At 37.6% G+C, this 72089-nt stretch overlaps 6 protein-coding genes across 6 annotated transcripts; all 6 read left to right on the forward strand.

Moving 5' to 3' along the window:
* The first annotated feature begins 6991 nt into the window (after positions 1–6991).
* On the forward strand, positions 6992–11350 carry hrh4.f5 (histamine receptor H4 gene f5). Its single transcript, XM_004915653.2, has 4 exons — positions 6992–7232; positions 7434–7600; positions 9462–10030; positions 11326–11350. The coding sequence occupies exons 1-4, from the start codon at positions 6992–6994 to the stop codon at positions 11348–11350; spliced, it is 1002 nt and encodes a 333-aa protein (XP_004915710.2).
* A 3963-nt stretch (positions 11351–15313) lies between these two features.
* On the forward strand, positions 15314–30025 carry hrh4.f6 (histamine receptor H4 gene f6). The gene is made up of 4 exons (XM_018094890.2): positions 15314–15554; positions 15720–15886; positions 19162–19751; positions 29971–30025. Exons 1-4 carry the CDS (start codon positions 15314–15316, stop codon positions 30023–30025), a joined length of 1053 nt encoding a protein of 350 aa, XP_017950379.2.
* Positions 30022–36750, forward strand: hrh4.g1 (histamine receptor H4 gene g1). The gene is made up of 4 exons (XM_031904595.1): positions 30022–30274; positions 33344–33513; positions 34735–34994; positions 36651–36750. The coding sequence occupies exons 1-4, from the start codon at positions 30022–30024 to the stop codon at positions 36748–36750; spliced, it is 783 nt and encodes a 260-aa protein (XP_031760455.1).
* A 2882-nt stretch (positions 36751–39632) lies between these two features.
* hrh4.f7 (histamine receptor H4 gene f7) lies at positions 39633–45581 on the forward strand. The gene is made up of 4 exons (XM_031904596.1): positions 39633–39873; positions 40161–40327; positions 42602–42989; positions 45559–45581. The coding sequence occupies exons 1-4, from the start codon at positions 39633–39635 to the stop codon at positions 45579–45581; spliced, it is 819 nt and encodes a 272-aa protein (XP_031760456.1).
* A 5772-nt stretch (positions 45582–51353) lies between these two features.
* hrh4.g2 (histamine receptor H4 gene g2) lies at positions 51354–58830 on the forward strand. Its single transcript, XM_031904597.1, has 4 exons — positions 51354–51606; positions 52222–52391; positions 52961–53543; positions 58790–58830. The coding sequence occupies exons 1-4, from the start codon at positions 51354–51356 to the stop codon at positions 58828–58830; spliced, it is 1047 nt and encodes a 348-aa protein (XP_031760457.1).
* Positions 58831–58840: 10 nt separating this feature from the next.
* Positions 58841–63839, forward strand: hrh4.g3 (histamine receptor H4 gene g3). Its single transcript, XM_031904598.1, has 4 exons — positions 58841–59093; positions 59567–59736; positions 62803–63202; positions 63772–63839. The coding sequence occupies exons 1-4, from the start codon at positions 58841–58843 to the stop codon at positions 63837–63839; spliced, it is 891 nt and encodes a 296-aa protein (XP_031760458.1).
* Positions 63840–72089: the final 8250 nt, after the last annotated feature.

Genomic DNA, 72089 nt, shown 5'->3' on the forward strand with positions numbered 1-72089 from the left:
GGTAGGTAGTAGCATCTCATAGAATAGGCAATACTTACAAGGAATAGTCACAATAACCCTTTAGCTGCAGGGCACAATGGGTTAACTCCCAGCTTTCAGGTATATGCTTCCAGTGGAACCTGGGTGATCACTATCTAACCCTAGGTCTGTACACTGTTAACCCTACTCTGGGCAGTATTATACCTGGGATTATAATCCCCCTACAATTCCTGGTTGGAGCCAAAATCCTGCTCACTAAATAGCCCTGCCTGTCTATCACACCTAGGGGCACATTTACTAACCCACGAATCCGAATTGGAAAAATTCCGATTGGAAAACGAACAATTTGCGACTTTTTCGTATTTTTGCGGTTTTTTTCGGCGCCTTTACGACTTTTCGGAAATTGTCGCGACTTTTTCGTTACCAAAACGATTTGCACGAAAAAAAACGCGAGTTTTTCGTAGCGATTATGATGCGCTCGTATCTTGTCGCGACTTTTTCGTATTAAGCGCTCGTAATCGGCGGGCGAAACTTTCAGACTTAGCATGATTTTGGAAGCCTCCCATAGGACTCAATGGCACCCTGCAGCTCCAACGTGGCCCAAGAAAAGTCACCATACTGAAGCTTGAATGAATCTGAATCTTTCGTACTCGGCGCGAAGGCTACGAAAAAGTCGTGATTTTTCGCGCAAGTAGTAACGCTATGAAAAAATCGCCAAATTTTGCGCAACATTCGGAATGGCAACGAAAAAATCGTGTCAATTTTCCGAAAAATCGCCAAATACCGATCATTACGAAAAAAACGCAATCGGACGCATTCGGCCCGTTCGTGAGTAAGTAAATGTGCCCCCTAGTGTGATCTATAACAGGAACTCGCTATTCTTTCTGAAACCTACCTATTCCAAGATTCCACAGTAACTCTCTGCCTGCTTACTCAGCAGAGACTTCACAAAAATGGCTGTCTGGCCTCATGGCCTTTTATACCACAGTGCCACCTTATGGCCAAACTGTGGAAATGCACCAAAAGGTTACATTTAGGACCCTTCATAGCTGTCCAATGAAGGGTCATTTCTGCAAATAAATGATTTAAAGGCATTGCCGACACAACTGGTGTGCTTCTTCCCCTTTGCAAAGATGCACAAATACTAGGAGACCCAGAGTTAGAAAAGGTACAATTTACCAGTTCCCTACACGTGTTAGCAAAATTTAAGTAGATTACATCTGCTGCCATCCCATACCTACCTTCTCATAGAAAGCAATTAAAATCATCCGACAAGGCCTACCTGCCCATTAAACCACAATAGCAAAAAAAACTCAATATTGTGATTTGAAATGCATTACAATATATTATCCCTTATGACCTCTCTAAAAGCTCCACATTAGCAATTTGTCAATCACTTTGCACCATGACAGATGCATCAAACAAACCAGGAAAATTAAAGGTCCTAAACCTCTGATTGCTTTCACATTTACAATCTCTTTGTCCCGAGTCAGCCAGTCACCTCAAAAAGGAATAATGCATGGGATTACATGTTTTTTTTAAAAACACATCAGTTAAAGGAGACATTTTTTTTTTTTTTTTTTCAATTCTTTATTTTCCAATTTTTGTATATGGGAAAGGGTACAGAAGGAAAAGGGGAGGGTATGGGGAGGGGAACAATGTTATTGTACATCTTTTTCGTTTCTAACAATTGAGTTTTTAGCAATAGCATTCAACAAGTCATATCTACGTATTCATTTATACAGTAAGAATTCTATATGCAATTTTCTGTAAAGTCAGGAGCTAATCTGAATGACCGAGATTAACCATTATAAAGAATCTAGATAATTTAACCACGGTGTCCAAATATTCCAGTAGTGTGTACTTTTATTATGTATCATACATGTTATTTCCTCCATTTGTCTAATGTCATTTGTGTTATTTAGCCATTCGGTAAAGGTGGGTGCCTCTGTGGATTTCCACTTTCTTGGGATTAGGGATTTGGCTGATTGCAAAAGGTGAAGGGTAAGTGGATCTGATACTAGAACGTTTTTACCTGGATATATATTCAGTAATATTGGGGCCGGTTCTTCTATGGTAAAGTTAAAATCTGTAACTTTATTTATAGTGTGTAATATGTCTGACCAAAACTGTTGTAGCACCGGACATTTTAACCAGATATGTGTATGCGTGCCAATGTGGCTATTACATCTCCAGCAGGTATCTGAAGTATTAGGGTACATTCTCTTTAATTTTGCTGGTGTGTAATGCCATCTGGTAATTAATTTGTATATGGCTTCATTTGTTCTAGATGCCCTAGAGGATTTATTCATAGTGCTAATAATCTAGACCAAGCTTTATCAGGTAGGTTGATATTGAGTTCTTTTTCCCAAGAGTGACAGAATGGTCTTGGCGGTGGGGATATGGAGTTTAAAAGAAATCTGTATAATTTGGATAGAGGTTTATCCAATATTTTTGGTTCGGCTAGTAATTGTTCCCAAGTAGTTAGAGGTCTATTCCACTGTTTGGATTTATTAATTTGTAGGTAGTGATGGAGTTGATTATAATTCCAATTATCTCTTGGGTGTGGACCCCATCTTTTTTGTATCTCCGCCATCGGCACCATCCTATTCTCTTTGAGGAAATCGCTTATCCTAGTCTGTCTATTATCCCAAACTGCCCATCTATCAAAAGATCCCTTTTCTAGTCCTGGGGTGAAATTTGGGTTCAGTATAAGAGGTTGTAATACAAAAGGGGATTTGGTAAGCATATAAGTATCTTTGTTTCTTTGCCATATTTTTAAAGTGGCTTGTATCAACGGATGTCGTTTTAATTCTCCTATGATGGTCCCATTTTCAGTCCACAGGGTATTTTCTAAGGGAATTGGCGAAAATAATTGTTCTAATATACACCAATCTTTTCTATGTTTTTCAAGGACCCAGTTAAGGATTCGAGTTAGATGTACGGATACATAATAAAGGTATGCGTCAGGTAAGCCTCTGCCTCCTTTTTCTTTTGGTAAAATAAGTTGATTATATTTCAATCTGGGGTTTTTCCCATTCCAGATAAATTAAAGGAGACATTTCATATAAGTTCATATTCAGTTATAATATTCATCCTCCCTCAAAATGTGAAATGATGCAGAAAGAAAGATGTTTTGAAAGCATTTTACCTCCTAAAACTGCCATTATATTAGAGCTGCATACACAAGCTCACTGATCAGAAGTCAGAGCCAAATGAGACATGGGAGTGTCCTTCAATCTCCCACAGGAAGTGGTAACAGCACTGACTGACAGGCTTTACTCAGCAGCAGCAGGGAAAACCCCTCCCTCCTTCTGTGTCTCTCTGCTTGTGCTGCTGCCTGGGGTGGGGGGGGGTAGAGGAGCGAGTAGAGCAGGAATGGACTGTCAGTGAGCTCACTAAGCCACGCCCACTCTATGAATATTCACTTCACTTTAAGTAGGTGAGGGTGTCATAGAAGTCTATGAGGGCTGGCGGCTTTGAGCCGATATACTTAAGAGTCTAAACCGGAAGCTGGCATAAGGTCTGGGTAGAGCACACTTTTCAAGCAGTTATGGACATATTTGAACTCAAAGGTATTAAAATAAAAGCACTTCCTTCTATTTTACAGTTTTTTACATGGTTTAGTGCATTGTAAAAATGTATGCTATATTTATCCCCTTTAATATAACTTTTCCAGCAGAATCTTGCATTGAAATCTGCTTTTTAAAAACAAAAACAGATTTTATTTTTATATTTAATTTTGAAATTTTACATGGGGCTAGCTATATTCTTCATTTCCCAGGGTGCCACAGTCATGTGACCTGTGTTCTGAAAAACATCAGTCACACTTTACTGCTGAGTTGTAGGTTGAAGTGATATCCCTCCCACCCTGTTACCCCCAGCAGCTGATCAGCAGACCAATGGGAAGGGAGCAAGATAACAGCTCCCAGTAGGTATCAGAATAGCACTCAATAGTAAGAAATCCAAGTCTGGCTTGGGACTCCTCCAGTTACATGGAAGTAGGAGAAACAAAAGGTTAACAGCTCTAATGTGTAGCGCTGGCTCCTTCTGAAAGCTCAGACTCAGGCACAATGCACTGAGATGGCGCGTTGGTTCAAGAATAAAATTTTAAATGGTAGAGTGAATTATTTTCTATGCAAACACTGTAATTTAGAAATAAAAAGTGTTCCATAAAAATCATGACAGAATCCCTTCTAGTCAGTCATGATGGGCATGCCAATATGATATTATCGTGAGTAATACAATTTTTTTCGTAAGCATTTTAGGAATATTTGCGATCTTCAGAAATTTTCGTTTCCAATCCGAATTTTTCCCATTCGTGATTCAAATTCGGGGATTAGTAAATCTGCCCCTATGTGTGTTTTTTCATGGCGAAACCTGGAAAAGAATTTCGCTCATCACTATTAGTCAGCCAAACAGTACACACAGCTGCACTGATCAGTGGTGTGTACTGAGACCCACTGAAAATAAATGTGTGTCAGTTGGTTATCATTTTCCTGACTGTGAGGAAAATTTTGAAAAGTTGCTAAATGACAAAATGCTTCTGGATTCCAAAACTGAATCTACGATAGATCATTTTGTATCATTGTCAGTGACAGTTAGCTGATACAGGTATAGGACCCGTTATCCAGAATGCTCGGGACCAAGGGTATTCCGGAAAAGGGTTCTTTCCATAATTTGGATCTCCATACCTTAAGTCTACTAAAGAATCAATAAAACATTAATTAAACCCTATGGGATTGTTTTGCATCCAATAAGGATTATTTATATCTTAGTTGGGATCAATTACAAGGTACTGTTTTATTACTACAAAGAAAAAGGAAATCAGTTTTTTAAATTCTGAATTATTTGATTAAAATGGAGTCTATGGGAGACGGGCATTCCGTAATTCTGAGCTTTGTTTGACTGTCAAAACAAGAGCAACTAAGCCCAACAGGAACACCAAAAGGAATAACCATCCTGAGGCAGAGAGAAGGCGCAATATAGTCATCCCATATGTAGCAGGAGTGTCGGAGAAACTCAGGAGAATTTTCAACAAACACCACATCCCTGTGTTTTTCAAACCTAGCAACACACTGAGACAAAAACTTGTACACCCAAAGGATCCAACACCAAAAGAAAAACAAAGCAATGTTGTATACGCAGTCCAGTGTAGCAAGGAATGCACAGACCTTTACATTGGTGAGACAAAGCAACTGCTCTCCAAGCGAATGGCTCAGCATAGGAGGGCGAACGCTACAGGCCAGGACTCTGCTGTATTTCTACACCTAAAAGACAAGGAACACTCCGTTGAAAATAGCAACGTCCAAATTTTGGACAAAGAAGACCGCTGGTTTGAAAGAGGTGTAAAAGAGGCCATTCATGTCAAAATAGAGAAACCATCCCTTAACAGAGGCGGGGGACTTCGACACCATCTGTCTGCTACATACAATGCTGTTCTAACATCTATACCCCGGCAGTTTCAGAACTCTTCACACATCCATTCATGCAACTCTAACAAGTAACACCTGTTTGAAGAGTTGCATGATACTTGGGTAATCCTTTCAAAGTAACTCCACAGCATTCACACCTCTGTGAGTTTCAGATGTCACCTTTCTGAAGAGTTACATAGTGCCATTGTGATTGGATTAGTGGAAGAGTATATATGCTGAGGACTTCCCATACCAGTCAGTTGAACTGAAGAAGCTGCTCGGATGAGTAGTGAAACGTCTTCAATGATTACCAAACAAGTCCAGTTGCTTTAGATTTATTTATACTAGATATATACACGGAAAGTTTATTTATTTAATGATTTTCATGAGATGAAACTTAAAAAGGAAAATAATAGTTTAGTCACATAGTCGGGACAAAGGCTTCAACTGGGGGAAGGTTTTTCCAGTTTGGGCAGTACAGATGTGGACAGTATCATAATGGCAATATTAGTTAAAGGGGTAGTTCACCTTTAAGTTAACTTTTAATATGTTATGGAATGGCCAATTCTAAGCAACTTTTCAATTAAGTAAATAAGTAGGCTAGAAATGCTGAACATTATATTTGGACTTCTGTACCAGCCCTTGGCAACCACAGCCCTGTAGCAGTAAATATTTATGCCCCCAAAGATGCCTCAGTAGCTCCCCATCTTCTGTTCTGCTAATTCCCTGCACATGCTCTGTGCTGCTGTCACTTACTGAGCTTAGGGACCCACTCACAACATACTGTATAGACAAAATATAACTGTCACAATATGTGGCATATATGTGTGCAATTAGCATCACAATTTAATAATCAGCCCTGTAGCATCAACTTATATTACAGACAAACCTCATTTTCCGCTTGATAATTTGCAATGACCCCTAAGCTTAGCTTCTCAGCAGCTGCTCAGGGCATACTGAGCATGTGTGTGTCGCAGACACTTTCCAAGATGGGGAGCTCCTGTGACAACTGTAAAGACCTGGATCATTGCTCCTATTAGGTCTTTGAACCTTTAGGCTGGTGCAGTAAGTTCTGTATTTAAAATATGGCAATTTTAGCCATATTAATTTTTAGGGTTTAGTTCTCCTTTAAGATCATTTGGAAAACTTTTAAACATATATTTTCCTCTGCAGCTTAATATATTTGAATAAAAATACTATTTCATAATATTGCACTGGAAGCTGTAAAATTATTTTGTGCTGTTTCTGGGGAAATAGAATTAGTGTAAGCCACTCACAGTGGGAAACCCATTGCAGTTAAGTTTTTAATTATTTCCCTGGGGTTTTGTGTGTATTTTTGTACATATTTCTATAAGTGAAAAATGAGTTGTTTTCCTGTGAGACAGAATAGCAAATGAATACGCAAAGCCAGCTCCAGCCTCCTTTACAGGGTTTTAAAGGGGCTGACTATAAATTCAAAAGCCAGTGACAAATATCAGGTTTGCAGTCAGCTTCCTTGACGTTAGTAGGCCTAATCATTTGGCTAAAGGTTTCAGATAAGGCTCAACTATCACCCAGCAAAGTTCTAATTTATCTCATTTACCCGAAATACTGTAAGCATGAAAACTTTCACATTATATGACCAGACAGGAGCTAATGCATCTGCAGCTGATGAATATGCTGTGGTAAAAAGGCAATCAGATGGAATAAGCATCTTGCTAATTATTTTTCTGTCTTTAATGGTGGTGCTTATAGTTATAGGTAACAGTGTTGTTATATTGGCTTTCATTGTGGACAGGAGACTCAGAACTCGCAGTAACTTCTTTCTTTTAAATCTGTCCATGTGTGATTTTTTAGTAGGTAAGTTTCTTTAGTTTTTTTCCTGTTTAAGTTTGTTGTCTGCATTGCTAGTATTTGAGGTTTAACAGTTAGAATAAATAGTACTTGTAGCTAATTACATTTCATGTTTAACAAAAATGCTTGTGCAACACAGCTCTTCCTCATGTTTTTTTTTAATTTGTCCGCTTTCCTAATTTCAATATTTTCAATATGTTTCACTAGGAGCCGTCTCTATTCCCATGTATATACCATATAGGGTCACTGGCAAATGGCTGCTTGGAAAATTTCTCTGCAAACTGTGGATAACCATTGACTTCACAATAACAACTGCTTCTGCCTACAGTGTCGTTCTCATCAGTTATGACAGATTTCTTTCTGTTAACAATGCAGTAAGTATTCTCTTATTTATTATTTACTCAGAAATGAAATCATTGCTGTCTAGATAACAGAAGAAAGGGCATTTGCCAGTAAAATGTTCTCGTCAAAATGTAAAATTATCAGTTATTATACTCTATAATAGCAGAATTTTAGTATTTGTGTCAAATATACAACTTTCTTGCTGTTCTTATACTGCAACATACAAAATCCCTTTGTTTGTCATTTTGATGCTAGGGCACATTTACATTCCTATTCGCTTAAATCAACCTGGCCATAAATCAAAATCTTTGGATCTTCATGTGTTGCAGAATTATAGATCATAAGCCCTAGCTATGTTTATTGGAATGGAGTGTATAAGATTTTCAGCTATTGTATCTCCTTACTTTGGTGTAGAATAGAGTGCATTGTTGATACAATATAAAAACCTACATATTTTGCTTCTGAATGAAAAGTCTGATATACATGTACATACAGTATATGAAATCTATAATAGAAATCTTCTGTTTTAAAACCATATGCATAAACAAACCAGTTTAGGGAATATGGTTTGGACAATCAGATGATAAATACCTGTTATAAAGCTTTACTTTGCCTTATTCTGTATCAATACAATAATGAATTAAATTTTAACTGTTAGTCATTCATATAATTAAAAAACAACCCATAGTAAAAGAATAGTTGCAGGAAATGCTTAAGGTTAACATCTCAAACCAGTTAATTTCCACAATATTAAAGGGAAACTAGAGCCCTCAGTTAACTTGGTTTGTTTGAATTTCTTTTAAGACATAGGCCTGTTGTGCCACAGCCAAAAGTTCTTAGCTACAAATGTGCTGAGGCCTGAAATTTGTGCTTTGCTTCCCTTTCGGTAGACTCCGAATTATATATTTTATAAAAATACTTGAAGCAAAAATACTCTGTATTAATAATATTATGATTAAGGGTCAGAATTAAAAAAGTTTGATCTGGGAATCCTGCAGGATTTTTAGACATTTGAAGTCTTGTGGTATTTGTTAGTAATTGGTTCAACTAACCAACAAATACCCATTAATACCAATATATATAATTGTCAAGATCTTCAAAATTCACTATCCTAGACCGTCCAAAAGAACTGATTTTAATGTTGAATTCCTAAAAGACTGTTGGCAATTATATCTATTTTTAATGTGTTTTTTTCCAGTGGATTTACCATTATCAACAACAATCAAAGCCACTTTTCAGGAAGTGCAAATGTTAAATCCTGGCCATTTCTAAATCCATATCTGCATTAATAAATATCAGTGATCCTTACAGATTGATCAGAATTGATTCTTCTACAATAGTTAATGATATAACAAATTTTTGTTCTTTGTGCAAGTAGTCCTTACTTATAATGTTGAAACAACTCTGTGTACAAGTAGTCCTCTGGCCCATATGTGCCTAAGGTTCAACAATCCCTGACATTAAGGGATATATTTATCAAAATGTGAGTTAAGCGCTTAATGCATAAAAACTCACCCACATTCTATCCATTCCTATGGAATTTTTAGAAGTGTATTTATCAATGGGTAAAAGTTAAAACTCACCATTTGATGAATACGCTTCTAGAAGGAATTAATTGAACATGAGTATGTTTTTATGTATTATGCTCTAAACTCACATTTTGATAAATTTGCCCCAAGCGATTGCCGCTGACTTGGAACATTGCTCATATCTTGTTCTTTTCTGGATGCTTTCTAACTAACTTTTAATTTTTTCTTTTAAAAAGTGATTGTTTTTTTAAACCCCCTGGACAATGTTAAACCCCTTGCTTTTTAGCAGAGCGAGTTATGCATATTGTCCTACATATTTTTGATTATCTAAATTACAATAAGATGGCTTATTTTCCAATTGCAGGTTGTACATCGTTCTCTACAGAATAGACACCGACAGACAGCACTTAATATGATCCTCGTTTGGATACTTTCATTCCTTGTCTATGGACCAGCAGTTCTTCTGTGGGACATCATTACTGGCACCAGTCATCTCCAAGGGGACAGCTGTCATGCTGGGTTTCTTGATATATGGTATTATACTCTTGGTGCATCTACTTTAGATTTCATGTGCCCACTTCTCAGTATTTCATTTTTCAATTTAAGAATCTACCTAGGAATTATAAAACGAAGCTCTAAGAGACAAAATTGTTCCATGTCTAGTTCTTTGCCATTTAGCATATCAAACAATACTGTTCATCCATTACCACAGACAAATGAGAAACGGGAAAATATGTCCATATATCCATTCACGGATGTTAAGATCACTTCATCCACTACCCAGAACTCAGAAAGATGTAACATGCACAATATTAATGATAAACTCTCCCAGGACAAGAAGGCTGCAAAATCTCTTGGAATTTTGGTTTCTGTTTTTTTTCTATGCTGGACTCCTTATTCATTGCTTGCGAGTATCCGTGCTGTCTGCCATGGGTATTGTGCTGATTATTTCTATATAGAAATGACGCTTTGGTTTATATACACTAATTCAGCAATTAACCCTATTCTTTACCCTGTGTGTCACAAAAGTTTTAGAAAAGCTTTCAAATTGCTATTAGAACGGTTTATGAAATTGTTTTTAATCCAACAGTGTTAAAAGGTTTTTGGCCAAGTAATTTCCCACAATGTTTCTCTTCAGCAACAAAGATTTCTGGAAGCATTAATCTTGATTTATAATTTTAATTTGATGATAACCCATAGCATGTATTGAACTACACTGGTATAAATAGGCAACCGTTTACTTGACTTTGTTTATCATGGTTAAACAATTATAATGGTGTACAGCTCTGCTAATATTCGAATAAGGAACCTTCTAATTGATGGCTGCTCTTCCTTAGCTACTGTTGTAGATTGGACACTGTGGCTTGCCCTTAGCTCTCGCTACTTTTGCTTTCTCCTTGCTTTCTACTGCCTCAGTCCTATCTCTATGCCTACTTTACCCCAGTCCCTCCTCAGTCCTGTCTCATCAGCCGCACCATCATGTGCCTATCTGTCCTGTCTTTATACCTTCATCCAGTTCTGTTCCTTATATTCAACCTTGCCCCTTGTATGGTTCCTTTTTGCTTTCTGCCTGAAGTATAGTGATGTGTAAAAATTTGTGAATCACATTGAAATCAATGTGTGTTTTTTGATAGTGACATTTCCCACAACAACTTTTCAGCACAAAATACATTGTCTATGGGTGTTTTTTCCCACAGCGACTTTTTCCGTGTAAAATACATTGGAGTCTATGGGCATTTTTTTGCAGTAACTTTTTTTCATGCAAAATACATTAGATGTTTCGTCTTTCTTCTCTTGTATATTGAACTTTTGGATGGGCATCATAGTTAGGGCCTTTTTCAACATTTGAAGCTTATTTATTTCCTTACACTTCCCTATTGTGCTACCTTGGCCACTGTTTCATACCAGACATCATATGGAGTATGGAACATGGCAAATGTTTGGCCTGCATATATTTTGATGATTATTCATACAATATAGTAAAAAAAGGAATTCTAATCAGTGAAGACAACTGCAACTTCCATGCATTTAATGCAGATTCTGCCATAAAATATTATATTTACTGATATATATAGTGATATGCTCTCTGTAGTTACTTACTGAGATCAGCCACAGCTGTTTTATTTCCACAGCATAACTGTCCTAAATGTTTAGAAGTTAGATCTAAGAATTTAGACGTTAGATGCCTGAAAAATATGCAGATATCAATATTTTTCTGTACTTTACAGATCCATTATCAAGACTGATCCATAATTTGTAATGCAGTTGATTTTTGTATTTATATGTATAGTGTTATTCTTTTGACCCCTGTAAGTTTTATTATTGTAGATTTATTGTACAGCAATGTGTACAATTAGAACTATAAAAATACAAATTTACATGCATATACATACAATGACAATTTCAATTTAATACAACAATTTTTTTTTTTCGTCATACATGGATTTGCAGTGAATTTCTGCATTTCGCCACTGGCGAATTGTTTTGCAAAACTACCACAGCAATTCACCGCAAAAAAATTTGTTGCACAGTAAAAAAGTTGGGGTCGGGTAAAAATGGGCGTGGTATCAGCAAAATAGCTGAGTCAAAAATAGAGGTGTGAAACAAAAAATTTGCTTGGCAAACGCGTTTGGCAGATTTTTCACCGTTTTTCGAATTTTTCGGCAAAGCAAAACGGGACAGATTCGCTCATCACTATTGCTTACCTTTTCTTTAATTATCCAGCTTGACCTGAAGTTACATCATAGTGAAAAGATCTGGTCATCCATTTTTACAACTTTAATTTTATATACAATATAATGGTTCCTGCATACTGACATCTTGCCCCAGATAAGGTTTTAGAGAAGCACTCCAAGGTCAATTAATACTTGCATATTTTTGTGAAGTGAACACAGATTTCTCTGAAATTGAAGAACTCTCTCCCTCACACAATAAGTAAAAGAAGCAAAGCATACGTGCTCCCTTGACATACTCATCTACATGAACAGAGGGAATAATAAAAAGTATACTAAGCTCATGTTGGATAGAGTACTGTACATGCTGAGAAGTACAGAAATTGCCATTATCTGAAAGACCTTCCTTATTAATCCCCACATTCAATACAACGCCTTATGGATGTTTTTACTATTCTGGTTACAATTTCTTTTAATATCGCCAATGTTCCCATTAAACTTTACTTGCATTGAATGTAATAGATTATGCTGTATCATGCCATTTATATTTTTTGATCATGATTAAGTGATTGTTAATAAACGTTCCTGAATTAAAAAATGTATATACAATAAAATGAGAATATTAAATTATATATACTGAATATTAGACCAGTGATCTCCAAGTTTAATGTTTATCATATCCTGCATGTTGAAGGACCAAATAATATTCAGTCTTTGTGGTTTTTAAATTATTTTCATTTTTTGCTCTGTAGCTCTCAGCAAGATATTAAAACTGTATTTCATACTAGGGGGTTAAATACCCTAGCAACCAGTAAGTAGTTTTGAAATTAGAATACAAGATGAATAAGTGAGGGTCTGAAAAAAAGATTTCCAATACATAATATGAATGACAAAAATAGTGAAACCACACGGTGCATAGTTTAAAAAGAAGCCGAATAGTAATGCTAATATACCTGGTTTAAAGTGGCATAACAATAGAGGAAGCAGGTCTGCCTCCTCCATTTTACATATAAATCTCCATCAGAATCAGAATCAGATCTGCACACTGAACTGGTCAGTCCACACCTGAATATAGATACCTGCTTATTTACTGGCAAATACACTGGAACAACATTCATCACTCAAAACATGGAATAAACCTTTATTTCAGAATAAAATATAAATGAATCTCTTACCAAAGGCTCCCAAGAATAAAACAGCACAAGTGCATAGAGTGGGGCAAAGCACTTCAGGTAGCTGGGTAATTATTGCCTTCAGCTGAGCAATGACTGCCATCAGCAAACTTGCACAAGTCGGAAAGTTTTTTTTCCCCCTTTCCATTTTAAATCCTGCTTGGTATATACATACAGTATATACATATATACCTGCAATATGGTACATTTGCAGAGTCCAAAGGATCCATCTCAAAATAAAAAATCTCCAGATCTCTGTTGACTACCACCCTTCATCCAATATTCCCATGTGTCTGGTCCAGCGCCTTTTCATTCTGCCAGTCTGGAGGATATACTGGGGGGGGCCCTTCCAGGGCATACACATACTGTACTGATTTTCCAGAAAGAAAGCACCATTATCTAGTGAAAATAACTTACCTGTAAAGTTAATTGCCCTTTGTCTGGAAAACCTTCAAACCTGACTCCTCTAATGGCCTCCTTCTTGACAAGGCTCAGAGATGGATCCTTAAAAAATGTAAATAAATAAAATAATGTTCCTACTGTCCGATGTCAAAGGCAGAAGACCAAAAAGACACCTGTGTAAGGGAGTCAGAAAATTTTAAAGTTTTTGATACGGGAGGGTCTTCTGTTTGGGATCAAAGGGGAGGAGCTTACTCTTGTATAGATGACATGGAGATGACCAGGGTACAAAGTTATTTTGCCATACATTTCAAACTAACAAACCTAAAGCTTTCATAGAAATAATATATATAGTATTGTATTGATGAAGTAAGCAAATTGTGCAACTATTGTGCAAATATTTATATATTTAAATTTAAATTTATTAATGACCTGGAGGAGGGCATAGACAGTACTGTTTCTATTTTTGCTGATGACACAAAATTGTGCAAAACTATAAGTTCCATGCAGGCTGCTGCTGCTTTGCAGAGCGATTTGACAAAATTAGATAACTGGGCAGCAAACTGGAAAATGAGGTTCAATGTTGATAAGTGCAAAGTTATGCACTTTGGTAGAAATAATATAAACGCGAACTATCTACTGAATGGTAGTGTGTTGGGGGTATCCTTAATGGAGAAGGATCTGGGGGTTTTTGTTGATAACAAGTTGTCTAATTCCAGGCAGTGTCATTCTGTGGCTACTAAAGCAAATAAAGTGCTGTCTTGTATAAAAAAGGGCATTGACTCAAGGGATGAGAACATAATTTTGCCCCTTTATAGGTCCCTGGTAAGGCCTCACCTTGAGTATGCAGTGCAGTTTTGGGCTCCAGTCCTTAAGAAGGATATTAATGAGCTGGAGAAAGTGCAGAGACGTGCAACTAAACTGGTAAAGGGGATGGAAGGGTTAAACTATGAGGTGAGACTGTCGAGGTTGAGGTTGTTTTCTCTGGAAAAGAGGCGCTTGCGAGGGGACATGATTACTCTGTACAAGTACATTAGAGGGGATTATAGGCAGTTGGGGGATGTTCTTTTTTCCCATAAAAACAATCAACGCACCAGAGGTCACCCCTATAGATTAGAGGAACGGAGCTTCTATTTAAAACAGTGTAGGTTTTTTTTCACGGTGAGGGCAGTGAGGTTGGGGAATGCCCTTCCTAGTGATGTGGTAATGGCAGATTCTGTTAATGCCTTTAAGAGGGGCCTGGATGAGTTCTTGATCAATCAGAATATCCAAGGCTATTGTGATACTAATATCTACAGTTAGTACTAGTGGTTGTATTTATAGTTTATGTATGTGAGTGTATAGATTGGTAGGTGTCGGTTAGGTGTGCCGGGTTTACTTGGATGGGTTGAACTTGATGGACTCTGGTCTTTTTTCAACCCTATGTAACTATGTAACTATGTAACTATGTAACTAAAAATGGGATCCCTTCTTACATAAAGCTCATCATATTAGCACCAAACTGCTGAGAATACTTCTGAATATAATTCTTTTTTGTGTCCATCAATAAACCAATTCTGACAACTCTGAAAAATAAACATTAAATATGTATTTTACTAAACTAAACATACTTTCATTGTACTGTACTGGAAATTGGAAAATTATTCTACTCTATACATCGGGGAAACAGAAAGTCATTTGTAATGGGAAAATGCAGTAATGTTTTTAATTATTGCCCTTGGGCTTTGAGTTTACTTTTAACTTATCTACAGAAGTATAAATTAATGATATTTTCCTGTGAGACAGAGTAATCTGTGGATACACAGGGGCAGCTCCAGCCTCCTTTACATTGTTTTAAAAGGGCTGACTGTACTGTCATATAGCAGTCAGTGTCCTCAAACATTATCAGGCCTACTAACAAAGGCTAAAGGTTTCATATAACACTTAACTATCACCTAGCCAAGGCAAGTTTTGTTTAGTGATATATTGTAAGCATGAAAACATTCAAATTCTATGAACAGACAGGAGCTAATGCATCTGCAGTTAATGAATATGCTTTGGTGAAAAGGCAGTCGGATGGAATAAGCATCTTGCTAACTGTGCTTCTGTCTTTAATCGTTGCTCTCATAGTTTTAGGTAACAGTGTTGTTATATTGGCTTTCATTGTGGATAGAAGACTCAGAAATCGCAGTAACTTCTTTCTCCTAAACCTGTCCATTTGTGATTTTTTAGTAGGTAAGTCCAGTTTATTGCTTGTGTTACTAGAGCACATTTAATGCACAGAATTGTTAGTAGTCCAGGTCATACTAGGACATCTCTTACTATGTTAACAGTGTAACAAAATATACATATGTAACATATTTCTTTCTTTTTTTTTCAACTTTGCCTACTTTTCACAAGGAGCCATCTCCATCTCCATGTATATACCATTCAAGTTTACAGGGAAATGGATGCTTGGAAAGTTTCTCTGCAAACTGTGGGTAACAATTGACTATGCAGCAACCACTGCTTCTGCCTACAGTGTCGCTCTCATCAGTTATGACAGATTTCTTTCTGTCAACAAGGCTGTAAGTATTCTTTTATATACTTTGTAATTTTCTCTGGTGAACATTGCTTAGAACAAGGCAGCAAGGTCACTTTCCTTGTATAATTATACATATCTGTTAATGTACTGTATATTAGGTGGCTGATATTTAGGGGCTGATTTACTAATCCACGAATCTGAATCCCGAATGGATTGGATTGGAAACTAACATTTTGCGACTTTTTCGTATTTTTGCGATTTTTTCGTCGCCGTTGCGACTTTTCCATGAATTGACGCGACTTTTTCGTAGCCGTTACGACTTGCGTGAATTGTCGCGACTTTTTCGTATTGAGCGCTAGTAAACGGCGGGCAAACCTTTCCAATTTTTTTGCGATGGCTACGAAAAAGTTGCGACAATTCACGCAAGCCGTAATGGCTAAAAAAATTGCAAAATGCCGATCATTACGAAGAAAGCGCATGACAAGGGGACTCCTCAATTTCCCTTCGCCTTCAGCCATCCCTCTGAACCCCATTGTTACATACATTAATAAAACACCAGGAGACGGAAATGGGTAAAAAGAGGCCACAGCATTTATTTACATTTTATCAAATAAATAGGACCCTGCCAGCCTCACCCCAAGGCAATATTCAAAGCCAGAATTCCATAAGAGATCACTACTATGCTCTGCTGTTCCTTACTGAAGACTTGAGATCAGCACTATGTCATTATATCCACCACTGAGTATTAGGCTGCCTCTACCTACAGAGAGGATGGCCCCAAACTCTGCTACCAGCAGGAGCTGCATCTCCCACCATGAGAGAAGTTCAGCAGCCCTGCTGCCGGTCCTGAATCTGCAGTGCCTCGATGATAGGAAATCCAAGCAGGCTGTCACCTAGCACAAGCAGTAGTAGCGTCTGTATCAATCAACTCACCGTGCAGTCAAAGGAGAGAAGCTCCTTTCTCCCTCTTCTAAAATTTCCTGTGCAGTACTCGGGCAAGGTCCTACTGCTGCTGTGACAGAAACAACTTAAAATACATTAACATATATCCACTGTTTTGATCCAGAGGAAGGCAAAAAACCCAGCCTGAAGCCTGTGCCAATTATGCCTCAAGAGGGAAAAAATTCCTCCCTGACCCCACCTGGCGATTGGAAAATTCCCTGGATCAAGGATTTGACTTTTATTTAACATAAATAATACCATGCAGACTCTCACATTCATACTGTATAGTGTTACCGAAACCACAATATAACAGTGCATATAGGAAAACATTCACATTCTGTTATTAACAGATAATATGAGAGCATAAAGAAGAAAATATCCTGGCATTTTACAAAATATGCAAAAAAGAGGGGAGGGTGGGTGGGATGTTTCTACCTGTTCAGAAGATAGGAAGTGAACTCCTTCTTTTGTGACATCATATCCCTATCCTTCTCCACCCCCAGCCCAGCTTTCCCCCTCCTTAACATACTGCTTCTCACCCAATCACAGCTGCATCTGATTTTTCAATCTTTAAACATAAACCAGTGTAATCTGGCTGCTGGTCATTCGGATCCCTTGTCATGCAGCCCCTGCGTTTATAGCTTCAGGGCTTCCTTTCGGATGGTTTCGATCCGTTCGTGGATTAGTAAATCGGCCCCTAAGTGTTTGCGTTAGGGATGTCACATCTGAAACTCTCCAGCTGTTCCTGTAGTGCCATGTCCAGATTTCATTTGTTAGCATTGATGCTGGGGCCACCTGTTGTATGACATTTAAGTCATTGTTTCTAAGCAGAGAAGGTAGCTGTGTTTTTACAATATGGCAATAAAGAAGAAAGAAAATTGACTTTCAATTGAGGTAATAAAATCAATCTTCCAATACAGAGGCTAGATGGTATGTTTAATAATTAGGCATTGCTTAGTAGTTGTGATAAGGCAGTATGAGTAGTTCTAGAGGCTTTTTTTGGGTTTTATTGCCCTAAACAAAATTAAGTGCAGGAAATGTTTTCTACATAAGTCATTTTTTCATTGCAAAAAATGTAGCAGGGAATTCTCCATAGTACAATTGTATGAGCTAAACCCACAAGATCTTTTCATATAACACCACACAACAGCATGAGATTTTGTAGGATCCAACAAAACCTGATTCCCACAGCTGCAATGCAAATTGGATCACTTACAGTTGGATGGTGTCTTTTATTCAGGTGACTGCATCCAACAGCAGTCAGTGTATTTCAACGTGAGGAAAAAGTCTTTCTGACACCATCAGATTTTATCTTGTTGAATGGAGAGGCAGCATGCGGCGTTCAAATTTGCCAGGCTTGTTGTGTTGGATGGCAAATGTTTTATGTAATTTACACTTCATGCAACAAATTGTTTTGCTGCAAATTTTTGTGGAAGTTTTGCGAAACCATTCGCCAATGGCAAAATGCAGAAATTCGCTGCAAATCCATGTCTGGTGAAAAAATCACTCATCACTACTGTTGGACATTGATGTTATTAAAATGACCTATATTCAAACAATATGAAGTAGTCATAGTTACAGAAAATACCTTAGGTCAGTGCCTTTAACCACTTATGGGCAAATTTATTATAGTGTTTAACACAACATCACTAGTGATAGGCGAAATGTTTTGCCAGACATTGTTTCGGCATTGCCGGATTGTGTCACGAAACGGATGAAAAAATTTGCCGCAGAAAAAATTCCAAAAAATGACATGGGCATCAAAAGAATTGTCGCGGGCGACTATTTTTTTTTTGACGCACAACATTTTCGCCATTTCTCAAATCTTTTGAAAGATTCACAAATTTTTGGGCGAAGCAAAACGGAACAGATTCGCTCATCACTAAACATCACCAGTGATGTTGGCTTACACGCTATAATAAAAATGCCCCTTAATGTACACCAGGTACCCCATAACATTGGCAAGGCACACTATTAGAGTCCTTCATTGGACATGCTGGTGGTATCTGAAAGTCATGTTAAGCTCAGTATGTGCCCAAACACATGTACATAAACTTAGGAAAATTCCGAATTTATTTAATGTAAAGGATAAAATCACAAATCGCTTGTCAGAGGGAGACAGTATGGTTCAAGGCAACTTTCTCTGCCATTGGAACAAATTTACATTGTCAAAATGGATCACTGCCATTGAGGGATTGCCTGATATGGAACTATTCTTATTTATAATTCTTTTCAGGACACTAGCTAATTAACAATTCATTAATTTTTTTAAAATGCTTTAATTTAAGGTGAACAGTTTTTAATCTTTTGCTTTTTTTCAGATTATACATAATGTCCTACATATTTTAAACTGCAAAAATCATTGTCCAATTCCAGGTTTTACATCGCTCTCTACAAAAAAGACACAGTCAGACAGCGCTCAATATGATCCTAGTTTGGTTTTGTTCTTTTATTATCTATGGACCAGCAGTTCTTCTGTGGGAGACCATTACCGGTACCAATAACCTTCCAGAGGACAGCTGTCGTGCTGGGTTTCTTGAAACATGGTATTTTATTCTTGGTGCATCTACTTTAGATTTCATCCTCCCACTTCTCAGTATTTCATTTTTTAATTTAAGTATCTACCTAGCAATTATAAAACGCAGCACAAAGAGACAAGATTATGCCCTATCTAGTTCTGCTAAAGAAAAAGCAAAGGATAAAATGCCCTTTTCCATAGCAAACAATATTGTCCTTTTATCACCTCAGACAAATGTGAAAGGGGACAATAACTCAGTCCCATGCATGGATCTTAAGATCACTTCAAACTCTTCCCAGAACCCTGAAAGATGTAACAGGCAAAATGACAGTAATAAACTTTCCCAGGACAAGAAGGCTGCAAAATCTCTGGCAATTTTGGTTTCTGTTTTCATTTTTTGCTGGACTCCTTATTCATTGGTTGCGTGTATCCGTGCTGTCTGCCATGGGTACTGTGCTGATATTTTCTATATAGAAACTACAGCTTGGTTTTTATGGGCAAATTCAGCAATTAATCCTATTCTTTACCCTGTGTGTCACAAAAGTTTTAGGAAGGCTTTTAAATTGCTGTTACAACAGTTTATAAAATTCTTCTTAACCTAACAGTTTTGGAAAATTCTGTATCTTGTCCAAGTTGATTTTTTTAAATTTTGCTCTTTAGCACTAAAGATTTCTAAAAATAATAATAATTATTAATAATAATCTGATTTCAGCAGTTGTTTTGTTACATTGGTATCTCAAGACTTATTTGCTAAGATAAAAGCAGCATGCAAAGTGTAAAAAGCCTGCAGTCTACCATTTTTCTCTTTGCACACTGTGTTCAGCAGGCCTGTACATGCTGTTTTGGAGCACAGAGACCTGTGGCTCCCCTCTACCTTGTGCGTCATTCAGATGTGCAAGGTACAGATTGTCAGCATGCTTAGCTGCACCTCCCAAAGCTGCTCTCTGCACCAAGTACCAGATTTTTGCTCCAGGACTCTGTACTTACACCCTCGCGGTAAGTTAATGACTCGTATAATATTCTATTTGCTTTTATTCAGTTGTATTACTTTCTGTATTTGGCCACTGTTTAATGATAGTATGGGAGTGTTCTGGGTTGCTTAGAAAGGTCATACTGACCCATCTAGTATAAATAAATTTAAAGCAACTGGACTTGTTTGGTAATCATTGAAGACATTTCACTACTCATCCGAGCGGCTTCTTCAGTTCAACTGACTGGTATGAGAAGTCCTCAGCATATATACTCTTCCACTAATCCAATCATAATGGCACTTTGTAACTCTTCAGAAAGGTGACATCTGAAACTCACAGAGGTGTGAATGCTGTGGAGTTACTTTGAAAGGATTACCAAAGTATCATGCAACTCTTCAAAGCAGGTGTTACTTGTTAGAGTTGCATGAATGGATGTGTGAAGAGTTCTGAAACTGACGGGGTACAGATGTTAGAACAGCATTGTATGTAGCAGACAGATGGTGTCGAAGTCCCATACTGACCTATACTGACTGTTATTCTGACATATGAAGTGACAGTTATAAAGATATCTTTCAAGGGCTGTTTCTTTTGTATTATGTGTATTTGAGTAACAACAGTAATAAAAAATGAATGCTTTGCAAACTGTCACAGCATCTATCTTTACCAGATTTTCCTGCTCACGCATACATTCCCAAAACTGATATTTTTAGTCACCTGTAAACTGTTCTGGTGATTTTTGTCTTATCTTGCATGATTAACCAGTGGATGGACATCATGGCTAAGGCCTTCCGCAGTTGATCCTTATTTAATATTTCTTCAAACATGTCATCATCTTAGCCACTGTTTCACATCAAACATTATCTAAAGGTGCAGTTTTGTCTCTAAAGTCTATGGATGAGATTGTACTTGTACTGTTTGTACTTGTTACAGAAAGTATTCAAACTCTCAGTCATAGGGGCATATTAATTGAATTGTGAAATTAGACAGACTGCCATAGTCAAATTCTGCTGCTTTCTATGTGATTTTAGGGACATATTAATCAAAGGGTAAACTTTTACTTTCACCCATTCATAAATACGCATTTAAAAATCACATGCATATGTACAGGGAGTGGTGGACTGTAGCAAGCTCTAGTTTCATGCTGAAAAATGTGCCCTATCATGAATATACAAAAATGTAATATATGGTGCAAACTTTGCTACAGTTCTTATAACCTATAGCAACCAATTGGCAGGAAGAATTTATTGCTAATCTGTTAAAAAGCAAAATCATGTTGATACCATGAGTTACTGCACCAGGGCATTTTGTGCCTTTTATTACGTATAAGGGGGGAAAAGGGTTATTTCATATGTCAATTTATCACCACCTTCTGAACTACTTAAAATCCCATGAACCAAAATTCTTGAAACTGCCCTGTAAAGTGAACTCATACATCAAAACACTAATATACTGGTCCCTCAAATAATTATTCAGTGCTGTTTAGAAGATCAAAAAAATAAGGTAAATAAAAAAGTGAAGCTACAAAGCAGCAACTTTAAAATGCAACATTTAATTGGGTATTAACTCACATGCTTTATGCACTTCATGCATTTAGTTAGCCCTATACACAGTCAATATTATCCACACAGAACCACAGGGGCTATTTACTACTGGGCCAGTACATTAAATAAATAGCACTCCTCCTGTCTGATAAAGTTAAATGCCTTTAACACAGACTCCATTCAACAGCAACATTTTAGGCCTACCTTGGCCTTTCCTCAAACTGGCTGCCTCAGACTAGCAATCAGAGAGACATGTATATATACCCATTATCAATATATTTAGGATATTAAGACATTTTGTCCATAAAGATACTACAAAGTAATTACTCTCCTTTTTTTTGGGATTGTTTGCCAATATATTGCAATATATACAAGTTGGGCAACTACATCAAAGTCATCCCTGGTCTGGCCTGTTCTACACTCATCTTGATCTGATTTATGATGAATACATTTTTCACAGGGACTAAGTTTTACCTGCAAGTTGCTTTCCAAGGTTAAAACGTTCTCTTGTCTGTATATATTGTAAGTTTATGGTAAATTAGCTCCTAATGGTTACCATAAACCACACCATATATCACACAGAATGAGACTTATTCCCTCAGGTGTGAGCCCTCGCTGGAATTTGAGGCCAGGTAGTTGTTACTGTAACTCTCGAGAAATGGGTGCCAGTAGTTCTTACGTTGAACATGAACTGTTTATTTACACAGCCACTTGGAAATAACAACAGGTATATATACGCAGGTAGTAGCATCTCACAGGTCAGACATTACTATGTCTCTCTCCCTGCAGGGCACAATGGGTTACCCCCTAGCTTTCAGCTTATGCTCTTCCAGTGGAACCTAGGTGATCAACTATCTAGCCCTAGGTCTGTACACTGGTAACCCTACTCTGGGAGCAGCCAGAAGCTGCCTATCACACCTAGGGGGTCATTAATGCTCCGAGCGTTTATTCGAATGCTCCGACTGTATTTTCGCCTAATTTTTCGTCATTTGCACGACTTTTTTGTGCGCTTGTGTGACTTTTTCGTACGCTTGTGCGTAAAAATCGGAAAGGTTTTCCCGCTGTTTACGATCATTCGTTTTGAAAATTTTGTGACTTTGTATCGCCAATACGATATTATCGTGACTAATACGATTTTTTCGTAAGCATTTTCGTGATATTTGCGATCTTCAGAAATTTTCGTATCCAATCCAAATTTATCCCATACCCAGGTTTCACCACAATCTCCTCACCTGCTTGTTCAGGTGGGGAGTTTTCACCAAAATGGCCTACAGCCTCATGGCTGCATAGCCTTTTATACTACACCACAGTGCCACCTTATGGCCAAACTGTGGAACTGCAAAAGGTCATGCTATGACCCAGGAAAAGGGACCTACTTTCTATTACCTTAAGGACCCTTTATAGCTGACGAAATAACTAGGGGACCGCCAGTTCCCTACAGTATTAAGTGGTCATACCTAATGATGAGCGAGTCTGTCCCGTTTTGATTTGCCATAAAGTTCGTGAAACAGCAAGAAAATTTGCGAAACGGCGAAAAATTTGCGGAACACATTTGTTGTGCAATATTTTGGTGGCCTGTGGCTATTTTTTTGTTGCCGCGTCTAATTTTTTTTGTCGCGGCCGTGCCCAATTTTGATGCGACCTTTTTTTGCCACATCCGTGTCCAATTTGTCACGCGACCAAAAAAAATCTGCTCGCCGAATTTTTCCGTAACAAATTTTCACTGAAGTTTCGCAAAACAATTCGCGATGGTGAAATGCGGAAATTCGCTTCGAATACATGCCTGGCGAAAAAAATTGCTCATCACTAGTCATACCCACATTGCACCCTGCCTAATGATTTAAATTTGTTAGATGGTGAGCAGAACTTTCCCTTTTGCTATAGTTTATACAGGAGCAGTGGGCACCTCCATGTTGTAGCTCCCACCCTTCTCAGCTACAGTCAGGGGAATTTAGTGGTGACCAATAAAAAGGGAAAACATTTGGGAGTTTTAACCTTTCAAAGCAATTTGTAGACACCTATTTAGTCTTGTGCCTTTGTATGGTCATGGAACTCCCCGGTGGCTTTGTAATATCCTTATACAGTAGTTTACAATAGTGGGTACATTATGTTATGGGTAAGTAAAAGATCTATTGTTTTTCTCTGTATTCATTTTCTGGTCACACCTTCATTGTAACCCCCGTATAATGGTTTAAGGTTGTTTAGGAGTGAACACAACTTTCACTTTTGCTATAGTTTAACTCTTTTATTAATGAACTAAAAATGAAGTTAATTGAAGAATAAGGGGAGGATGTGGAAATTAAAGGGGTGGCCCACATTTATGTCAGCATTTATTATATTATAGAATGCCCTGTTCCAAGCAACTTTGCAATTGGTTTCCATTATTTTTTTTTAATAGTTTCGGAATTATTTGCTTTCTTCTTCTGACTCTTTTCAGCTTTAAAATAGGAGTCACTGACCCCAGCAGTCAAAAATGATTTTGACTTTTTTATTATCTTTTAAAGCAGTTCCTCTCCTATTCATATTCATGTCTCTCGATCAAGCCACTGCCTGGTTGCTAGGGTAAATAAGACCCTAGCAACCAGATTGCTGTTAAAATACTAAACTGAAGAGGTGCTGAACAAAAAGCTTAATAACTTAAATACCACAAAAGGTACACATTGAAGATTATTTGCAAATGTTCTCACAATATCAATGTCTACATCATACTATAAGTTACAAAAAAAATAAAGAATATATATAAAAAAGTTAATTTAAAGGAACAGTTTGGTGTAAAATGAAACTGGGTAAAATAGCACAAAATAGAAAATATTTGTAATATGGTTAGTTATACAATAGCCAGAACACTACTTCCTGCTTGCAGCTCTCTAACCTTTTAGTTAGTGACTTTAGGGGAAGCATATGGGACATAACTGTTCAGTTAGTTTGTGAGCATACAGGTCAGATCGAGACGCAATCTGACTGATCAGTTATATCCCAGTTATGTGGGGAACTGTGGATTCAATGCAAGATCTGGACAAGGAAGGAAACTTTCAGAGAGGACTGCAGTACTATTGTTTGATCCAGAGTGTGGGCTCTGTTAAAGGAACAGTAACACCAAAAAATGAAAGCGCTTTAAAGTAATAAAAATATAATGCACTGTTGCCCTGCACTGGTAAAACTGGTGTGTTTGCTACAGTAACACTACTATAATTTATATAATAAGCTGCTGTGTAGCCACGGGGGCAGCCATTCAAGCTGGTAAAAAGGAGAAAAGGCACAGGTTACATAGCAGATAACAGATAAGCTCTGTAGAATACAATAGTTTTTTTTATCTGTTACCTGCTATGTGCCTGTGCCTTTTCTCCATTAAATGGCTGCCCCCATGGCTACATAGCAGCTTATTTATATAAACTATAATAGACTTTCTGAAATAAACACACAACTTTTACCAGTGCAGGGCAGCAGCACATTATATTTTAGTTAGTTTTATACACTTTCATTTTTTGTGTTACTGTTCCTTTAAATAAAGTTTTTTGCTTCAATAGAAAAAAAAAGCACAAGAAGAGTATCTGGAAAAGGTGGGAGTGGCTTCCTGTGTCAGTAGGGTAGCTGCTGCTGACTGCTGTGAGGTAACTTTGAGTGGAGTAAAGCAGCTGAATCAGAAAGAAAGCAAGCATAGAAGTAAAAAAGGAAATCACAGAAAAAATACAACTTTTAAACAAAGACATTATGGGAAATCAATGGATAATGGGAAATCATGTACTACAAATGGGGTATAAAAGCAGAATACTCAAGAGGAAAAAAATGTTCTTAAAGTCATACACACGCTATTACACTGTTTACAATTCTTTTAATACAGTACTACATCTTATTATTATAGAGAACAATTTTTTCTCACTTTAAAAACTCTATATTAGCTCCTCAGTTTCATTATAATTGCTTTTTTCAAGAAAATAGTACAAAATTGGTAATATCAGTAGTAGCAATAGTAGAGTTTCCAAATTAGGCTATATCTCCCCTTTAAATTCAAATGGTAGCATGGTGACCAGTAAACAAAAGCAAAAAGAAGACGTTTTGCGAAACAATTCGCCAATGCCGAAATATGAAACTTCACTGCGAATCCGTGCCTGCCGAAAAAATTAATTCATCGCTATCCCCTACCCATCCCCTGCACTTTTTACACTTTGATAAATATGCCCCACAGTGAATCCATAAAATAATTCAATGTACTAATATTACTATCTGGGTATATTATAATGGCTATATTTGTTTCTTTTTTTAAAGATTTTTCTTAATAAATTTTATTGAACAACACAACAGAGGATTGCTACAGTATAACATGGTAGGGAAAGACCATCCCAGCCACAGGACATGCCTCCACATGATTTTCTGGGGGCAAAGCCTAGCGAAGTATGTCAGCTGTATTACTGAAGCCTGCCTGCCATTAATCATTTTTACCCACTGTTTCACTGTAAGTAGCAGGCCTGGACTGGGATTTAAAATAGGCCCTGGCATATCAAGTACACAGAGGCCCAAACAGCCCCCACCAGCCCACTAAATAGTGACTGTCTGTGGCATCTTACAGCAGCCTCTCTGGCATTTGCCAGAATACACAGATTGCCAGTCTGGGCCTGGTAAAAAGTATAAAAAGTAAAAAAGGGTTTGTTCAAATAATATGTCCACAAAAAGAAAAATACATTTTGTGTTCACAGACACTTAAACATAGGCAAGTATGTTTAAGTGTCTTACAGACATTTTATTTGAATAAAAACATTTTTACTTTTTATACTTGACCTCATTGTTGAAATATTTGAAAATTGCAAATTTACATTTTTACAATAAGACATTTTACACAAAGAATTACTGTATATACTTGAGTATAAGCCCCCCCCGTGCGCGCGACGAGACAACACTGACACTGACAACACTGTAACAATCAGTAAAGCAGCCTTCATTTTCTTTCGTGCTCAGCCTCCTTTTGTTATTACCAAAGCTTCTCTTTTCTTAAACAGAAAAAAATAATCGAAGGTGAAAAACCCTCCTTTTTGCTCCAAATTGAATTCTCTCAATTTACTGCAGACAGCTTGGTTAGAAAACAACCATTTTTACAATTTAGCAATGTAATCGCTTTAAGCCATCAGCAATGTAACCTTACAGTGCCTACATAAAAGTGCCTGGTGCTGCAGAGAGCATCCTATGGGAATATCTGGGCAGGCCACATAGATACTGTGCGCGCCGGATGGCTGGTTGGATGGGTAATATGGCGCGACAAATGCAAGGTATGATTAATTTACTGAATTGATCAGTAACAGGAAGTTTTGGCGATCCTGGTGGTAGCACATGTAGGAGAACCAGTGCTGGGGATGGTGCCAGGGGGATGTCCAAATTGGATTTTTGTGAGCTCTGGTCCCTATGAAACCACATTGTCCGGCGCTGCCCTTACTACTCTGCCCTTACTACTCGGACACAAGCTAGTGTGTAGGTGTGTTAAAAGAAATGGATGCCTAGGCTTATACTCGAGTCAATAAGTTTTTCCAGTTTTCTTAGGTAAAATTAGGTACCTCAGCTTATATTCGGATCGGCTTATACTCGAGTATATACGGTAAACTGCTTATTAGTCAGTGTCTCACCAGGCCCCATATACTGTAGCTCCTGTGATCTGCAACAGTCGCACAGTCTGCTTTCCCTATACTTAAACCTCTGAACATGATTTTTTTAGGTAACTGTCATAAAAGACAAGGTGGGGGGGGTCTGTAATATAAGGTGATAATTTTTCTACAGTTCCTATCACCTATAGCAACTAACAAGCAGAAAGCACTAGTGACCTGACCACACCCTGATTGCACCCCTGCCTAGTGATTTAAAATGGTTTAGTGGTGAACACAACTTTCCTTTTGCAATAATTTATACAAGAATGAAATGAATGTTGTAGCTCTCACCACCCCCAACTATAGTCAGGTGATCCCTGTGGCAATCATTTGGGCGTTTTAACCTTCGAACACAAGTTGTACATAAATAGGAATTCACAAAAGTGGAGAGAGCCCTTTTTTTTGGAGTAAAAAAGGTGGAAAAACTGGTGGAAAACACTTTCTCCAGATTCACAAACAGAAATCCGCCTAAATTCTGACTCAACCGCCACTTTTCCATTTTTGGTGAAAGAAAGACAGTTTACAGACACTTTTGTGAATTTGTCGTTAAAATGACATTTATACGACGTTTTAATGACATTTTTTCCAAAGTTTTCCCCCGACATTTTCAAAATGGAGTACAGCTTAGTGTAACTCTGTTAGATCAATTCTAAGCTCTTCTGTTTTGTTTTGTTTCACCCAGTCTCCATTTCACACCTCTGGTAGGGGCCCCATAGGGGGATCATTAACATATTAAAGGGGATTAGCAGCCTATTGTTAGGGGGCAAGTTCCTGTCTAACCCTAGAACAATAGGTGCAAAAAGCCTCATTAACATTTTATAAACAAGTAAAACACTGATTAAAAAAAAGTTTAATTTATATCTTTTATATAAAAAGTTTTTACCTCACATTACATGATTATGCTACTTTTAGCTTAACCAATGAGGTAATAATAACATTTTGAGTGAATATATTGTAAACATTTTTATTTAAAGGAAAAGCCTCCCAGGCAAATTTTTAGTTTTAGCAGCAGTGACCCCTCTTTAATCACTTCATTGACATTTGCCCCAACTTATCTGTGCCCCCATAGCATGTCCAGAACTACAGAGCTGCCTGACAGCATTGGTCCCCACCTGTTCCCAGTAGCCATGTTGGTAATCAGCAAACAGCACATGCACACTGGCACCCAAACTGGGAGATTGGGGTACAGGGTTGGACTGGGCCCAACAGGGCACTGGATAAAAACCTAGTGGGCCCTAGTCCTGTTGGACCTGTTTTTACTGGGCATGTTGGTGTGTGGGCCGGATTGCTGCTGACCAGTAATGAGTAAGGGCTAGAGAAGAAGGTATTTAGAGCCCAGCTTGTCCTAAAAAAAAAAGATGTATAGTTTCCCTGGGCAAACTAAAATTACCCCTCAGGAAATACCCCCAAAGTGAAATGACAAATGGCATATGAAATGCAATATCTTGGCTAAAGCCAAATTCATTAAAAAAATGTCAGGAAAATGACAAAATCTGAAAACTGTCCGTTTAAAAGACAAATTCGCAAAAGTGGAGATAGAGGTTTGTGAATTAGGTGGAAAATCCGACAAATCTATCTCCACTTTTATTTTGTCTCAATATCACCACTTTTGTGAATTCCCCCCCATAGAATTAAGAAATGATCAAAATGTATCATGATTGAGGTACAGTGTACCATCGCCCTTGGTTCCCCAACTACAACCTACAGCACACAAAAATTCCTCAAGCCTGCTATAGCCAAAAAACATACACAACAAATACATGGGAGCTTCTTCTTGATGCTGTACCCATCATCCTGAAATGAAAAAGCCAATAGGCAAAGATAGTGATTGGCGATGAGCAAATTTTTTCAGCAGGAATGGATTCACAGCGAATTTCCGCATTTCGTCATTGGCAAATTGTTTTGCGAAACTTCCGCGAAAATTTGACACGGAAAAAATTGTTGCGCATCAAAAAAAGTAGTGGTCACATCGAAAATGGGCGCGGTCATGTCAAAATTGGGCGCGGGCGACAAAAAAGTCAAGCAACATATCGCGTTTTTTTTGCCGCAAAACGCATTTTTATGGAGAAGCGAAACAGGACAGATTCACTCATCGCTAATAGTGATCATTATTCCATTTTTTAACGGCAAGCAATATGCTGACATTGAAATATATAATGAAAGCAATGTTATACTGTTCTATGGAAAGCAAAGTTTTTCAGGCCTTAAACATTTCAGATGTCTCCACAGAATTAATTAATGCATAGTGTATAGTTAGCGAAAGCAAGGGAGAATGAAATCACTCTAATAATTTTAAGTAGGTCTCTGGGTTTCATGATCAGACTCTGGAGTAAAGGTCCCTTGGTAAGTCTCAGATATATATATATTAACAAACATATCCATAAAAGCACATTCTCTACGTGAATGTAATTTGCTGTGGTGCTAAAATTGCTATTATATGCTTAGCAGGTAAGTTTTAAAGTCTGACTGACTAACTCATCTCTGGGAAGTGTAAGCAATTCTGTTTCATTTTTCTATTTTTGCAGGGTTATCAAGAAAAAAAGAACTAATATCAATCTGCTGCAGAGGTGTTCATCATGATTTTCTACCCCAGAAATGCCTCATTAGTGCATTTAGATAACATTTCTGTCAGTGCTGTGAGCGCTTCTAATCAAAGCCAGGAAATCACAGATGAAATGAGACTTATCCAGGCTGTACTAATGTCTTGTGTGATTTGTGTCACCGGCGCTGGGAATGCACTTGTCATCCTGGGCTTCTTGGTCAACAAAAACCTAAGAACCCCAAGCAATTACTTTCTTCTAAACCTTGCCATCGGTGACTTCCTTACAGGTAGGGAGCTCTGATCAGTTATATTGTGTAGTACCGTATATACTCGAGTATAAGCCGATCCGAATATAAGCCGAGGTACCTAATTTTACCTAAGAAAACTGGAAAAACTTATTGACTCGAGTATAAGCCTAGGGTGGGAAAGGTATGTCCTTTTTCATTATGTCATTTACAAATAAATGTCTTACTAAACTGCACTGCTGGGAGAGAACATAAATATTCTTTACATTATATTTGCAGTTCAAACTTTTCAAATGGCTACACAGTAGCTTATCCATGCAAACTATAGGCATTTCTGAAGCAAACACATTATACCAGTGCGGCCCAACATGACATTACTGGTCCTTTAAAACACTGTAGAAGCTGCTAGTATTGTAGAAAAGAGAGCTATAGCAACAGAACCAGGGTGGAGAAAGAATAGTGTGTCAAACCACAAGGTGATTTATGAGACAATGCACACCAGCTATTTTAACCCCTTTCCCTCTCATCAGTTACAGGCATTCACACTAACATTCTCTATTCTGGGGCTGCAGTAGGATGGGATGTGGGGGCTGAAGTTCAGCTAGAAAGATAACAGTTCACTGGTTTAAGGAAAAATTAAACATCATTATATACACAGCATTTACCTTATGCCTGCCTAATTGTACTAGCACACCATACTCCCATTGTAGCACTAAAGGCTGACCGTGCATGCTGGGAAATTGTTGTTGCTAGTCCTGCTGCTCTACAAGTCATGTTCATACCATATAAAAACACAGCAATGAAAGACAATAAAACTAAAAGCAACTAAAAGCACACACGAGACATGCATGTGACTAAAGGAGATTTAAGGACAAGTTGCAGAATAATCAGACTGTGCCTTGCAGCTCCATTCCCACCAAACAGCAGCACATGCACATACACATACACAGAGGATCTTACAGGTCATGGAAACACAGAAGATATGGGAGTGCACTAACTCTGACACTGCTGACATTCGCGGGGGTGCACGCTCCAGTAAAGCTTGTTGAAGTGTGGCCGTCAGCGTGTGATCTCCAGCAGGCATGACCTCTCTTCCCATCAGGCAGATAAATCACTGTGCAGTGTCAGAATGTCAGCAGTCAGCAGCGCCGAATATTATTAGCTGAACTTCACCCCCTACATCCCGTCCTACTGCAGCCCCAGTATAGAGCCGGCATGACCTCGCTTCCCATCAAGCAGCTCTAACACTGCGCGCGAATGTCAGCAGTGTCGGAGCTGCTTGATGGGAAGCGAGGTCATGCCGGAGTGTCAGAGTGCGCCGAATATTATTGATTTATTTGCTTCATGGGAAGCGAGGTCATGACGGCTGGAGATCCCACCTATCATCACGAACTTAGATGAAATATCATAGTGCAAATATATTTATAAATATATTTTACCAAGCTGTTACAAGATTCAGCCACAAAAATAGGTCCTCCACCCAGTAACCATTTTTTCCATAATGAAAGAAAATATAATTCTAAGCCACTTTACAATATACATTCATTCAATTAAATTTTACTGGTTTGAAAATTATTTGTAAATGTAATTGCAGTTGACAACAGTATATTGTTTGACCCCATCTATTCCCTGGCTCTTAATACAATGTAACAGTCTCTTCCAGGCATTTTAATCAGTTGCCTTGCAACATTGTTTCAGGACTCAGAGCAAGAAGTGCAGATAATGTAAATAGCCAGCCAGAAACTGATTTCAATATTAATGACATTTATAATTATGACACTTTGGGGCACATTTACTTACCCACGAACGTTCCGACGGCGTCCGAATGCGTTTTTTTCGTAATGATCGGTATTTTGTGGTTTTTGCAAAATTTTCGCGACTTTTTCGTAGCCATTCCGAATGTTTTGCAAAATGTTGCGACTTTTTCGTAGCGTTACGATTTGCGCGAATTGTCGCAACTTTTTCGCAGCTTTCGCGCCGAGTACGAAAGTTTCGGATTCATTCAAGCTTCAGTATGGTGACTTTTCTTGGGCCAGGTTGGAGCTGCAGAGTGCCATTGAGTCCTATGGGAGGCGTCAATACCAAAAAATCACGACATCTCGCGCAAGTCATAACGCTTACGAAAAAGTCGCAACAATTTCCGAAAAATCGTAACGGCGACGAAAAAATCGCAAAAAATACGAAAAAATTGCAAAATGTTCGTTTTCCAATCGGAATTTTTCCAATTCAGATTCGGATTCGTGGGTTAGTAAATGTGCCCCTTTGTAATGGATGGATATTGCAAAATTGCTTAGAATTTAATTTTGTTTCACTATTAAAAAACAATTTTTTTTCACTGGGGGAGAGAAGCTTACATTTTAACCTATGCTTGCTGAACTCTCAAAAATATGTTTTGTTACATTAAAAAAAAAAAATACGAATGTGGTATCTGCATTTTGACATGCTTGGTGTGCATTTTTAGAAGCACTAAAATATGTTTATATCTAAGAACTATTAAATTTGTCACCTGCAAAAATTCTTTTCACGCCCACGGCAATTCTTTTGACACACAACAATTTTTCTGACACAGGCGACAATGTTTAGACACGTGGCGAAATTTTCCATGGCAAATTTTTTCATCCATTTCATGAAACAATCTGCCAATGCCAAAACGCGGAAATTCGCTACAAATCCATGCCTGGCCTATCAATATTCAATAACCCTTTTGGAAATCAGAGTAACAAATGTAAGAAATCTGCCACAAAAAGCATGTCAAAAAGATATCACAACAATCAACAAGTGCTGTCTTTCTTATACAAACTTTTAACAATTAAGCCTAATGCCAAACGAGGTGTAGGGCGGATATTTTCGGCAAGTGGAAAAGCACTTGCCGAAAATACCGCCCTACGCCTCCTACATGTGCCTGCACCCGAATGAATGGAATACGCTTGGATGCAGGCACATGTAGCGGAAATACGCATAAAAACGTGAGCGTTTGAAAGTCTTGCATTTTTATGCGTATTTCGGCTATGTAGGCACAAGTGTTTTTCCGCTTGCCGAAAATATCCGCCCTACTTGTTTACTTGTTTAGCAAGATTTTGAATCTGAGATTATCTCATTGTTTTTGTTTAGGTACATTCTCTCTCCCACTGTATTTAAAGAATTTTATTATGAATGGAAGTTGGGTGCTTGGAAAACATGTCTGCAAACTCTGGCTTACAATTGACTATACACTGTGTCAGTGTACAATCTGCAATATTGTTTTAATTAGTTGTGATCGTTTCCTGGCTGTTACCAAAGCTGTAAGTTTTTCCAGTTCTTTTTTGATTTATTAAGAACACATCAGGTCAAATAATAAAATAAAATGACAAAACAAGTTTGCTAATTTGTATGTTTCCCTGTACTTGTATAGTGTAGGTTTCCTCTCGGCAGGTTAATTTGCTTCTGATAAAAATGTAGCTGCAGAGTGTGTAAATGTCATAAGGGCCTTAGATTACAAGCTCCACTTGGGAAGGGATGGCTGTGAATGATGTATAATATCTGTAAGGATGAATCAAATAAATATTACTAAAGCATTTATAAGTGTAAAATCATCACAGCACACCACTTCTAAGCAAAAAAGCTTTTAGAAAATGTTCTTAAACGTACCACAAGGCAGTGTCCTCCCACTGTCAGTTACTCCCTCCTTTTATATAATCTCTGTAAAGCACTGTGAAATACATCTGTTCCATAAAGATAATAATAATTATGTAAACAGGTGAAGCATGATGTTCTCTTGTATTTTTTTATGGTAACTGGTAAGGGTGTGAACCCTTGGACACATATTGTGTCTCGCGGTTAGATGACCAAAGGCTACAGATGTAAATCCTCCAAAATACAAAGGATATAGAAACAAAGAAAAAGTAAGGCTGATGTCAGACAAGGCGTTTTTATGCGTATTTCCACTACATGTGCCTGCACCGAGCATATTCTATTCATTTGGGTGCAGGCACAAGTAGGAGGCGTAGGGCGGAATTTTCGGCAATCGCTTTTCCACTTGCCGAAAATATCCGCCCTACGCCTTGTCTGACATTAGCCTAAAATGAGACAGCTCAATGTGCCCATTTGAGTCACAAAAAAACATTTAAAAAAATATTAGATTGCAGCAAGTTGCATTTACTGGCCATTTGCTTAAAAGCAAGCATTTTATTGATTACTATGGGCTGCCGCACCAGGGCAAACTTGGAGCATTTTTTACATATAGGGGAATATTTGGTACATTTCTTATACATTTCACATCTTCAGCCCCTACTAAGCATGCTCCCAACAGAGCCCACTGCATCATATAAGAAAAGGTAAACTGCCTTTATGACACACCATTGATCAAATTATTGCCCTGTGTTTTGAGGCTTCTGTTTTTTGTACCTATCCTTATGTAATACAGTGGGCTCTGTTCTAGTGAAGGTGTCCAGAGGGGATACAGGGCATAGGGATGCAGTACCTACTGTAATGTACCAATCATGTTTCTTATGTTCTGTTAACAGGTGAAATACCGAGATCAGCAGAAGAAAATAAAACTGGCCTTTATGAAGATGGCAGCTGTGTGGATTGTAGCGTTCCTAAACTTTGGCCCTGCAATCATTCTGTGGGAGTACTTTATGGGATATAGTGTGGTACCAGATGGTGAATGCAATCCTGAATTTTATTATAGCAGTCGCTATCTACTCTATTCATCCATTTTTGATTTCTTTACCCCAATGACTGCTATCGCATTTTTTAATCTCAGCATATATTTTAATATAAGGTCTCGCATGAAAAACAAAAATCAAAACAGTTCTGTACATGCACAAAATCTTATGAAAAATGACATTTTTGTGGTGGATTCTTCAATCACTGCAAACCATGTGGATGTGCTGAAAGAGAAAAGCACCAAACATCAATCGAGTAAAAAACAAATACATATTATTAGACTTGTATTGCCAAGTTGTAAAGCCAGACCTAGTAGAGAAAGCAGAGGTGACGTGCCCATGACTCATGATCCAGTCAAAAATGCAGCTTTATCCAAAGATAAAAAAATAGCCAAATCATTAGCTGTTCTTGTCGGTACATTCTGTGTATGTTGGGCTCCATATTCTTTAATAACAATTATTAAGGAAGGGTTTTGTGCATGGTGCATTTCACAAATCCTGTATGATGTCACATGTTGGCTTTTCTTTCTCAACTCTTTAATTAACCCATTCCTATATCCACTCTGCCATCCTGCATTTAAGAAAACATTGATGCAACTTCTCTGTATTGATAAACCATCAAAAAAGTGAGATCGTGCAATGTTCTTCTATAAAAAGAAATAATTAAAATAGGGAGCAGTGTGGATTTAGTATCATGTATTTGCACATTTAAGCTTTTTAACATTATAGGGACTGTTACAAAAGCCAGACATAAGAATTAGCTCTAGCTGAATTTCTGCCATATGTTTTTATGTCCTTTAAATCAAGACAAAATACATTTTCAGATTAAGGCAGCCTACAAGATGCACAAGTGGTACCAACTTTGCTACTTTAACCAACACTGCTAAGATTTTACTAAAATTAATTCTGTGACAATAGCAAATTTATTGAAAACATACACTTACAATTATTACTGCACATTTAAGGGGAAGGAAAGCTAAAATCACTGGGGGGTTTATAAATGTTAGGCACTCCCCCAATGATTAAGATAACTTACCTGATTTTCTGCTAATAGGGTACATGCAGGGTACATGCAGGCGAACCATCCTCTTCCTTCTACTTTCGATGTGAACCTGGGTCCCACGCATGCACAGTAGAGTCAAATATGGCTTTTTACTCTACTGTGCATGCACATCTGGCGCAAAGAAAAGAGATGGAAGAAGACCGCTCGCCTGCATGTACTCCAGACTGGTGCAGTTTTTTGCTAATCGGAGCATCAGCCCAGGGTATCAGGAAAGTGAATACAATCACTAGGGGTGCCTAATATTTTGGCACCCCAATGACCTTTCCATCACCTTTAAGGTGATAAGTTATATAAAACAGGCAGTAACTAAAATGTTTGTACATTAGAGCCAACATTAGGACCTCTCCTATTTGAAACATTACTTTAAGAATAACAATTATGGTCTCAAAAGTAAAAATTGCTATTGCTATCAAATGTTTGCATTGCCTCCACAGAAAAAGTATTAGCCAGATGAAGCAGAACAAAATATAAATAAAACTTTAGTTTTAGGCTCTACATGGACATAGTAAATATTATTTATAGTGAAGAGTGCACTCAGGCCCCTCAAGATTTGCAACAAACGTATCTCACAAGCGGAGCTCAATTAAAGAAACAGTATGGGGCTGTCTTGAATCTTGCATCCCTTGGCTTTTCTTTTGTTCTATCAATGACATACATGGTAGGGGCATGCCAAGGAATGTCCATGTCTGCCAATTTCCTACTCCTTCAGTGTACAGTATATAGCTGTGACTGTGCTGCCACCACTGCATTTACAGACAGAGCTAGACTTGCAGACAGAACTTGCTAGAGTTGCACTTGTAACTCCATAAGTTGCAAAGTACAAAAACATGGAGAATGCCACCTTGCTTCTTATAATAAATGTACCCTAGTACCTTTTGTCTTTTTTCTCACTAAGGCAAGGGACTATTTTGGACTATACTGTATACTGCTCCCATACACATTCTTTAGTACTATACAGAGAGACTGATATGAAATCTGATTTTTAGAACCTAGCTGCAAGTGTTGGGAATTAAAAGAATTATAGGAAAATCCTTTAACATTTAATTATGTCTTTGATATACTCTGCCTCATTTACTATTGCCCAATCTGCAATATCAACCTGCAATGCATCAAAAGACGCGCCAAGTGTGTTTTGAGTACCCAAAGACTCCACACTGAGAGACTTAAACTGTGATTAAAGAAATACTGTCATGGGAAAACATGTTTGTTTGTTTTTTGTTTTTTAAACGCATCAGTTAATAGAGCTTCTCTTGCAGAATTCTGCATTGAAATCCATTTTTTAAAAACACAAACAGATTTTTTTTTATATTTGATTTTTGAAATTTCACATGGGGCTAACCATATTCTTCATTTCCCAGAGTGCCACAGCCATGTAACTTTTGCCCTGATAAACTTAAGTCATTCTGCTGAGCTGCAAGTTGGAGTGATATTGTTGATATTATTTATGGTTTGGAAAAAGTGTTTGTGTTAAAGTTGGTAAGAAAAAATGTGCTTTTAAAGCATTCATGTACAAGAAAGCCAATAAAGCATGCAAAAAATCAGGCAAACTAAAATATAGATGCAAAGGGGTATTATAGGAAGGAGTAAAATGAATCCAAAATTATTTTTTAAATATGTAAATAGTAAGAAAATGAAGCAAGAAGGGGTGGGACCCTTATTATGACAGGGGGTAAGTTGGTTGATGAACATGGAAAAAGCAGAAATTCAAAACTCTTATTTTTCTTCTGTCTGTACATCTGAGGAGCCAGCTAATGAAGGCTTCCCTTTTAATATGCCCAGTTCTAGTAATTTAGCTACTGACGCATGGGTCACTCAGGAGGAAATTCAAAAGAGACTTGAACATGTAAAGGTAAACAAGTGTCCAGGACCAGATGGGATTCATCCCAGGGTATTAAAACAAGCTTAGCTCTGTGATTGCCAAACCTTTTCACTTAATTTGTCAGGATTCATTGAGGTCTGGCATGGTGCCGAGAGACTGGCAAATTGCTGTGGTGCCGTTATTCAAAAATGGATCCCTTTCTCAGCCTAAAAACTATAGGCCTGTAAGCCTGCCATAAGTGGCAGGAAAGCTTTTGGGGTAATAAGGCATAGAATACTTGTATACATTGCAAGTCACAATACTATATTTTCTACAATATATTTTCTAGTGATGAGCGATATTTTTTGCCAGGCATGGATTCACAGCAAATTTCTGAGGTTCCCATTGGCTGTTTTTTTTGAGAAACTGGCGCAAAAGGATCCTCAGGAATGAGGCTTTGAGAGAGTGCACCACTTTCTTGACAGTAGGAACTCTAGTGGGGCTGGTGAACCAATCAATGAGAGGGTTATTCAGGGTAGAACCAATACCACTGGGGCAGACGGACAATTGATGATGAGAAGACAACTTCTCTTAATGTAGAGACCCAACTGTCAAAGGCAAATTCCCGTTGTCTCAAAGATAATTTCCGTTGTCAAGGATCTGTCATCAATCACCAAAACCCGCAAGCGTGTAGACATTCCACAGTGAAGAACTATTCACAATGCTTCACGTTAAAAGTTCTGTTCCTCAGGTCTGAAGAGGCAGTTTCCTACCCTTTGTTAACTTTTATGTAAAAAAAACCCTTTTATTTGCTTTTAATGTCCTCTAACATACTTCCAATGTTGTCATAGATTTATGTACTCTTTCAAGCATAATATCCTTCCTAAAGACTGGTGTCAAAACTGCACTGCATACTTGAGGTTAGAACTTACCAAGCATCTATACAGAGACAAAATCATGTTTTATCCATAATATCCACTAAATCACCCTCAATTAAAAAAGTTTCCAACACAATTGAATTTAGTGTATAACTAGCACTATTATTCTGTAACATTTTTGTGTTGATAAGTACATAACTTCTTATTTATCAATGGCAAGATTTGAGAAAACCACAGTAAATGGGGCCTTGCAAAGTTTGCAGAGTGAAAATGCAATGCTTATAGAATGTATTCTATGGAAATATTAAACCCCCAGAGACACAATTTTAAGGCAATTTGAAAACTTTTTAAACATTAAATATTTTTTTTTATATATAAAACTAAATATCTTTGACAAAAAATGCAATTTCATTATACTGCACTGTAAATTGTAAAGTGATTCTGCCAAATAGTGATGAGCGAATCTATCCCGTTTCGCCTTGCCAAAAAATTAGCGAATCTTTCAAAAGATTAGCGAAACAGTGAAAAATCAACGAAATGGGAAAAATGTCATGCTTGTCATTTTTTTGACGTATGCAACAATTTTTTTGCTGTGCGCATAAAAAAGCAACAAATTTTTGGTGTGCGGCGAAACGTGGAAATTCTTAGAGAATCCATGCCTGCCGAATTATTTTGCCCATCACATTAGGGACACCAAGACATTAGGGAAATAGAATTAGTGTAAGCCACTCACAGTGGGAAAACCAGTGCAGTTATGTTTTTAATTATTGCCCTGGGGTTTTTCAGTGTACTTTGCAGTTATACATAGATATAAAAATTAATATGTATTCCTATGGGAGTGAATAGCAAAAACAGACCCAGTCCCAGCCCACCTTTTAAAAGGGCTGCTTATATATTACAATTGAGTTGCAAATATCAAATTTGCCATCAGCTGAGTAACAAAGGTTTCACATAATGCTTAACTAACACCCAGCCAAATTTGAGTTTTATTTTATTTAGTGTATATACTATAAGCATGAAAGCTCTCAAATTATATGAACAGACAGGAGCTAATGCTTCTGCAGCTAATGAAGATGCTGTGGTAAAAAGGCAATCGGAAGGAATAAGCATCTTGCTAACTGTGCTTCTGTCTTTAATGGTCGTGCTTATAGTTTTAGGTAACAGTGTTGTTATATTGGCTTTCATTGTGGACAGGAGACTCAGAACTCGCAGTAACTTCTTTCTCCTAAACCTGTCCATTTGTGATTTTTTAGTAGGTAAGTTTGTTCAGTGTGTTTCCAAAGTTAATCAAGCACGTGTAATGGTCTGTGTTGCTGTGTTCAACATTTTGGGAGTCAATTACATTTGTTTATGGTGCCAGAGTAACAAAAATACATATTCTGCATATTTTTATCTTTCTTTTTTAAAATTTGTCCACTGTGAATATTTAACTACTTTTCACCAGGAAAGGTCTCTATCTCCATTTATATACCATACAAATTCAATAGGAAATTGATGCTTGTTAAGTTTGACTCATTTTTACCGTTTGAATATTTTTCACCAGGAGCCGTCTCCATCTCCATTTATATACCGTACAAGTTCACTGGAAAATGGATGCTTGGAAAGTTTCTCTGCAAACTGTGGATAATATTCGACTACACAACCACAACTGCTTCTGCCTACAGTGTTGTTCTCATCAGTTATGACAGATTTCTATCTGTCAACAAGGCTGTAAGTATTCTCTTATTGATGATTGTTTTTTAGTATGTGTGTTGGGAATGTCTAACCTGCAACTCTCCAGGTGTTTTTATATTGCAGTGAATAGAATTTTTTCAGTTATCACTATGATGCTGGGGTCAAGTGCATTGCATTTAAGTTATTGTTCCCAGGGCCTCTTTAATAAAAGGGCAAATGGGGCTAACTGATTTTGGGGACCCACTTTGCCACTATGTCTTAATTAACTTTTTTCTTAACTTTAACTTTGCCTCTGCCACCACCATCGCTGCTCTCCTCACCTGAGTAAGGGAATTTATTTTTAGAGCCTCAGGCCAATCAGGAGTGCATAGGTGGCCCAGGCTATTCTCTCCCTGCATATAAGGTGTGTGTGTTTACATATGCTTTTGCACATTAGTATGGCATTTCAGGCTTAACATCACTGATGACTGCGTCCCCCTAAATGTATGTTTTAATTTTGCATCACTATCCCAATTCCCCCCTCCCCAAATACACATAAGCTTTTGCTTTTAAATCATTCATATGGTTCTCCAGTCAACGAGAGAAATCTCTGCAATATGTCTCTGTGTAACTGCACCATATGACATAGTTCTGTCTACTGTACATTCATGTTTAGGAAGAAACATTCACTGGATGTTTCAGGGTAAATGTAATTAAAACAAGGATCTAGATTGAATTGTTCCAGTGAGCATACACAAATAATTAATATCACCTTCCAGTGAATTATCAATACTTTATTAGGGAACTGGTTGTCATTTAAGGATTATAGGGACAAAACTGGACATACTGAACTTACTTTACAGTAGTCACATCTCTTACAACTAGGTAGTTCAGGCTGAAAACTGAAAGGTCTCTATACTGTTCTGCCACTGCCACTTTCAGGCATACCTCCCAACCGTCCCGCTTTCAGTGGGACAGTCCCAATATTTATAGCACTTCCCGCTGTCCCGGATTTATTGTTAGATGTCCCTCTTCTCAGCATTGCCATTTAATTGATTGCTGTGCCTGCTCTACTCCGGGGGAATAAAGCCCTTAACTCTTGAATCTCCCCTGCTACCTCAAGCTCACAGGTTTACCTTGATCTGGGAGGAGCATTTGTGACAGGCAAGGGTCAACTATCAGCATTGGCTCACATTCCTCTCCTTGCTCCTGCTCACTGGGTCAGGGGCTGAGGGGGGGCTCTGTCTTTTATCAGGCAGAAGAGGCTGCTGCCTTTATTTGTGTGCTGGGCAGTTTCACCTTTCCACCCCTAACATATATCTCTCACTCCTGGGAATCTCTAGCAGAGCACAGCATGCAGAAGACAGAGGTATCGCTGATCCATTCATAAAATCTAGCAGACATTTAAAAGGGGCCCTTATAAGTTTGGGAACCTTAGGCCTTGTTAATATGGCTAGAAATTCTAATGGTACATTAATATTGTTTTGCTTTCAACTGATTAAGAATGGAAGGAAATAAATGTAGATTTATGTACCACTGGAATTGGCCCTGTTTATAACTTTGGAAAATGCACAGAACTATTGGCATGTCTGAAGTTGATATGCCCTTTATCAGTTTCATTTAGTAATTGTACTGGCATGTCTGGGGTTAATATGCCTTTATCAATTTAATGTAGTCATACTGGCACGTTTGAAGTTAATATGTCCTTTATTCTTTTTATTTAGTGATTATACTGGCACATCTGGGGCATGTAAAGTGGGTGTGGCATGTGGAACGTGGTCACAAAACAGGCGTGGCCAAAACATTTTTGCCGCACTACCCGCATCACATATTTTTGTCCCTCTTTCTCTCAATGAAATGTTGGGAGGTATGTTTCAGGTAGAGTCATGTGGCTGTTTCTAGTCTACAAAAAAACTGTACACAAATGTGGGCACATTCTGGAATTATTTTGTGGAAATAGCCTAAAATTACAACTGACTACAATGAGTGGAAACCTGAGGGAAACAGAACTGAACAGGATAACTCTTTCTTGATATTGTGAGCTCTAGGGGCAACTCGGTGGTCACATTTGCCACCTTTTCTTTAGGGCTAATTTGGAATATATTTTAAAAATGGATCCCTTATCATTGAGGGATTGCCCCTGATATGGAACGGTAGTTATTTCTTATTCTTTTCTGGATTCTATTTAATTAATTATTCATTAAATCCTGTAAAAAACATATTCATTAAATCCTGCAAAAATTTTAGTTTTTTTGTATTTTTAATTTAGATGGTCAATGTTATAATAAAATTGTACATATTTCTAAACTGCAAAAAACATTTCTTATACAGGTTTTACATCACTCTTTACAAAAAAGACACAGTCAGACAGCGCTCAATATGACCCTGGTTTGGATTTGTTCTTTTATTATCTATGGACCAGCAGTTCTTCTGTGGGAGACCATTACCGGTACCAATAACCTTCCGGAGGACAGCTGTCGTGCTGGGTTTCTTGAAACATGGTATTTTATTCTTGGTGCATCTACTTTAGATTTCATCCTCCCACTTCTCAGTATTTCATTTTTTAATTTAAGAATCTACCTAGAAATTATAAAACGCAGCACAAAGAGAAATAATTCTTCCATATTTAGTTCTTCTAAAAAAGCAAAGGATATAATGCCCTTTACCATAGCAAACAATATTGTCTTTCCATCACCACAGACAAATGAGAAAGGGGACAGTAACTCAGTCCCATGCACAGATCCTAAAATAACTTCAAACTCTCCCCAGAACCCCAAGAGATGTAGCAGGAACACTAATAGTAATAAACTCTCCCAGGACAAGAAGGCTGCAAAATCTCTGGCAATTTTGGTCTCTATTTTTATACTTTGCTGGACTCCTTATTCCTTCTTAGTATGTATCCGTGCTGTCTGCCATGGGTATTGTGCTGATTTTTTCTATATAGAAATAACAGTTTGGTTTATATACACTAATTCAGTGGTTAACCCTATCCTTTACCCTGTGTGTCACAAAAGTTTTAGAAAGGCTTTCAAATTGCTATTAGAACGGTTTATGAAATTGTTCTTGACCTAACATTATTATTTTCTAAAACTGTTATGTCATCACCTTAGCCACTGTTTTACAAACATTTTCTAGTAGGGCAGTCTTTATGATTTCAGGTCCTGAAAAGTTTGCTCTAATTCTCAAATTCAGAATGTTCTTTTGTCTAATAGCGGCTTTTAATACAGTGGCCCTGCTTGGTATTTTTATATACAGGTATGGGATTTGTTACCCTGAAAATGGGTATCCAAAAAGCTTTGAATAATTCACATTTTAAAAAAAAGATTTCCTTTTTCTATAACAGAGTGAATCTGTCCTGTTTTGCTGAAAAATGTATGTATCTTTGAAAAGATTTGCAAAACGGCGAAAAATTCGTGAAACGTCAAAAATGACAGCATTTTTCTGACATGCAACAATTTTTTTGTCGCGGGTCGAATTTTCTGCCAACGGCAAAAGGCAGAAATAAGCAGCGAATGCCTGCCTGGTGGAAAACTTCGCTCATCACTATATGTAACAATAAAAATGTACATATACTTGATCCCAACTAAGATATAATGAATACATTTTGGAGTCAAAACAATCCTATAGGTTAAATTAATGTTTAAGTGATTTTAGTAGACTTAAGGTTTGGTGATGCAATCCCCTTATTCCCATGTCCTAAGCAATATGGGATGTGACAGTAACTTGTGAACCCTAACTTTAGAATTAACAACAAATAAGTGGCTGTAACAGAATAAGTAAGTCTGGTCACATTGAAGTATTGTATGTCCTTAATTGGGAGAAAGAGATATGTGCTGACCCCCAACCTACCTAATCAATTTCCTTTTTTCACAATTTATGCTTCCTCTGTTGTATTTGGGCTAACAAATACTTTTTTTATTGTGTATGTTACTGTTTAAACTTTGTGTGTGTTATTCTGCCAATTAAACATTGTGATCATTTTATTAAGTTTTCTAACTGTCCTGAAGATGTTCAATTGTATATGTGTGTATATAGGAAGGTGGTTGGGAGAGGAGATAAAGAGGACATTTGTTTCAGAGGTCTTCAAAGGTTGGGGAATTGTACAGCCCTATGCAGAGCTACAGTATATGAATGCAGGAACAGCTTTGTGGGTTGTAGTTCACCACAGAGAAGAGCTTTTTGCCGTTTCTGGATATAAATCCCCTTCAAGGTCATTTGTTGCCTTAGCCCCCACCCTAACCTTAGAAAATGACCAGAGATACTTAAGTTGTTGTTCTCATAGTTACTATAATGTTATAATTTACTATAAAGGGAAGCCCGATACAGCAATTGCTGGAAAAAGGGCTCATGACTGGGCGGGACAAACTGCCAGACAGGGGTTAATAGTTGGGGCTTAGTATCTAGCATCTGGGGGTGGAGCATATGGGATTTGAAGCAGGCGAGGTTAAGGAGGGTATCCATTTTGGAAAGAGAAAATGGAGTCCCACCCGCCCTCCCATTGTTACCCTTTGTGTTAGTTGTCACAAATGTGGCCTGGGTAATGGGATACAGGTTAAGTTGACCCAAGAAGGTGAGTATTTTGGGGATATGGTGAAGCAAGAAGATAAGGGAGGAAGGCCCGTTGTCACAGCCGGGCGGCGGGTCCCTGGCAATGGCGATAAATTTTGTTGGCAGTGCCGAGTTTAGCAAGTCCCACTTGTTTAATGGGACATGGTTATGGATGTTTCCTCTCTAAGAGCGATGGGTCTCTGGGAGGTGTTACGTTATATTGATACCTTGGTTGAAGCATGCAACCCTGCGTACCCACCATGCTGGAAGGCACGAGAGGCTGGTGGCCGGTACGGTTGTGATGCACTTAGTTTGGCCCATTGCCAGGGACTTCAGAGCTGGAAGGATTACTGTTTAGTATTTGTTAATATACTTGTTAATACTGTTATTATTTACTTGTTATTTATATTTATGTTTATGTATTTTATTGCTTATGTTATGTAATAAAGCTGTGGCCAATACATTTTCCAATCGAAGGACAAGCTGTAAGTGGTGATTATTTCTAGGCCAGTAGCTTGGGGCAAAATGAGGGCAGGTATTTGGCCCTGCCCAAGTCATGTTACTATACTGTTCCAAAAATATCCAAAGAAGCAAATTAGCTTTAAATCTTATCTTGTTTGACTTTACTGTTTACCCCCATTAACTGTTTTCAATACCCTTTGGGGAAGCCGCATAATTGGGAAAAATCTGCCTGAAAGGGTAAGATTACAACAGTTTTTTGGATTTAAATATCCTTTTAGGTTATGTGTTCTTTCACCCTTAATTGTGACTTTGCCAGAGATACTCAAATTACTAAAAATTAAACTCTACCAATAGTGTTCCAAGAGTATCTCAAGGAGCGCATTAGCATTAGCTCTAAATTTTATCTCGATTACCTTTACAGTCCCTTTTAATACCTGAAAAATCTTCCCAAAAGGGTAACAATTTCTCAATGTACAAATAAAAAGAACCGGGAGAGGAAACTACAGTAGTACAAAAAAGAAACATGAAGAAATGATGCTGGAATAAAGCTATTTAATTTGCATCCCCAGGAACATGTGCTTTTTCTTTAATTAAAAAAAGTATTAATGAATGTGAAATGACTAAATAAGGTAAAAAGGAGCATTCCCTTATTCCACCACATTATTATTATTATTAACATTTATTTATAAAGCGCCAACATATTCCGCAGCGCTGTACAATAAGTGGGTTACATACATTGGACATACAGAGTAACATATAAAGCAATCAATAACTGATACAAGAGGTGAAGAGGGCCCTGCCCAAAAGAGCTTACACCACATCTGTCTTTGAGTGGGATGCCTCCATGTTATAATTAGCGCTGTATGTTTTGACCAACCCACAGTAGACTACATAAGTAAATGAACTGCTCTCTTTTGGCTTGAGTTTATAATAGGGTTGGCAATAGCGATGAGCGAATCTGCCCCGCTTTGCAGAAAAAATTGCGAAACTTGGAAAAAAACAGGAAATGGCGCAAAATTATCATAACATGGCTTTTATGACGCTCACAACTTTTTGATGCAACCACTTCTTTTTGTTGACTCAACTTTTTTGTTATGTGACTTTTTTTACACAACCACAAATTCTCCGCAACAACATTTTGTGCCTGCTTCGCTAAAAAAATTGCCGATACCAAAATGCGGAATTTCGCTCTACATGTCTGCCGAAAAAATTTGCTCATCACTAGTTGCCAACTTTTCTGGAAAAGGGAGAGAATCCAGAAACATTTATGAGTTTATTTGTGAATTTTCCAGTTTGTGAAATGGAGGGAAAAAAAACTCAAATGCTTGCTTATTTATTAATATGGAAAACTTGTCCGAATAAAAAACTCAAAAATCTGGAATTGAAAATATGGCTTAACTTTGCCTAGAACAACTCCTATTGACTTCTACATGAAAGCTCTTCTACATGAGCTTTGAGATGTTTCACATTCCAGTTTTCATGATTTTTTGCACTTAAAATATATCAGACATTCATGTTTTTGAACCATAATTTGTTGGTTTTAATGCAAAAAACTCTGTGACTCAAATCACGGAAAAATTTGAATTTAGATAAATCACAAGAACACAAGTTCAGATTGTATTGTCCTTTCCACAGAGGATAATTCAGTTTATTACTGCAATTGTAAATCATCACCTGGGGAATGAGGTGCATGTAAGTATGTGGAAAATGATGGTGTAAGAAGAATGAGAAATATTTAGTAGAGAAGTATGTAGCAGAGTAACTTTGGTGTAGTTAAAAGTAGTTTAAGTGTAATTCATACCATAGGCCCCCAGGGGTATTAGTGTGGAATACTGGACCACTAGAGTGGATGGGTGGGACAGAGTTCCATGGTAAAAGAAAAAAGGGAGAGAATTTTCCTGGCTGAGTAACATGCCTATGGGTTAGTCTTGTGGAAAGCAAGAGTTGACATATGTGTGAAAGGGATACACTGGATCTACAATTTTAGGATCCGGGAACCGAACCGAAATTAATCCAAACCATAAGTTGCATATGCAAATTAGAATAAGGAACGGTTAAAGAAAAGCCGAGCATGTTTATTTGACAAAACATCACAAGATTTTAAGGATTTGGATTCAGTTTTGGCCAGAGGCATGAATTTGGCCAAATCTGAATCCTGGATTCCGTGCATCCCTAGTTTATTTAATAACCTGCCTAGATGTATGCCTTGGTGTGCTCATTTGCCAGTAAATGTTATCTGTGAGAGTGAGAGACTGTGCATTAATTTCATCTGGAGACAGAGGTACTGTATATCGAGATAATTGGTTACTACACCAATGGTGCAGTCACTTTAAGAACATCCGCCCACTCTACATGCTGTGAGTCTCCACTGATTCATCAGCTAATGCACAGACTGGTGAGCTGAATCAGGAGTGGATTCTTGTGGATGTTTTTCTAGATATGGAGAATTGTAATGACTGGTGGAAGCACCAATAATATAATCATTCTCCGAGCATTCTGTTTTCCCAAAATAAGTAGGGGCTCGGGTATACTGTTGCCAGCAGTGCCACAAGTTGAGATAGTACTGTTCTATTCACTTACCCTTATGGATATGCAAGTGACAACTGACTGACAAGTGATTTAAAGGAAAACTATACCTCCAAAAAAATGTAGGTCTCTATAAAAATATATTACATTAAACAGCTCATACTTAAAACCCTGCTTCATCTAAATAAATAATTTTCATAAAAACATATATATGTTTACTAGGGTTGCCACCCTTTCCGGGTTTTAAATGCAGACAAAGGGACCTGCATGATAACGTTGGCGTTGTGCATCACTGACATCATCATCAAGCTGCTGACTTCATCGCAAAATGTCACCATGTGATGATGTATTATGGTTGCATTATGATGTCAGGGATGGGGGGTTATTGAGTCCGCTGGACGCAATTCAGGGAGTTTCTGCCCGGTTTTCAGAATGTTCACAACCGGATACAAGGTTCTGACTGAAGGTTAAAACTGAGCTGTCTTGTTCAAAACTATACAGGTTGCAACCCTATTTTTTAGTACTATGTGACACTGGGTAATCCTAAATAGAAATTTGTCAATTTAAGTATTAAGAGCTGCCCCCTGGGATGATAGGATTCACAGTGCACATAAACAAACCCATGGACACACGTAAAGGTTAGGGCACATCAGACAAATAATGGACAAAGTTCTGTCTTTTATTCACACACTTCTTCAGGTTACAGAGCTACATTATTTCTGGTCATGTGATCTCTGAGGGAGCACACAGCCCATCACTAAATGGTGGCTCAAGGGAAAGGACATTAAAGGGCAATATTTACTGATATATATTCTGGTTTGGTAAGATGCTTTAATAGGCCACTTAATATAATATAAAACAAACTCTTTGTTAAATAATTATTCTTATGATATAGTTTTCCTTTAATGAACTGCTAAAATTCAGAGGTTGCTAACATTGCCCTGTGTGCCATTGTCCTCAGGCCCAGATTTGTGGCAAGGCAACAAAGGCCCGGGTCTTGGGCAGCACAAATTTAGGGGCGGCATGCCACCCACCTGCATCTCACATACGGAACACTGGGGAAAGGATGCGCAGAACCCCTTGGCTGCGTATGAGAAATAAATGGATGCGCATGTGCGCAATCCTCAGCTGGGGATGGGGACGGCCTCTGGCGCCTTACTTAGAAATCCAGCGTTGATTGTCTTAAGAAAATACAAATATCACTTTAAAGCAAAGTAAACCCATATGTAAAAAATAAATTATATAGATTTTAAAAAAGGTGAATAAGGAAGTAAAGCTTCTCAGCAGCACTTTTAAAATGTTTCTGTTTATGAACCATAGTCAGTCATATACACAGCCAATAATATTCATACAGAACCACAGCGGCTACTACTGGTCTAGTACAATTCTGTAGTATTCCTTTTGTGTGATGCTTTTACTGGCATGCAGCCTCTATTCAGTAACATTTCAGAGCCAACTGGGCCTCTGAAGCTACCAATATTGATCATAAGATGTATATTATAGACAATCTCACAGTGCCACCTAGTGGTCAGATCGAAGCAAAGAGAAAAGCAAACGTACACAGCATTAGCAAATAGATGGTAGATTTAAGGATTTCAGTTTTTCTGGATGGCTATGCCTCTCACCTCACAATTATGTAAAATCTGTAAAATAAATTAAAAAACACATAATTAAAGTGCAGTTACCTAAAAATGGCCATATATTATTGCCTGTTTAGACCACAAATGGACCAATTTTTCCAAGCACCTTATCTTTTGGCTAACTAACCCTAGTGAAAAGTTACTTACTATTAAGTAATCACTAAGCAAGAACTTTAAGTGGTGCAAAAAAGTGCTTTTAGTCCCTTATTGCTCATTTAAAAAAGTAGACCAAAATGGAGAACAGAAACCTGCAGTAATCTAAAAATGTGCTGGGCAAGGTGCAAAGAACACATATGTTAATGGTGTATAATCTCTGTAAAGTGCCGTGGAATATGGTAGCACTATATAAATAACAGATTATAAATAAAATAACTGTGCATGCACAGATTGGGGTATCCCTTGAGTGGATTTAGCTTCATTCCCAGGGCTGCCGCCTAAAATTGCTAGCATTGTCACAGGCCTTCAGGTGCCTATATAGAAAATATGACCTTGTACATTCCTTATGTATATATAATCATAGATTTATGCTGTAAAATCTTGTCTGTACTAATATGGTTTGCCAAACATTTTTCTTACCAGAGGGTCATTTCAGTAAGTAAATAATATTTTTTTGGTATGCAGCTCTCAAATCTCTTTTTAGAAAGTATAAAATGGTCCTTGCAGCTCCCAAAATACTGGTTGCCTCAGTGAGTCAATCAGATTCTTATATATATATGGGTCCCTACATATATATATCCCCAGATGTTGCTGGATGTCACCCTAGCATGCTTTAGCTCTTGATTTTGCTATTACTGGAAGATGTAATCCAAGGTTTAGGTTGGTTTAAAACCAACTTTACAGAACACCATAGCAGCAGCATCTACCAGTGATGCAGAGACTGATCACATAAGGGGCTGACATCTACTTTCCAAGTACTTTGTTGTAGGAAGGAAATCTTCTCATACATGGTAGGCAGACTTCGTTTAGGCGTAACGCTTGATGATTGTGATAATTGTAACTTTGCACTTTGTTACCCATCTAAAAATCCTCAAAACTGCTACTGATTAAACTTTTACAACATTTTATTTACATTTATTGACACCAATCGACTGGGCAAATGGAAAAAGGGATTTACCATACACCAATATTGTACTCAGCACTCCTTATTTTCATCAGTGTGCTAGCATTATAAACCAGAAAAAGAATGTTATACAGGTATAGGTTCCCTTGTCCGGAAAACCATTATCCAGAAAGCTCTGAATTACGAAATGCCCATCTCCCATAGACTCCAATATAAGCAAATAATTTTAATTCTTAAAACTGATTTCCTTTTTCTCTGTAATAATAAAACAGTACCTTGCACTTGATCCCAAGTAAGATATAATTAATCCTTATTGGAGGCAAAACAATCCTATTGGGTTTATTCAATATTTAAATTATTTTTAGCAGACTTAAGTTATGAAGATCCAAATTACAGAAAGATTCCTTATCCGGAAACCCCCAGGTCCCAAGCATTCTGGATAATAGGTCCCATACCTGTACTGTTTAATGTAAAGCACAATTTGTTAGGCCTGAAACATTCCAGCTGTCTCAACAGAACTAGTTAAGGAACAGGAAAATGAAATCACTCTATTCATATTCAAGTAGGTCTCTAGATTTAATGATTTGACTCAGGAGGAAAGGTCCCTAGATCAACCTCAGGTATATATATATTAACAAGTACAGCAAATCCATAAGAGAACATTTTCTGCAACTGCAATATTCTTTGGTGCTACACCTGCTATGGTATGCTTAGCGGGTAAGTTGTCTTCTCACTAACTCATCCCGGGGAGATCTCAAGCAAATCTGGAATAAGTGCTCATTTTCTATATTTGCAGAATTATCAAGAAAACAAGGACAAATATCAATCTATTTTTGATGTGTTCACCATGATTTTCTACCCCAGAAATGCCTCATTAGTGCATTTAGATAACATTTCTGTCAGTGCTGTGAGCGCTTCTAATCAACGCCAGGAAATCACAGATGAAATGAGACTTATCCAGGCTGTACTAATGTCTTGTGTGATTTGTGTCACCGGCACTGGGAATGCACTTGTCATCCTGGGCTTCTTGGTCAACAAAAACCTAAGAACCCCAAGCAATTACTTTCTTCTAAACCTTGCCATCGGTGACTTCCTTACAGGTAGGGAGCTCTGATCAGTTATATTGTGTAGAACTTTGTTGGAAGAGCTTGAAAAGAATAAAACAAACATCCTGGTTGAAATAAATACTATATTTTCTGGGATAAATCTCAATATTGCTAAATATACATAAAGGTTTATCAGGTACCAAATCTCAAACTAAAGATTTTCCAGCCCAGTAAGTAAGCTTGATTTTTCACAAGCACACACATATTTTCAGACTATCCCGTTGGTATTCATGGAGATCATCAACCAAAAATATCAAATTAGTAAATTAATAGTAAAATATATTGATTAAAAGGTAGAATCGGTCAATGACTGTTTCTGTTTGTATTCACTAACTACTTAGGTGACTAACCCATTTAATACTTTGGGAAGTATATAATGAAACCATAAAAACATGAATATTAATAAGTAGAACTGCAGATTAGTTTAGAAAAGGTCAAAGCCTACATATATACATCACATGGGATATAAATCACATGGATTATGATACATTGGGTTACAACAAGTGATGTATTTCTTGTTCAAACCTTTGACTATGAAACTCACTTGTTCAACCAGAATCAACCTGGTCAAGCTAGAATCTGATACCTTATTTTATCCTTTTCATATAGGTACAGTCTCTCTCCCACTGTATTTGCAAAGTTATATTATCAGTGGAGGTTGGGTGCTTGGAAAACATGTTTGCAAATTCTGGCTTGCAATGGACTCTTTGCTGTGCCAATGTACCATTTACAATATTGCTTTAATCAGCTTTGATCGTTTCCTGGCTGTTACCAAAGCTGTAAGTTTTGTCAAATCTTTTTATTTATTAAACAAGATTGGTAATTTAAAAAAAAAAAAAATAATGAGACTCTATCACAACCACATGGAGTAATGCTTGGTAATACTCTGATTCAAAGGGGATATAAAGCTTGTTATTTTGAAGGAAATTAAAATAGATAGTCAGTACAATATGTCCTTTTGATATGGTATACATTTTGGATACATTTATTATTATTTTGTGCACCAAATAAATGTTTGATACTGCCTATAGTTTCTATTATTATATTGTTTATTTGGGGTCTATGGCAGTATTTTGCACATGTATTAGGTGGCTTCTCCTAAGTATTTGGTTTAATTGATTGTTGAAATATGTTCTAGAAGCCAACAAAGGAACATTGATTTTAAAAATAATAGTAATAAGTAGCATATTTTATTTTGGGCAAGAATTGTAAAATCAGTATAAAGTTATAAAAATGGATATGTAATCAACCAAAAAATTAATTTAATCAGTGCTATGTCATAAATACTGCATGGGACTGCAGTAACTTATGTTATGTACCAATCATGATTCTTTTGTACTGTTTCCAGGTGAAATACCGAGATCAGCAGAAGAAAATAAAACTGGCCTTTATGAAGATGGCAGCTGTGTGGATTGTAGCTTTCCTGATCTTTGGCCCTGCAATCATTTTGTGGGAGTACTTTGTGGGATACAGTGTGGTACCAGATGGTGAATGCTATCCTGAATTCTATTATACCACTAACTATCTGCTGTATTCTTCTATTTTAGATTTCTTTACCCCAATGACTGCTATAGCATATTTTAATCTCAGCATATATTTTAATATAAGGTCCCGTATGAAAAACAAAACCTGCAAAAGTTCTGTTAGTGCAAGTAATCTTAAAAAGGATGACAATGTTTTTGTGGATTCTTCTATCAATTCAAGCCATGTAGGTGGGATGAAAGAAAAAAGCACCAAACATCCATCAAGTGAAAAACAAATACATATCATTAGGCTTGTGCTGACAAGTTGTCACACCAGCCCTGGTCAGTGTAGAGAAAGCAGAGATGAAGTACCTGCAGGGTGTGTCAGGCCCATGTCTTATGATCCAGTCAAAAATGCAGCTTTATCCAAAGATAAAAAAATAGCCAAATCATTAGCTGTTCTTGTAGGTACATTCTGTGTATGTTGGGCTCCATATTCTTTTCTTACAATTATTAGGGAAGGATTTTGCCCATGGTGCATATCACAAATTCTTTATAATGTCACATGTTGGCTTTACTTCCTCAACTCCTTAATTAACCCATTCCTATATCCATTCTGCCATCCTGCATTTAAAAAAACACTGATGCAACTTCTCTGTATTGACAAACCATCAAAAAAGTGAGAACATGCAATGTTGTTCTATGAGAAGAAATAATTATAATAGAAATCAGTGTGGATTTAGTATCATGTAGTTGCACATTTAAGTTTTTTACCGTAATGTTACAAAAGCCAGACATAAGAATTAGCTCTTCATCTAAATATCTACTATATTTTTATGTCTTTCAAATTAAGAAAGAAATGTTCCACTTGCAGGTTTTACATCACTCTCTACAAAAATGACATGGACAAATAGCACTTAGTATGACACTTGCATGGATATTTCCATTCCTTGTCTATGGACCAGAAGGTCTTCTGTAGGAGCCGCCATGCTGGGTTTCTTAAAATGTTGTATTTTATTTTAGGTGCATCAAATTGCTTTTGGAATGGTTTATGATATTGTTATTAACATAGCAGTTTTGGGACATTTTATATCTTGGCCAAGTAACGTTGCGGTATTTGTTTCTTAAGCAATAAAGATTTCTTAGGCAAAGCAAAGAGTTGATATATCATTTTCATTTCATTTAATGAAAGCCTGCATCATTCATTATTCTACATTGGTATAAATTGACATATAAAATTATATTTTATTTTAAAAAGGGATGCACCAAATCCTGGATTCAGTTTGTGCAAGATTCAGCCTCTCTTTAGCCCTTCCCTTTCCTAATCTGCATATGTTGATTTTGTGTGGTTCACTGGTAGAATAAATGGGCTGAGCTCCCCAGCCAAAAATGTCCTACTTTATAGGGTTCAGGGCCTATCATGCTAAGGAAGGCTGTTTGCTCGGTACTATGCATTACAAGTGGATTGTAGGCAGGCCAGTGGTAGAAAAAATGAGATTGCAAATTAAATACCTACCTCAGCTGGTGGTGAATCAACTTGATTGGTGAATTACTGAATTACTGGCAAACCTAACTACCATGTTTTCAAGTTTATTAACAGTAATAGAATACTATGGGTTAAATGGAGGTGAATATGGATGGACCCTCCTCTTACTGTGGGTATTTAAACCCTTGTTTGTATTTGTACTAATAGGCTTGATAAAGGGCTGGATTGAAGACCTGTCGGATGAGGACCACATCAACATGCAGGCTGGTATTTATTTTCACAACTTTATTGAGGCACCAATAATATATTCATTCACAGAGCATCTGTTCTCCCAAAATAAGTAGGGGCTCGGGTATACTGTTGCCAGCAGTGCTACAAGTTGAGATAGTACTGTGCTATTCACTTACCCTTATGGATATTCAAGTAACAACTGCCTGCCAAGTGATATAAAGAAAAACTATGCCTCCAAACATAGTTCTCTGTAAAAATATACAGAATAAACAGCTCATATGTAAAGCCCTGCTTCATCTGAATAAACCATTTTTATTAAAATGTATATTTCATGGAGCACACAAACTATGGTCACACATACACGTTAGGGCACATCAGCCAAGTAATCGGCAAAATTCTGTCTTTTATTCCCACATTTCTTCCTGTTACAGTTAGAGCTGCATTATTTCCTGTCAGGTGATCTCTGAGGAAACACAGACCATCACAAAATGGTGGCTCAAGAGAAATAATGTAAAAGGGCAACGTTTACTGATATATATTCTAGGTTGGTAGAAATCTTTAACACACCACTTAATAAACAAACTGTTGATTAAGTAATTATGCTGAGGGTATAGTTTCCCTTTAATGAACTACTAAAATTTAAAGGTCAATTACATTGTCCTGCATGACGTCGCCCTAAGAAAATGGAAATATCACCTTTAAGCAAAGTAAAACTATATGTAAAATCAACTAATATACTGCCACCTTAGGGGGCCTTTGACACCATCTATCTGCTACATACAATGCTGTTCTAACATCTGTACCCCGGCAGTTTCAGAAATCTTCACACATCCATTCATGCAACTCTAACAAGTAACACCTGTTTCGATAAGTTGATACTTTGGTAATCCTTTCAAAGTAAAGGTCCTCATACACGGGCCGATTGTAGCTGCGGATATCGGTCCCTTGGACTGATTCGGCAGCTTATCGGCCCGTGTAGGGGCAGAAAAAACGGCCATACGCAACCGATATCTGGCCTCAAATTGGCCAGATATCGATCAGGCAGGTTAAAACATTCAGTTGGATTGGGGACTGGCTCGTTGATGCGGTCCCCAATCCGACTGCCCCATTGCCGCCACTATAATTTGATCGTTTGGCCCCAGGGCCAAACGATCAAATTAGCCTACATGTTCCCCCACCTGTAGGTGGGGATATCGGGTGAAGATCCGCTTGCTTGACGCCCTGGCCAAGCGAGCGAATCTTCACGTGTATGGGGACCAATGTGAGTTTCAGATGTCACCTTTCTGAAGAGTTACAAAGTGACATTGTGATTGGATTATGCTGAGGACTTCCCATACCAGTCAGTTGAACTGAAGAAGCTACTCCGATGAGTAGTGAAACGTCTTCAATGATTACTTAACAAGTCCAGTTGTTTCTGCTTTATGCAGCATCCTGCAAGTAGCCATATGCACAGCTAATAATATTCTTACAGGGCCACAGCGGCTACTTCCTACCAGTCTAGTACAGTTCTTTAAATAAATAGTATTCCTTCTGTGTGATGCCTTTACTGGCACACAGCCTCTATTCAGCAGTAACATTTCAGCGCCAACTGGGCCTTTTCTGAAGCTACAAATATTGATTTTATGTATATTATAGACAATCTCACAGTGCCACCTAGTGGTCAGATCATCATAAGAGTGAAGAAATCATTTATACACAGCATTGGCAAATAGTAAATTTTAAAAGGATGTCCTTTTATCTAAATGGCCATGCCTCTAATTTACAATCATGGAAAATGTTTAACATATAATTAAAAAACAACCGTTACCTGAAAATTGCCAGTAAATCATAATCCCTGGGCCCCATACAAAAAAAATTATCCGGGCCCCCCTCCTGCTGGTCGTAATGGTAAAAAAAAACACATTTATGGCCAGGGGCTCTAATGGTAAAAAAAAGCACAGATGGGTACCCTAAAATACACTTACACAGGCCTGTGAAACACAGCCTAGGGCCCACTCAGTGACATTAGTGATGGTTGCTATGTGACGCTCATGCTGCCAGTGCCAGTCTTATCAGGGCTCATTTGTGAGCATAAGTGCAAGGAATAAAGTGGAATTTCAAGTGCAATTGTTTTGGGTTTTTTTTACCCTAAAGCAGTGTTTTTTATCCAAAATTCCAGTGTCATTTCCCTTGCAAGGGGAATTTGCCCAGATGCAGTCAATGCCTCAAAATTAGTCCTACTGAGCTGTTTAAGTCTAGTTGGAGTCATTTCTGCTGTTCAGTGTAAGAGTGACTTGCGCTCCTATTCTTTACACACAAGTGTGCTACACCTATTGAAGCAGGGCGCTGAGGGAACCCTGGTGCTACTGGCTGGTCCTGAGCTGGCAGCAGCTAAGGTTCCTCTATGTCACAGCACTTGATTCAAAACAGGAGGAAGGCAGCAGCTGCAAGTTCAGCTATACGCAAGTACAAGGAGTCCATTTTGATACCTTTAATGTATGGAGTTTTGTGCACAACTGATTTGCATTAATGGAACCCCACTTACAATTATAAATTACCATAAATTATCAACTTGAAAGCCCAATATGGGCCATTGTGGTAGGGTAGTTGCTGGCTGGGAGGCAAATAGTGCCTTTCACTTATTGCAACTGCTGTAACTTTGCCTATGTTGGGGGCAGGGGCAGGAAACTAGCTCTCTCACTCACGTTCTTTTTAACCTATGTTAAGTTGAGTAGGTAAATCATACTTTTTTCTTAGTATGCAGCAAATTTCTTTTTTGAAAATGGTCCATGCAGCTCTCTCCCAAATACTAATTGCCTCAGAGAATCAATCAGACTTAAATATATATATTGCTCCCCAGATTTTGCTGGAATGCCTCCACCTGCAGATTGATAATATCTCACTCTAGGAGCAAGAGTCAGACTGGTTAGCTAGTAAGGACAGCTCAAGCTCCCAGGAGGAGTCAGTATTTGGTGTAGCGCCCCACAGACAAATGTATGCCAGAGTGGGATTATAAGGGGCCTATTTATTATGCAGTGTAAAAATAACGGTGAGAAAATTAGCCGCACATTGCCAGGTTTGTGAGTAAAAAATGGTGTAAAATCGTCATATTTTTTTTCTTCCACCGGAACTTACATATAATATCGGCATAAAATCTGGCATTCAGACGGCAAACTTCTCCATTTATTCTACACAACTTTTTACACTGTTTTTTCGTTTTACACAGCATAATAAATATGCCCCTATGTGTGTAGGATTAGGGTACCGGCCTTGTGGGGGAGCTGTAGTGAGAGAGAGAGACAGTTTAGGGGAAGCTTGGGCACTGTGGCTTCAGAAAAGGCACTCTGTGTGAAGCTTGGACACTGTGTGAGACAGGGGATCCTGGAGGCTTCAAGGAGAATATGCTGGCTGAAAGTGTGTGTGGCTCATACTTGTGAAACTATACGTTTCCTGGTTGGTTTACTCCAGCCTGCCCTACTTTGCCTTGTGTGTTCATTACTGTTCAAATCAAAGGCCTACACTAGTCCTGGGAGGAGAGTCTGACAGTCCTGGGTACCAACTTTACAACATAACTCATGCAAAAGGCTTCACTTTCTGCTCTTATTGTACTCAGCACTCCTTATTTTTATCAGTGTGCTGGCATTAAAATACAGAAAAAAGAGAATATTATACTGTGTCATATAAAGCATAATTTGTTAGTCCTGAATCATTCCAGATGTCTCTACAGAACTAGTTAAGGTGTTAAAATAAAGGGAAAATGAAATCATGCTATTCATTTTAAATAGGTCTCTAGATTAAATCATTTGACTCAGGAGGAAAGGTCCCTAGATCAACCTCAGGTATATATATATTAAGTACAGCAAATCCATAAGAGAACATTTTCTACAACACTGCAATATTCTATGGTGTTACAATTGCTATGGTATGCTTAGCGGGTAAGTTGTCTTCTGACTGACTAACTAATCCTGGGGAGGTCTCAGGCAAATTTGGAATAAGTGCTCTTTTTCTATTTTTGCAGAATTATCAAGAAAACAAGGACAAATATCAATCTATTTTTGATGTGTTCACCATGATTTTCTACCCCAGAAATGCCTCATTAGTGCATTTAGATAACATTTCTGTCAGTGCTGTGAGCGCTTCTAATCAAAGCCAGGAAATCACAGATGAAATGAGACTTATCCAGGCTGTACTAATGTCTTGTGTGATTTGTGTCACCGGCACTGGGAATGCACTTGTCATCCTGGGCTTCTTGGTCAACAAAAACCTAAGAACCCCAAGCAATTACTTTCTTCTAAACCTTGCCATCGGTGACTTCCTTACAGGTAGGGAGCTCTGATCAGTTATATTGTGTAGTACTTTGTTGGAAGAGCTTGAAAAGAATGAAACAGACATCTTGGTTCAATGAAATCCTATATAATCAAGCAGGAAATTCAGTCTTGATAAATCTCAAAATTGCCAAAGCTCCAACAAAAGATTTTCAAGCCTATGCAGTAAACATTTTTCACAAGCACACACATATTTCCAGACTGTCCTGTTGTTATTAGAACACATTTTAAATTGTCTAAAGCACTGCTAAGATCAAGCAGTAAAATATATTGATCTAAAGGTAGAATGGGTCAATGACTGTTTGTGTTTGTATTCAATAACCTCTTAGGTAACGAACCCATTTAATACTTTAAGAAGAATATTGTGAAACCATGAAAGCATAAAAATGAATTAGTAGAAAAACCTTTGACTATGAAACTTGTTAAAACAGATTTAGAATCTGATACCTTGTTTTATCCTTTTCATTTAGGTACAGTCTCTCTCCCACTATTTTTGCAAAATTATATTATCAGTGGAGGTTGGGTGCTTGGGAAACATGTTTGCAAACTCCTGCTTACAATGGACTCTACTCTGTGCCAATGTACCATTTACAATATTGTTTTAATCAGCTTTGATCGTTTCCTGGCTGTTACCAAAGCTGTAAGTTTTTTTCCAATTTTCTCATTTATTAAGAACACGTCAGGTTATAAAACCAAAAGGCAAACAAGGCTGGTAATTTAAAAAATTAAAAACAGTTTTTTTGTTTAAATAAATGAGACCATATAATATCACAACAACATGTGGTAGTGTTTGGGATTCCTCTGATTCAAAGGAGATGAAACTTGTCACATTGTTTGTATGTTGCATACTAACTGCTGTAATTAATTTCCATTGCATAGTTCACTTTTCCCCTTCTATTTTGCTTTGTGCAGCATTTTATGAACCAAGATGGAAAAGGTTCACACACAGGGTCGGACTGGGGGGAGTGGAGAGCCCACCAGGGCCCCACACCGACCCCCGACGACCATGTCCCCCTCCCCCTAACCCCCCCACCCCCTACAGGGGCCCCAGCCACTGCCCAATGTCCTCCCATGATCGTGCGTAAGTGAAATGCATGAGGGGAGGGACACCTGTGGGTGGGGAGTGCCGACAGCCAATGGGGGGTCCCTGAACCTGGCAGCAAAAGTCTGTTGATCTGTGAGGCTACATTGTCATTATTGTTTTCCTATTCAGGCCCTCTCCTATTACTTTTCCAGTCTCTAATTAATGCCACAGCCTGGTTGCTTATGTAGACTGGGCTCCAACAACCAGACAGTTGTTAAACAAAATGCAAAATAATTTCTAAAAAGTACAAAAAATAAAAAAAGAGACTAACTGCAAATTGTCTGGATCCCAATACTCTACTTAGTAATTATGCCCTATATTGTTTTCAAATTTCAAACTGTTTTCTATTTGTTTACTTTTTACCATTTTTCTAAAATATTGAATTTGAACTTAAAGGAGAAGGAAAGGTAAAAACTACATAAACTTTATCAGAAAGGTCTATGTAAATACAGCCATAAGCACTCACAGAAATGCTGCAGAAAAGCTCTATCAAAAGAAACACAGGATCTCTTGTCTCCTTTTTTGTAAACATGTTCTTTAGTATCAGGCTTCCTCCCTCTCTGCACAGCTCTCTCCTCTCTCCCTTCTCCTGCCCCCCCTTCCCGTAAGAATTCATAAAACTCACTCCCCCACCCTCCCTTAGGAATGTGTAATCAGAGCTACCAGCCTCTAGAGCTAAGCTATGAAGACCAAGCTAAAACAGAATCTGTACTTCTAGGGCTCTTTACTCAGATATAGTAAAGCTTTTTGCAGAATAAATATAGTGTTCTAGGTGGCATTGATGTGGCGAGTCTATTGGCAGTAAAATGACAAAATTACTTTCCTTCTCCTTTAACATGCTCTTGTTTAGGTTTACATGTAACAGAGCAATCGGAGCAACTGATTGTAAAACATAAGGAAGTTTGTGACCAAGAGTGCTCGGCTGCGTCTCAGCAAAGTGAAAGGCAAATTCAACTTTGAAATAAAAGTTTTGGTTAAATGGTTAAAAATAATGGAATAAATACAATTAGGAAAGTCAAGATTTATGGGGCACTATTTCTTGTAGTTACCTCCCCCTTTAAAAAAGCACCTCATCAACGTCTACATATCTATACTATTTCCTGACATAAATTGGCAGTTTGGTCGGTATTGGGACCTGTTTATAAAACATCACATATGGAAAAATGGTTGAGGTTTTAAATATTTTTACCCTATACTGCAGAGATCCCCAACCTTTTATACCCGTGAGCCACATTCAAATGGAAAAAGTGTTGGGGAGCAACACAAGCATGGAAAAAGGTTCCTGGGGGTGCAAATAAGAGCTATAATTGGCTATTTGGTAGCCCCTATGTGGACTGGCAGCCTACAGAAGGCTCTGTTTGGCATTATGCCAGGTTTTTATGCAACTAAAACTTGCCTCCAAGCCAGGAAATCAAAAATAAGCACCTGCTTTGTGGCCCCTGGGAGCAACATCCAAGGGGTTGGGGAGCAACATGTTGCTCACAAACTACTGGTTGGGGATCACTGCTATACTGTATGGGTAAAACTGACAAAAATATTGTATTATCATATGACTACTAATTTTCCTTTTTATAAATATCTTTGCCTAACCCATTAGTTAAAATGTAACTGATATTGATATTTTTCATTTCGGTGATTATTTTGTCTGAAATGCCATTCTCATAAAATTATTTTATAAAGATTACTATTTGGATAGCTGCTTTGATTTGCAAAAAAACTTGCCATTTCCAAAATCAATGGAAAGTGATATAGTATGCTAATATTATTACTTATAAATAGGGACCACAGGCTGCAGTAAATCCTAAGGACCTTTCTCTTAGAGACTTACTAATTACCTTTCCTTGCTGATGTCAGACATCAGTACTGTAATATGTTCTACAATCATTTAATACAAATCATAGGCAGTATAGCATGTGAAAATGTTATTTTGGTGCACAAAGCAATCATACATTTAGCCACTTAGTGCTCCATGGTGCTTCATTGTCCCTGGCACATTTTGTGCACCAAATAAATGTTTGATACTGCCTATTGTTTGTATTAATATATTGTTTATTCAGGGTCTAGAACAGTATTTTGCAAATGTATCAAGTGGCTTCCTCCTAAGTATTTGCTCAGGTGATTGTTGAAATATGATGTATAAGGCAATAAAGAAATAGTATTATTATTATTATAATTAGTAGTAGTAGTAATAGTAGTAATAATAATAATAATAGTAATAAATGGCATATTTTTATTTTGAGCAAGAATTGTTATATCAGCATAACATTATAAGAATGGTTATGTTTTCAACCAAAAAATTAAGAAGCCACTGTGCCATGTGCATGTTTATAATTTGATTAGTGCTATGTTATAAAGGCAGAGTTCCTATCCTTTTGTGATGTAATACACACTTGTCTTGTAAATTGGGGGTGTTGGGGTGCTCTCCTTATTCTATAATTAATTGTGTATATACTATAAACATGACTATAGTTTAATCGGTGCAATGCCATAAAGTGTGTTCCCCCCCTTCTTATATGATGTGATGGGCTCTGGTCTTGTGAATTGATCCAGTGGGGATATGGGCCTTAGGGCTGCAGTGCCACCTGTTATGTACCAATCATGTTTCTTTTGTTCTGTTTCCAGGTGAAATACCAAGATCAGCAGAAGAACATAAAACTGGCCTTTATGAAGATGGCAGCTGTGTGGATTGTAGCTTTCCTGAACTTTGGCCCTGCAATCATTTTGTGGGAGTACTTTGTGGGATACAGTGTGGTACCAGATGGTGAATGCTATCCTGAATTCTATTATACCACTAACTATCTACTGTATTCTTCTATTTTTGATTTCTTTACCCCAATGACTGCTATAGCATATTTTAATCTCAGCATATATTTTAATATAAGGTCTCGCATGAAAAATAAAACCTGCATAAGTTCTGTTAGTGCAAGTAATCTTAAAAAGGATGACAATGTTTTTGTGGATTCTACTATCAACTCAAACCATGTAGGTGGGATGAAAGAAAAAAGCACCAAACATCCATCAAGTAAAAAACAAATACAAATCATTAGGCTTGTGCTGACAAGTTGTCACACCAGCCCTGGTCAGTATAGAGAAAGCAGAGGTGAAGTAACTGCAGGGTGTGTCAGGCCCATGTCTTATGATCCAGTCAAAAATGCAGCTTTATCCAAAGATAAAAAAATAGCCAAATCATTAGCTGTTCTTGTAGGTACATTCTGTGTATGTTGGGCTCCACTTTCTATTCTCACAATTATTAGGGAAGGATTTTGCTCATGGTGCATATCACAAATTCTTTATAATGTCACATGTTGGCTTTACTTCCTAAACTCCTTAATTAACCCATTCCTATATCCATTCTGCCATCCTGCATTTAAGAAAACATTGATGCAAATGCTCTGCATTGACAAACCATCAAAAAAGTGAGAACATGCAATGTTGTTCTATGAAAAGAAATAACTAAAATGGGGAGCAGTGTGGATTTAGTATCATGTAGTTGCACATTTAAGCTTTTTACCGTAATGTTACAAAAGTTAGACATAAGAATTATCTCTACATCTAAATATCTATTATATTTTTTATGTTTTTTAAATCAAGACAAAATAGAAGATTTCCAGATTAAGGCAGCCTACACTACCCCTGTAACTGTTTTAAGTAGAGAATAGAGATTAATAATTTTAAAGATTCTTTAATGTGTTAAAATCGACGTTTCGGTCACATATTAAAACCTTTTCCAAGAAGTTTTTTCATCAAGTCCTGTGAGTTTCTTGCATTTTCTAACTTTCTACCCAGCACCCAGGCATCTTATATTTTTGTAGAATGTGCCCTCCCTCTACTATGTTGTACAGCAGGGGTGGCCAGACCTTTCTCATCGGCAATCATCCGATGACCGGGGATGTGGAAGTGCAGCGTGAATGCATGCATACGTGACGCAGCATACGTACGCATTCATGCAGCACTACTTCATACCCGGCTTCATCACAGTCCACCAGAAATCCACTCGGGATCGACTGGTGGACCGCGATCGACATATTGGCCACCCCTGTAATATAGTATATATATATAATACTGATTGGCTGATTGGCATTCTAAAAAAAAAAACATTTTCCAACTGCAGGTTTTACACAAATGACCCAGACAGACAGCGCTTATTTTGAGCCTTGTATAGATATTTCCATTCCTTGTCTATGGACCAACCCAACAGGGATCCTGTAGGAGATTATTTCTGGTACCAATAATAATAATAATAACTTTTCAAAGGACAGCCACCATGCTGAGTTTCTAAAAATGTGGTATTTTATTCTTGGTGCATCAAATTGCTATTGGTTTATGAAAATCTATCTAACATTTTTGCAACATTTTACATCTTGGCCAAGTAACTTTTTGGTATTTGTCTCTTAAATAATACAAATTTCTGAAGAAAATTAAAGTCTTGATATATAATTTTCATTTAATGAAAAGCCTGCATCATTTATTATTCTACATTGGTATAAATTTACATATAAAATTACATTTAATTTTGAACAGTTATAGTACTGTTTAGTACAGGTATGGGATCCATTATCCAGAATGCTTGGGACCTGGGGTTTTCTGGATAAGTGATATTTCTGTTATTTGAATCACCATACCTTATTTCTACTGAAATTTTTTTTAAACATTAATTAAACCAAACAGAATAGTTTTGCTTCAAATAAGGATTACTTATGTATTTGTTGGATCAAGTACAAAGTACTGTTTTATTATTACAGAGTTAGGATTTTTTTTTATAATGGAGTGTAAGAAAGACGGCTTTCCCATAATTCAGGACTTTCTGGATAACAGGTTTCTGGATAACGGGTCCTATACTTGAATTTCACTACTGTTTAATTATTGCATCATAACTCTCCTAAAAAGATATGCAGATACCAGAATGTAACTTCATAATATAAAATTTCAAATGAATTGACATGTACACAGAAATGGTGTGAAATGCTTGTTTAGACTATAGTAAGGCTCATTTATCTGCAAACACAGTGTACAACTTGAGCTTTTCCCTTCAGAGAGTTGCATGTAACACTACATTTATTAAAGGTGTTGCATCAAAATGTGCTCCTTGCATCTCCATATAGTTGCACTCAGCACTCAGTCCTTCTTAACTTTTGAAGATAAAATTCCCATTTAAAACAAAGATGTCGTTGTGCCTAGAGAGGTCTTGGAAAGTCTGGAGACCATTTAAATCCCTTGAAGAGTCCCATGATAGCGTGCCCAGTTGGACAGTCCTGTGTTAAACACATGCAAATCAGTAATTAAGGCTTAACACAGCAGTTTTCTCACATATCTGATTCAGAAATTAGTTACAAAAAATGTAAGCATAAAACATTATTACAAATACAAAATGATTATTTCTACAAATTACAAATCTTTATATGTCATTGAAAAAATGGTAGTTTGTTTGTTTTTTTTTTATCATTTTTACTAGAGTTGCTGAAATGGGTCAGCCCCATTGAATTTGCACCGCTTTTCAAGAAAAGCTTGATTTCTCTATTGGACACAAGCAGAAATATACAACTTGGACTATAAGCCTAACAGGAACAGAATAAAGGGACCCACCTACACAGAAAACACAAGTTTGAAAACAGGGGTCATTGATGATGAATGCTACCTCATCCCAAAAGTCCAAAACAGTGGAGGTCCAAAATGGCAGTTTTTAATGTAGGTTTAAAAGTATAAAGCTAGGCATGTGTATTTAGGAGGGTGGTTGGTGGAGCAGATGGAGACAACATATGCTTAATAGGCCTGCCAAGGCCGGGGAATTGCACAGCAGCCATATCTTTGTGTGTTGTAGCTCATTATAGGGAAGAGATTTGGGTAGTTTCTGGAATTAAATATTCTTTAAAGCCATGCTGTGTTTAGCCCCCATCCTTCCCTTATGACATTGTTACAGACATTTACATTGTTGTCCTTACAGTAAGTCTAATATAGTAATCCAAATGTATCTGAGATGCACATTACATTTAAATCTTATGTCAATTGCCTTTGCATTTCTTCCCCCCCCCCACCCCATCCACTGCTTGTTTCCCCTGGGGGAAGCCTCGTAGTTTTGAAATATCTGCCTAAAGGGTAAGAATTACTCAAGGTACAAATAAGAAGAGAGTAAAGAAAACTACCATAGTAAAAGAAGTAGGGATGAATTTAAAGAGATAATGCTGGAATACTGCTCTTTAAATTGCTTCTCTAGGAACACGTGCAGTGATGTTCTTCTTGTTCTTTATTAGAAATACAGTATCCATCAGTGTAAAATGGCTACTTAAGGTATCATCCTCTTATTTTATTGTGTTGGCTTTTAAAGGAGAAGGAAAGGCTAATGAAGCTATGAAGAGTTAATCTCAAGCTGCAGGCATACCTTCAGTTGTCTCAATAGTGCCCTTAAGTCTCCCCATATTTCACCTGTTCAGAAGATCAGAAGCCAAACAGGAAAAAAAACCGCTGAGCTGTGTAGAGAAGATTCCCATAATGCATCGCTCCTTCCAGACTTGGCGACTTGTTACTGTATGCGCACACAGCAGGAGCGTCCGGTTGCCATGGCGACACAGCTTTGGAGAACTCTGTGACATGCAGGTGGGGGGAGTGGGGGGGCAGGTGCGGCAAGCGGCGGAGAGTTTGTGGCAGGAGCGGGGAGTGGGGGGGGGTTTGTGGCAGGAGCGGGGATCGGCGGAGGCTTTGTGGCAGGAGCGGGGAGCAGCGGAGGCTTTATGGCAGGAGTGGGGATCGGAGGGTGGGCTGGCTTGTGCTTTTCAGCCCATACAGACATGCTCTGTAAATCTTTCATTAGGCAAGCCAGGAATATAGCGATTTTACACAGCAATAGTAGTACTATTTAATATAGTGCTTACTAGGTTTTGACTTTCCTTCTCCTTTAAGTGGGATGCCTGTATGTTTTGATTAGCCCTGTATGTTTTGATTAGCCCTATAGGTATGTTTTGAAAAGTTGTAAAGTCAGTGTTGGTCAGTATAGAGAAAGCAGAGATGAAGTACCTGCAGGATGTGTCAGGCCCATGTCTTATGATCCAGTCAAAAACGCAGCTTTATCCAAAGATAAAAAATAGCCCAAATCATTAGCTGTTCTTGTCGGTACATTCTGTGTATGTTGGGCTCCATATTCTTTTCTCACAACTATTAGAGAAGAGTTTTGCCCATGGTGCATATCACAAATTCTTTATAATGTCACATGTTGGCTTTACTTCCTCAACTCCTTAATTAACCCATTCCTATATCCATTCTGTCATCCTTCATTTAAGAAAACATTGATGTTGCTTCCCTGCATTGACAAACCATCAAAAAAGTGAGATTGTGAAACATTCTTCTATTAAAAGAAATCATTATCATAGGGAGCAGTGTGGATTTAGTACAACATGACATAGTTACATTAACTACATTGGATTCGCATATTTATAAAGTGGCAAAACATCTTGGTTGAAATAAAATGGATGCTGAAACGGTTGTTTATTTCGAAACAGAAATATCATCAACGTTATTGAATGTTACTGAAATGTTTATTTCAATAGTGTTGCAAACATTTGACAGAAATATTAATGTGTAGTAAAAGATTGATAACGTCTCTCACATTGTCAAAATGAAGTCCTCCCGTAGGAATAGACAGAATTTCACAGAAGTGAAATGACAAGTAAAATTCAGTGATATCCAAAAAAGTTAAAGCTCTTTATAAATATCGCAAAGTCAAATGAGAAAGTACTTTTCCCAGGCCCAGATTTGTGGCGAGGCATCAATGGCCCAGGCCTAGGGTGGCACAAATTTAGGGTTACCCAGCTGCACCTAAACTTCACTGACATGAAGCACTGGGAACAGAACACGCAGAAAACTTCAGCACATCCTGTCCCCAGGGATCCATATGTGAGCTAAATGGAGGTGCATGCGTGATCCAGGGCATGGGGGAAAGAAAATGGGGGGGCAGCCTCTGGGCGCCATCATTAGAAATGAGGTGCTGATTTTTCCACTGTATGGGAGACTATCAGTCTATTTCTGATCATAATTATTTACCACTGATTTAAATCCTTTCTATAGTTACTAATTGATCACTTCTGCCTGATTAAATGATGATGTGAAGCCAATTGCACAGGTATGGGACCTGTTGGGCAGAATGCTTCGGACCTGGAGTTTTCCAGATAAGGGGACTTTTTTATAATTGGATCGTAATATGTTAAGTCTAGTAAAATCTACTGTATCTTAGGTCTACTGAAAAATCATTTTACAATAAATAAACCCAATAGGATTGTTTTGCCTCCAATAAGGATTAACTATATCTTAGTTGGGATCAAGTACAAGGTACTGTTTTATTATTACAGAGAAAAAGTAAATCATTTTCAAAAATTAGAATTATTTGCTTATAATGGAGTCTATGGGGTATGGCCTTCTCGTAATTCAGAACTTTCTGGATAACGGTTTCGGGATAAGGGATCCCACACCTGTACCGTATCAACAATGGGGAAAACTATAGGATATTATTTATTATATAATATTATATATATTATATAATTTATTAACATTATGTGTACTTAATTTGTTGTTATATGTTATGACAGTACACTGACACCTAGTGATAAGTGCAAATATGATTTCTGGTACATTGTTCTCTGTCTCACGGTGTTATATGTTCAGCAGAACCTGAAATATTTGCAAGGGAGGATGTTAATGTTAATGGATAATGGATTTACTGAGATATATATTGAGGCTATTTATTGGTACTTTCTACACATTTAAAGGCCCCAAGAAGTTTTTTTTAAGTTGCATTTCTTTGTGTTGTTAGGGTATTTGGTTATAAATTACTGTAGGTAAAACTATGCAACCTGGATTGGGTTCTATTTAAATGCTTAGGTTCTATTTAAATAAAATACAAAACATTTGGGTTGTTTGGCATTTTTAATCCATGCTAACAATTTGGTATACAGGTATATTGCATGTTTTAAGATAGATCCCATAGGAACCTGCCTTCAGACCTTTTACCCACCCACCTGGAGCTGGATTGGCAGAGCTTGGGCTTCTGGCCCTTAAACCCCAGCCCTTCTGAGATGCTCCTGTTCTTGTTTAATTTTTATGTGTGGATTATTTTTCTGTCTTGTTCTATGTAACTCTCCTGCCAGGTTTATATATGTGTATTTGTATATACTATGGCCCTCTAGTAAAAGTCATAAGCAGTCTAAAATCTCTAAAACTAACCCAAATAAAAATTGTGTTTTGTAATATTACTCCACTGATATTAAATGCACATGAGCTTTTTAAAACTTGCTTGAAGTTCATGTGGATGTTTTGTTGTTGCAAAAAAGAAGTTTTTTTCACACACTGCCACAGATCAAAAATATTGAGATCCCAAATACAAAATAAAGAAGATACAAAAGAATATTGTTCTCACAGAGGGCAAATTAAATAATTTTTTTCATTAAAAACATATTTTTTACATTCCCAAAAGTTCCTTAACACTACAAATAAAGATACCAGACAGGCCCACACCAAAGTAGAGATAGGAGAAAGGTAAAGATGGTCAGGCTCAAGTATTAGCAGATCCACAGGCTAAAAAACATGCAAACAACAAAAACAATGGATCATAGAGATCTAGAGTCAGATCCAATGCACACAAAATATCATTTCCCTGGTTTACAATCCACAGGTAGAAAAACACCAATAGAAGAAAGGTATTAGGGTGAGCTTGGAATTGGTATTCAACATTAGTTGGATTGCAGGAGGACTGCTGTAGCATAAGCCAGCCCATTGGTCATCAAGGAATGCAATAGTTCAACATCAACATTACACCTGTTTTTCAACTAGAGGGCCACTTTAAGGTACTGGTGGGGCCAGGTCAGTGATTTTATTGGTGGTTCCCATCTCCCTCCCTAAGAAATTTGTGACTAGTGATGAGTGAATTTTTTCGCCAGGCATGGATTCGCAGCGAATTTACACATTTCTCCATTGGAGAATTGTTTTGCGAAACTTCTGTGAAAACTTGCAGTGGAAAAATTTGTCGCGCTGATTTTTTTGACGTGTGTCAAATTGGGTCAAAAAACGGCGCGGTCGTGGGCAAAAAAGGCGCGGCCGCGTCAAACAACGGGTGTAGTCATGTCAAATTGGGTGTGATCACATAAAAAAAAGCGTGGGCAACAAAAAAATAGAAGCGGACGACAAAAAAAGACGTGGGCGAAAAAAAATGGCGCAACAAATGCGTTTCGTGAATTTTCCGCCGTTTCGCAAATTGTATGGCAAAGCAAAACGGGACAGATTCGATTATCACTATTTGTGACACTACCTTCAAGCAACTGCAATTGAATATAATAACTCAGAGACACCCTCATGCTGTGCCCATTGTTGGAAACAAGCAAGCAGAACGTCCTCAGCAGCCATCCCTACACAGGACACCACAAGACAAAGCTGTCTCCAAAAATAAACAAAAACACAACAAATTTGTAAAAGATTTAGAAAAAAACAGGAACATTTGTTCCAGTAGAAAATTAAAGTGAAAAAATTACAGTTATGTTAAGTCTGTTCATTAAAAAGTTATACAGTTAGGGGACGTGCTATCCAGAATACTCGGGACCTTGGGTTTTCTGGATAAGGGGTCTTTCCTTAAATTTTAAAGTCTACTAAAAAATATTTACATTAAATAATGCCAATAGTATTGATTTGCCTCCTATAAGAATTAACAATATCTTAGTTGGGATCATGTACAAGGTTCTGCTTTATTATTACAGAGAAAAGAATGTAAATTATTTGATTAAAATGGCCTTACCGTAACTCGGAGCTTTCACAATAATGGGTTTTCAGATAATGGATCCCATGTGGGGTCCAAGTGGGCCCTAGGCAAATGCCCCTTTTGATTATTTATTAAAATAGCACTGCTCACAGTAAGTAAGTGGCGTAAATGTTCTGTCTGTCTTTCTGTGTATTGTGAATTCTGTAACAGACAGATAAAATACATACCTCATTTCTCGTGGTTACTAAATGGGTCACTTATCTTTTAGTACAGACATTGAGATATTGTAGCATTTACATTTAAGAGCCAGCTGCTAATGTTCTACTTACAAAGCTCATATCTGGGATAACTCTATTCGCAGCCTACAAGATAACTTGAAAAGCACCAGAAGATGTCACTGCAGCTCTATGAGTTTTACTCTTTTGTCTAATAGGCGAATACAAGTGATGCTTTAGAAAATGATTTACACATTAGTGTCCAATTATCATAAAGATAATTCCGGAAAAAACCTATTCTTAGATTTTTCTTCACAGATTATATTGAAAGCAAATACATTGTGTTTACTGGTGTAAATGACTATATCTCATATATATGAAGACATGATAACTTTGGAAACTGAATCCAGTTCATGCCATTATAAAGATACTATGTTTTGCTTTTCTGAGAAATAACCATACAACCACTAATGATTTTATGTCCTTTCTGGGAGTTTTTGAGTCCCTTGTGGCAGACAAGACCTGTTAGGGCTTTGAATGTAAAGAGCCTAAATGCAACTCATACTTCTAATCAAGATCAATGGAACTCAAGAGAACTTGATCTTTCACCTGTAAGAGATTAGAACAGATTTGATTCCATGACCTAGGAAGCACCTACAAATTCAACCCAAAGCTAACAGGGTGTATACAGTACTCTACTGCTAATTTTGAAGAATATATGTCTATCTGGCCATGTCCTTATTGATCCTGGATTTGGGCAATATCTAATTCTAATTGCTAGCAGAGTTTATTCAGACTCCTATTTGCAGTACTTCTGATGCTCCCTATAGTTTTTAGCTCTGTTCTCATTCTCAAATGCAGTTAGTAGTGGTAGGCATACATAGGTGAGGTTTTTCCTGTATCCTACTGACTACAACCATCTTTGTGACAACAGTAGATGTATTTATATACCGTTCCATTCA

The sequence above is a fragment of the Xenopus tropicalis genome, chromosome 6 (assembly GCF_000004195.4).
Source record: "Xenopus tropicalis strain Nigerian chromosome 6, UCB_Xtro_10.0, whole genome shotgun sequence".
NCBI lineage: Eukaryota > Metazoa > Chordata > Amphibia > Anura > Pipidae > Xenopus > Xenopus tropicalis.

Coding starts and splice junctions, on each gene's coding strand:
- hrh4.g2 (XM_031904597.1), top strand. CDS start 51,354: ATGATTTTCTACCCCAGAAATGCCTCATTAGTGCATTTAGATAACATT. Junction 51,607..52,221: donor CATCGGTGACTTCCTTACAG/GTAGGGAGCTCT, acceptor CTTTTCATATAG/GTACAGTCTCTCTCCCACTG. Junction 52,392..52,960: donor TCCTGGCTGTTACCAAAGCT/GTAAGTTTTGTC, acceptor TACTGTTTCCAG/GTGAAATACCGAGATCAGCA.
- hrh4.g1 (XM_031904595.1), top strand. CDS start 30,022: ATGATTTTCTACCCCAGAAATGCCTCATTAGTGCATTTAGATAACATT. Junction 33,514..34,734: donor TCCTGGCTGTTACCAAAGCT/GTAAGTTTTTCC, acceptor TTCTGTTAACAG/GTGAAATACCGAGATCAGCA. Junction 34,995..36,650: donor AGCATATATTTTAATATAAG/GTCTCGCATGAA, acceptor CTACTCCTTCAG/TGTACAGTATATAGCTGTGA.
- hrh4.f6 (XM_018094890.2), top strand. CDS start 15,314: ATGAAAACATTCAAATTCTATGAACAGACAGGAGCTAATGCATCTGCA. Junction 15,555..15,719: donor CATTTGTGATTTTTTAGTAG/GTAAGTCCAGTT, acceptor ACTTTTCACAAG/GAGCCATCTCCATCTCCATG. Junction 19,752..29,970: donor ATCCGTGCTGTCTGCCATGG/GTACTGTGCTGA, acceptor CTATTTTTGCAG/GGTTATCAAGAAAAAAAGAA.
- hrh4.g3 (XM_031904598.1), top strand. CDS start 58,841: ATGATTTTCTACCCCAGAAATGCCTCATTAGTGCATTTAGATAACATT. Junction 59,737..62,802: donor TCCTGGCTGTTACCAAAGCT/GTAAGTTTTTTT, acceptor TTCTGTTTCCAG/GTGAAATACCAAGATCAGCA. Junction 63,203..63,771: donor AAGCACCAAACATCCATCAA/GTAAAAAACAAA, acceptor TTTTAAATCAAG/ACAAAATAGAAGATTTCCAG.
- hrh4.f5 (XM_004915653.2), top strand. CDS start 6,992: ATGAAAACTTTCACATTATATGACCAGACAGGAGCTAATGCATCTGCA. Junction 7,601..9,461: donor TTCTTTCTGTTAACAATGCA/GTAAGTATTCTC, acceptor TTCCAATTGCAG/GTTGTACATCGTTCTCTACA. Junction 10,031..11,325: donor ATCCGTGCTGTCTGCCATGG/GTATTGTGCTGA, acceptor TGTACTTTACAG/ATCCATTATCAAGACTGATC.
- hrh4.f7 (XM_031904596.1), top strand. CDS start 39,633: ATGAAAGCTCTCAAATTATATGAACAGACAGGAGCTAATGCTTCTGCA. Junction 39,874..40,160: donor CATTTGTGATTTTTTAGTAG/GTAAGTTTGTTC, acceptor ATTTTTCACCAG/GAGCCGTCTCCATCTCCATT. Junction 40,328..42,601: donor TTCTATCTGTCAACAAGGCT/GTAAGTATTCTC, acceptor TTTCTTATACAG/GTTTTACATCACTCTTTACA.